We start from the raw sequence: 72,089 nt of genomic DNA on the forward strand, positions 1-72,089 counted from the left end.
GCAGATAGTGCTTACTGGTGGGGAAAAGTGAATTTTGGGGCCAAATGATACACGCCCCTGAGTAGAGCCACTGAGGCAGATTTCTAAGTGCTGATCTATTCAAAGTGCAAGGAACCAGGAAATAAGGTGGAGGTGTCTCTACAGGTCTAGAGGATATTACTCCGCTATGTCAAGGGACAGTTTTCCATGATGAAGAGATGTAATTTAAGTATCATCATAGTTAATCAATTAGTCTTTTAAACTTTTATTGCAGCACACAGCACTCAGTGCTTCAGAAGATCAAAAACTGTACACATGTATATAGTGCTTTATGTTGAAAAATAAATACAACCATTTTTAGAAATAGTTATAATTACTCCAAACAAATAAGACCAATGCAATTGCGTTGCTGCTTCTTATCAGCCATCTGACTTTTGTGTTGCCAATACAAAGACAGAAGCCCCGGAAAATCGACTGCTTTGCTTTACCTTCTTAAATTACCTTTTTTCCTTTCGTAAATCTGTATAGTCGAGCAGTACCAACCCACAATCCAACTTCTCATACGTCTCTGTAAAAACAAAAAAATATATATTTTCACATAAATAAGGATAACAAGTTGTTCGGAACTACAAATATAAATGATCGGCATCTTAAGTATAAATCTCAGTTGTGTCACCAAGCCAGTGAGCCTTGTAGCTGTGATGTATTACTAAGTGACTTGTGTTGTTTAGTTGTGGAACCATTTCAGCATGAGTTGACTAAATGCAACTAATTAAATCCAGTGGGAGGAGACAGTATGATGCATGTGGGGATCAAACTATTGCTTTACGAGGGAAAAATATATTACAACAGCTTTAACAACAAGTTATCTAAACATAAAATCACCACAAACCTAATGGAGAACAAACATTATAACCAACAAGTGTTGGACTTTTATTCTAAAGTTTTGAGATGTCACAAGTGGTCAAATCTCTGGCTCAAAACACAAAAAGCAAATTCAGAAAACTCAGTTATTGCTGGTTTAAGTATTGTTAGATATACAAGGTAATACGGAGATGAATGCAGTTGACCCTCCGCTGTCTCTGGACACCAGACTCCAGTGCTGTTGAGGGCCAGTCCACGCCAATCCCTCTCCTTTATGGCCCACTACAGCACTGGCAGATGTGCTGTTAAGTAGCTCTCAACGATTGTTAGTGGAGCCCTAACTTCTCCCTGGTGCTGAGCTATTGATTTTGCATTAGATAAACATGAATCTTGTAAATAAGAGGTGAGCGTGGATCCATTGACCCTCCCCATTGTGCTTTAAGGGACATAAATGCATAGAGAGAGCGAGAGAGAGCGAGAGCGAGAGAGAGGGGGAGGGAGAGCTTTAAACATTACCGACAGAATGAACGGAGCTTCATTTGAAGCGTAATTATCTTTCCCACTGAAGTGCAGTGAGGGGACAAATGGGAGCGCTAGAGGTGACAGATTCTCTACTGGTGGACGACAAAGGTCAAACCTCCGAGCTAAAAGACTATAGTGAGGAGAAAAATAGAGAGTTATGATGACCAACAAATGCAATTTTTGGCTAAAAATCAAAGCTGCCGGCAAGATTTAAATGTTGATGAATACTTTTTGCAAAGAAAAAGATTGGGGTCAAGGTACTTATTACTATATAAGATCTTTTTGCGTGGTCTTTACAGTTAAAGTAATAGGAGGCAGCATCGCGTATGAAGATTTTCAATGCACGACAGAACAGCTGTGTTTACTGTTTGCCATCCTCTATAAGCAGATAAATAGAGGATAGAGAATAGGCCTTCCGGGCTTTGTTGTATGAATTATACGTCAATGTCAGGGATGAGAGTCTCACCAGAATGTCAATATATACCAGTTATGGTTCTGATATAATCCAATAATCTAAATCTACTGTATGTGATATGGACATAAAACAATAGCTCGGTGCTGTGACTCTTGGCTTACTACCAGAGATTTTCATCAGGGCTTTAATGATAGCAATAATGTTCTGAACACCTGCGAGGACAGAAATTCATTTAGAAAAGAGTAAAAAAAAAAAGCCCTGGTGGTGTTTCATCCATCTGTTTTTTGCTGTAGTGAGGAATTCATGAAAAAGTCTCTAACAAGTCTGATTTATGTTTATAGGCTTCTAAACAGACAGGTAGTCAGTGGAGCTCTGGGACCGCTAAACAGAAGTACATAAAAACAATGGAGAAGGGATTGGATCAGCTCAGCTGAAACACATTTGTCCTGGGGGGAAAAGCCTCTTTGGCAGCAAAAAGAACAGCGGCAGGCACAGACAGTATATCTGGGAAATGGAATCCTTTGACCGTTTATTAATCAATAAACACATTGGGTTGCATCAAAGCGTGACGCATTTTGGTCTGTTTTTTAATGTCACTGATTAATTTTACCAGGGTCCTTCGGTGCTGCAGAGGGCTGACAGCTAACAAATTGTGCGTGAGCCTGTGTGTGGTTAAATCGGATATAATAAATACTTCATTGCTGTAAAGAACAAGGATCAGAATGGGCACCACATTATCAGCTTAACATTCCTCATTATAATATACAGTTATAATTTTAATTCAAGCCGTGTGGACAGCACATGAAACACTCAGTCTATGTTTTTGTTGGCTCAGTTTTTAGATGCAGTGTGCTTGTTGACATCCAAAGCCCCTCTATCTCCTGAATCTTGAGGCATGTAAGTTGGAGGTTGGATGAGATTGAAAGTGAAAGCCTTCCACTTTTATTTAACCCTGTCCCTCTGATTCAATATGAAGCCTGCCTGTGTGCAGATGATAACTGAGAGCAAAAGGTTGACATCAATAGGACTGACTGACTGTCTCCGCTTGTGTGTGTACGAGTCTGTCTACATGCATGTTCGGGGGTGTTTATGATTACAGATGAGCGTCCGAGTTAGTGTATATATGCATGTGTGCGACAGCAACACCCCAGACAGAGAGGGCTGCTGGCACAGAGCCGGTCTGTCAGTGAGTGATTAGTGAAACCTGCTACACGAATAATCCTCCTGTAATAGTTCTCAGAAGATGGCCTATTCGATTATTGGAATTCATTGGGGCCTCTAATTACATGTGCCAGGCATTTCCAGGCTAATTTGTACCTCCATCCCGTTTAGCATTTCAAAGTGGCAAATCGTTCTTGGCACCCTATTAGACATCTCCTATTCCTGACGCATTATGCTCTGCAGCCTGAGCCGCATCAATAAGGAAGTATTTTAAAGAACGTTGAAATAAAATAACTGATTAGTTGCACATGGACACTAAGGAAATCAGGATGGAAAATATAAATTTGTCTTATGAATTCAATTACAACCTTCTTTTCCCTTTCAACCCTTAGATGCACAGATGGGTCAAACATTACTTGTCTGTTTTCTTCCAAATAAATCTGAGACGAAAATGTTTCTGCAGGTTATTTTCCAGGTATTCCTCAAAGTCCTTGCCTTTCGATCTAACGGTCTTTTTTCCCCCACTGTATTGCTTTTGTTGCCAGATGAAAGGAACTCCCACTCATATGAAAATCTAATAACATTCATCTCAAAGGGAGTTATTGAATTTTGATGTTCTCCCTATGAGCGCCATTTATATAACTTAGCAGGAAATCAAACGTCGTTTGAAAAGCCGAGGAATCAAACAGTGCTACACGGGCTTATCGTCCTCATCTACTCTTGAAATTTCATAAAAGTCAGCGATTGTTTCTCTATTTCCTCTTTCCTTCTTTTTTCCCCAATCACAAAATCCCCCAAGGCATAATTTTGTTATGTTTTTTTATTTCTCGTTCTGTTTCTTAAGACCTTTTTCTCTAATTGTTGATCCACTGCTATTACAGCCATGAATTACTCCATTTCCTCCCTTCTGGCCGTAGATGCTTAAAATGATTATTTTGCCTGCCTACACTGATAAGGTGAGAAAGCCTATCTGATGGTGCTTGCTGCGGAAACATGATTAGATCTAAGCTATAAAGTCACTTTAGTCTTTTCTAAAATAGCCACGAGGCAAAAAGTTCTCACCGTAGAAAAATGTAATCTACAGGACAAAACGGTCAAACAATCCTCTATACATTGTTGAGTCTTGCATGAGCTCGGAAACATGGTGATATTTTTCAAGCAACACACCTTTTGTTACTTTGTTACAATTGTATCAAACAAAAATATTAACTTTTTGACAGAAATACCTCAAGACAGGTCTGTTCTGTTAGGGGGGGGGGGGGGGGGGGGAAGTATAAACCATTTCTCTTATTTTCAGTAGCAAATACAAAATAATGTGCAGTGCTTCTTCACACACAGCAGGTTTCATCATACTAATCAAAGCAGACTAGTCTTACCAGCTATTTGTTGGGTCAGCTAATACTACTAGCTAACATTTACCATTGTCAGATTCCCATCCATGGAGCACCACAGCTTTGGATACATATCTCACTTCACCATTAATTAATATAAACGTATCATGTATTGATGATAATTTAGAAATACTTACCTTACCACATGTCCCTCAGAGTTAATTTCACAGCGAGCATTTTTTACTTGCCGTGATACAAAAAGCACAGGTGTAATTAATAATGTTGATGGCTCCATTCTATTCAAGCATCCCAGTAGACTTTAAACTTTTAAGATTAACTGTGACCAAAACACGCTGTATTCTTTATATGAGAGAATGGGGATACATAATATTTTTAACCTCCTCTCTAATGTTTTTGCTTGTCCACAAAGTTAACCGAGTTAAAGTTTCTTCTCCAAATCTTTTCTTCTTAGTTTTTTTGCTTCTTGTTGTTTAATACGCCAGGTGCATCTCGTTGAGTAATTAGTTCAATGTCTACTGATTACATCCACCTGTTTGACATTAAACATGTTCAAAAAGGGTTTGGAGCCTGCTTTGGTTTATTGTTGTGTCTTTTCTAACTGCAGATTTCACTGTTTGTTTCTTCCTCACAGCGCTCCTCAACCTCTTTTCCAATGTTAGCTTCTACCTGGTTGAACATTAGCAGCTAAAGAGCCAAGTATTCTTCTCTGGAGTTGGTTGAGGCCAAAAGGATAGTGAATATTGGACTTTCATTGATCAAGGGACCAGAAAAACAACTCCAAATGAATGCTTACTATAGGCCTATGCTGCAACGGGTCTGCCAGATGTATACACAGGCCATTGTATGCTAATGCTAACCATATCAATGTTTTGCTGTATTATGTCAATTGTGTTTGATAAAAATAAGATTAAAGTATCTTAACAAATGCATTTTAACTGCACAATGAATGAACCATTAAGAAAACATCTAAATAATGACACTTTTAAGTGGTCGGCCATTATGCTACAGCAAGCATGCAGCCACTTATGCTAGCAACTACACTGTGCTTTTCCGCTGACAAGATTGTCAAAACAGCCTCCATTGTTAAACATCTTACTTCACAGTTATGTACTAGCACTGGGCTTCACTTTAACTTTGGCTCCAGCCTATATTCCTGTGAGTGGACACGATGGTGGTCTTTCTTGTGGCCGTGGGGGTAGAGCAGCCAGACTTTGACTTCTGGTTCAAGGTTAATGCCTGTTGGCTCACCTCTGGACACACACGGATGTGATTGATGCATGCTCAGTTGCTATGCTCGAGGGATTAACACTACCCGAATAACAGCAGCGTTTACATTCAGTGACCTCTTGCATCACCTTCCCACTGCGGCATGGATTACTGTCACATACGTTGCCATTCGTGTTCCTTGTCTACCTTTGTTTTCCAAACAGAATACAAATTTCTTAAGAAGATGAGGATTGACAGAGGGCTTTGTCTGTAAAAAATGAGAACCAGGGACTGTTTTAAGGACATTAATTTACCTAAGTTCCTCTTATTCCTTAAAAGATGTGATCTTAGTTAGGCCGAATGCAAATTATGACAGATAGCCTTTGTTCTGGCTTACTGAGCTATTAAAAAAATAATATGTTCCAGAAATTGTCACTCGAGTGATGCTGCATGTATTCCATCTCATAATGCGTATAAAAAGTAAACTGGGCCTTTGGGCAATGGACACACTGCATGTGTATTGCACCACATGAGAGTTGATCACAGGCCATCTGGTCAGGCCCAGCAACAGCTCTGCCTGAGGCAAACTGTACAAGCAAGTCATTTATAAGTGTTGCAGGTGGTCCCACACGTCCTCAAACACTGTAATGAGTAATGAGAGTTAGTCCATGGAGGATCTGTCTTCCAGCAGGGGCTGCAAATGCAAGGACACCACATTCACTAGCAGGTAGTTTGATAATGCAATATGTGAATATAACCAGTAGGCTATTTATTAATGGAAACCGTGACCTTCACTTATGTGATATATAGTCCATGTCCCTACAGACGTTTTGTTATATTATTGACTATTCAAATCTGATAAGTAATCATCTGCAGCATCTTTATATAAATCAATGTTTTGCCCATTTAGCAACCTTGTTGTTGCATAATGACCTTTCAGATCAGGGGCATCATGCAAGCCAAAATTCTGGGCTGGCAAAATTAGAGCGGGGAAAAAAAGAAAGAAAGTAATCTGTTTTTGCAATTGTCTGCAATTAGATATATATATTCAAATACTTTGTGGGGATTATTTCCGTGGATCAGTTTTTGTAGCCCATTAATCTCCCTTTTTATATTATGGTTAATACTGTATATATATTTATAGATTTCATAACAATAATATGTGCTGTCATGGTTATTGGAAATGATCAGGTGTTCACTCACTTCTACACTAGCTTCCACAGTGAGTGCTGACCTTTTTCTTGAAATAGATGAAAAAGAGATACATCTTTATTTAACTTAAAGGGGCAAACATTTACATAAAAGACTGTGCCTATATTTCTCAAATGCAATTAAGTTTGTATAACTATTTGCATTTCATTTTCACACATCTGAAAAAGGAATTGATTCTCTCCTTGTTAACAGAGTTGGAAACACTTTTGGAAGAAATGGGTGAAGAAATTATAGAAACTCTTGGAAACGGAAAATCCAAGGAAAAGAGGTCACAGTGCCTCCCACACTGTTTGACTGACAGCTGATCTCTGGCAAGTTCAGTTCAGACACTGCACAGCGTGGAGCCAGAAAAAGAGGAAAACATACGAACAGAAAAACAAATTGTGTGGATTTCTACTACATAACCACTCAAAAAATCCATTGATAAAAGAAAACCCTCAGCACCACTGCTGCTACACAGTGCAGAAAGTTCTGCAGCATACATCAGAGCAGAGTATATTGGGATCATGGTGTCCTTCCCTCCTCTGCCACAGTCTCCCACTCTTCTATATCTGAGGACCTAAAGACTGCTGTCCCTGGCTAATAATTGCTGACACACCAAAGCCAACATAGCCCAGCGAGCCTTTAATAGTTTTCATTTTTCTTCCTTACAGGATGGCCTCTGAGGTGCCATCATGAATGATCAGCACACAGCACTGCAGCTCCCTGTGCAGGCAGCATCTCTCTCTCTCTCTCTCTCTCTCTCTCTCTCTCTCTCTCTCTCTCTCTCTCTCTCTCTCTCTCTCTCTCTCTCTCTCTCTCTTTCCCTGATCCTGTAGCCGTCCCAGACATCTCTCAGCTCTCAGGCCATTACTCCCTCTGTGTCTTCCTCACCTCTCATCTCCAGCCCATACAGACAATTTATATAAAAGATTTTCCTGCCCATACCTTTCATCACAGAACCTATTTTCATCACTGGGTCTATTTCACAACATTAATACTCTTTCTTTCTTACCAAAACCATACAAATATTAACTCATAAACTATTTTTGGGGTACGATTTATCACTTTCTGACGGATGATTTTGCACAAACATTAAGAGAGGATGGTGTCTGATATATTATCCTGACCTAAGCTACTTGAGCTCCTCAGCACTGGTTTCTTTATTTAGTCCAAAAATCGTGACAAGTAATGAATAGAATGAATCACTGAAAAACTAAGAGCCAACAAAGCTGAAATGTGGAAATGTCTGTGAGGAATTTGGCGCTCTTATGTTCAGCCTTGCGACTCATTAGCGCAGCAGTATGCATAGGTGGAGAAGAAGCAGAGCATGGAGTCTCAGTAGAAGCAGATATTTCCCACTACACTACCTGGTGCCCAGTGTGGAGGCAACCTGCAACAATTCACCATTTGTCCTATTATTACTCTAAACCTTTTAAAAGTTATTAATTTAATTTCTCTGATATCTGAATAGAGACAGTAATATAGATCTGATTTGGCCTATATAAAAGCAGATATGTATAGTCCAATATACAATATGTTTCCCCATAACATATCAAAGTCAAACGCAATTGGGAACAGCCTCATATGTTGTCTATTTTCTCCCCCTTATAAACAAATGGTTTGTTTTCTACAAACTAACTTTTAGTTTAGTTAACTTGACCCCATGTACAGTTTTTTAAAGTACACTCACAGAAATAGATAGAAACTCATATTCTTTACAGAAAGTCAGATTCTTAATAGCTAATTTCACTTCTTTTAATGTGTGTCTTGATGTTGGTTTTGGAAGTTATTATTCAGTTAAGAGGGTATTAATACTTAAAGAGGGGTATGTTTGTGACTGACATCTGTCTCAGCCTGTCAAACTGAGCCACAGTCGGAGCTGTTTACTTGCCGAATATCAGCAACACTCCTGTCCAACCCAAATTTGGATTTTCAAATCTAATCTCCAGGCTACTAAACATCCATTTAGAAGATGCTGATTGACGCAACAGACACTAAATACTTGTGTTTCTACAGTCTACTGTATGAACTCACCCTCTTTTGCAGAATAGTCCTGCATTTTAAAGCCAGAGAAGAAGTAGATTTAAATGTGAATATATAATCAAAAGACAAAATGAAAAAGCAATGCTCATGTAGTCTTTATCTACCTTCTGTTTAGCTTCATTGCGCTTCCTTTATTTGCTTCCCTCTAATGTTGTTGTTGTCACAGCTCTGATCTGAGTAAATCAAACAAAGTTTCATGTAGCAGCTTTAAACTCAAACAATTGTGCTCTAATCCTTCTGACTCACTCTCACTATCAATCAAACATCTCCGACATGTCATCTGTGAGAAATGTTTGATTGTTTATGACGACAATTTGCATCTTGTTTGTCATGATTGCTTTACATCAATATTCTACCCTCCAACCCTCCCAGAGCTCCGACATATTTGCCCCATCAGCCCCGGTCCTGCTTCTCCTTTCGGGGCTTCCTGATCTCGTACTGCTGGCTCTGTCTGCTCGTGTGCTGGGGCTCCAGCTGTCAAACCCTGGGGAGGCTGGGAGACAAACGCTACTCTTTTTTTAACACTGCATGTTGGGCTTGTTTGGCTGTTTCATGCCAGTAGGCTTCATGTCTGGCTGGTCACAACAGGAATCAACACAAATATCGCTTTTTGGGGACATCTGGGACATAATGTGATGGCTATCACTGAGATTACTTTGGTTTTATGACATATTGTGTTTGTCTGTTTCTAGACCAACACATACCTGCTGGTGTCAGTGCCTAAAAGCACCACAATGGCAGCTCATTTAAGCTTCTATATCATCTATTTGTGAATAAGCACATGTGACAAAGTCGGCTACGTGCTCCGTCAAGCGTGGTTGAGCTAATGGGACAGGCAGTGATGCACCTGTGATAATTGCTCAGATGAAGTTTGACGTCACATACATTCTCACAAACCCATCTCGGAGAATACTGGGGCGTTTCATGCCGGAGCACATACTCCTCCATGATTGATCACTCTGCTTATAATTTCCTAATTTCCAATCCACTGGGGGACTTAACTGGAAGTAGCCATTTTTCCTGAGCACCGACCAGCTTCCTTTTATTTCCGCACAGGGCTAAATGGGAAGAATCTTCCAGCCCATTAAGCAGACTTTCTGTGTCATAAAAGTTTGGGGGCAGAGGCTCTCTCTCCCTCTCTCTCAGCAGCAGCATGGAACAGTCTGTTTGATCTGCAAGCTGCAGGTTAATAGAAATCATCCTGCTCATCAGCAATAGTGGATTGAACTTAACCACCCACCTCCGCCCTGTCAATTCAGATTTGGAAAAAACCCACTTAAACTGGCCGTAGCCTCATTTCCCTCTGTCAGGTAATCAGTATTTCACTATAATCCTTTTCACGACTAAAATTACAATGACCTATCCGTTGCTGAATCAGGACAGGGAGTTGGATTTTGGGAATACCAGCCACAGAGTGTAAAGCTTAAAAAGAAAACAGGAAAAAAGTGCTGATAAATGAAGCTGATATACAGATATAAATCAATCACGATCACTCTAATACCCTAATGTGGTGTCTAATTAAATAAATGCAGAAGTGACTGAAATGTAAAGAATAGATACATCAAGATACATGGCACAGCACAGTCATGGCTTTGGATGGTATGCAGCATTTTATTTCATTCTCTTGTAACTGACGTTAATATCGTTGAGTCAGACTTGCTGTTTCCCTGTGTGTGATAAATTGACTAAAATTCTACTGTCAGTCCTGCATAGACATTTTGTCTGTGTAAACTAAAGTCAAATATCTGCAAGTGTGACTTTTGCTGCAGAACAGAAGGAATATCATTACGCTGTAAGTATTGATGGTCAAAGGTGTTGGCCTGCTGGCTTTTAATTCAATGTGCTTCTTGTTCTCATGGCCACAGTTGTTATGCGAGTTAGGTTAAGCAAGAATTATTTGAGAAAGTTTTGTAAATCTTCCATGCGCATCTTGCTGGTGCATCAGCCTCTCACAGTGTTGTTAACATATCATTTTTAATGAATAATTAATTAGTTTAACCAAAAAAGGGTTAGATGTGTTTCCTCTGGCAGTGTGAGTGAGCAGGCAATTAGCTTAGCTTAGCATAAAGACTGGAAGCAGGGGGAAAGAGCTAAGCTGAATGCCTACCAGCAACTCCAAATTTGACAAATTACCACTCATTACAAATTTCAGCATGTGTACGGTTTAAACAAAGGACATATGATAAAATATGTTCATAAGTGAGATTTAGAGTTTAAGGACAGAGACAGGCTAGCTGTTACCCCTTGCTTTTAGTCTTAATGCTAAGCTAAACAAATCCTCCCCTGCCTGAGGCAAGCAGACCTGAGAGTTGTATTGATCTTCTCATCTAACCCTTGGCAACAAAGTGAATAAACTTATGTTTACGCCGTATTCAATTGGATGTAATTAAGGTTGTTTTTTGTGCTCGGGTCAGAACTCATGTTTAGAACTGGTTTCTTGTGTTGCTCATACAAGATATAACAAATTATTTGTACATTTACATAAGGTGTCATATTCCACTGTTGTAGCTACGCTTCTCCTGCATGTTTGAGGACTTTGCAATCATGCTTTGTGCTCTCAACTTTTGCCTGAATTTAGGTGGCTTTTCCAAGTACCAGTCAAGTCTTCAGTTTGTCTTCCTTTCTTTGGGATCAAACGCAAATCTGATGTTGCTTATTTGCATGTCCCAGAATCTGATTTCTTGCCACATATTCATGAGATTAAGGAGTATGCATCGCTGTGTGCAGCTTTTTGTTGTTCGCAATGATAAGGAAACATCAGATCTGTGTCAAATGTGAGGAGAAAATGGGCTGTGGTGTCACTGAGAAAACATCAAACCCAAGATTACCAATCTCTAACTTGGATTATTGTGTTTGTTTAGGTGAGTGATGGAGGGAGGCTGTGTTGGTTCAGGTTGTGGTGAAAGACAGTGAGTCTAAACAAAGAGGGGTGGAACAGGCAGCACATTTACTGACCATTAACTGATTAATTGAGATGAATGGAGAGATGATTTTAGGATAGGGAAGGGGGCAGAAGGATCACCGTATGTTTACATGTTATAATCAGGTGTTGATTACAGACCTAGCTGCTGATTGAGAGACATAAAATCAGCAAACTAAATACATCTCCATAAGCAGTCAGGTGAGGGAACTTTCAATCATCATTTAATCAATTAATAGTGATGAGGAAGAAACGCAACCTCAAGGCACTCCACTTTAGATACTGGGGAAAAAAAGAGACTTCCTGCAAAGCAACGTGATTGTGAAGAGGTTAAAAATATCTATAGAGAGTTTGGAATCTGTTATTCAGAGAAGCCGAAAGCCAAAAGTTGAGCAGTAGAGTATAATTTCTTTCTTTTCCCGTTGGAGGTATTTGGGTACATCTCCGAGCTGCTGAATCAAACTTGACCGATATGGCAAAGAGGAGGGGAACATGTTTGCTAATGTAAATGTAAATTCACTTTGAGCCTGAAGCGGCCCTGCACAGAATTAATTGTTGTGTGGGAATCTGAATACATCTGCCCGCCTCTTAATGTTTCAAACCAAACGAACTGAACTGAATGGTGGTTTCCTGGAGGTGAGGTAAGCCAATATAATTGTCCTCATGTACAATGAATATAATCAATAATTAAAAATCTAAATATTTAATTGCAGATATCTCACTCATTAGTATTTTGATGTTAATTAATAAAATTTATGAGGGTACCTTTTAGCACAATATTGACAAACTTTACTTACAAGTAAGTAAAGCGAGTGAAGTTTTGACTGTATGCTCTGAAGCTTTTATGAGGCGTTGCACTAATGCAACACATCTGGCATACATGTATCCACTGCATGGTTCGGCATGGTTTGACTCAACTCAACTCACTTTTAGTACTTTTCTCCATTTCGTTTCCCACTGCAGATAGTACACCCGCAGTGTAGGCGGGATTCTCAGCTGATAGTGACACTGCTTTGAAATCATCTTCAATGCGACACTCGCTAAATCCTTTTACATGCAACCAAAATAGTGGAATGTCTACATTTGTCTATATTGCATCAGCTTTTTAAAAATGGCGACCACTGTAGTCTGCAGTGTTTTAACTTGACTTCAGTGTTGACTTAGATCGCTCGGAACCTCGACCGAGGTGGTACTAAAAAGAGTTGAGTAGGCCGTGCAATGCAGTAGAAATGCGCCAATAGTCTTTAAAAAAAAAAAACCTTTTTAAAGGTACAGTGCATAATTTTACATACAGGCTAACAATATTATTATTATCTCCAGAGAGAAGGGTCCTCTGTACTTAACTGTATTGTGCAGCAGGCAAACAGCAGGATATGCTAACGTTACCTCACGTGTTAACTTCTTTTAATTCCTTTACCTAAACCCTTTCTAGACCTATGACTGGACATAGCTAATGCTAAAACTAAACATTTTAAATTGTGCATATAATTATCCAAAGTCTTTCACAGTAGGAAACTTCCTACTGTACAACAAACCCGTTACACACAAGCTGCTGGGTGAAAGTATAATTGTAATGTTACTGTATTAAAATGATTGTATTGTTTTGTTTCCTGTGATATATTGTGTAGCACCTTTTCTTTTGTTCATTCTCTTTTGCGTCAGCAGAAAGTAAGTAAAATTAAAAGAAGCTTACTTTCTATATGTAGGCTACATTTTATACAATTAACCACACAAACACATAAACTGCAGTATTGATAAACGTTCTCAGCTTTTTCCGGGTCATTGTTTAACCCCAAAGCAGATGGCTGTTTCTGCTGTTTTGAATATTTTGACTGTTGGATTGTATTTTAGGAATTAAATTAACCCTGTATACAAACAGCACTCTACTACTGACAATTATAAAACAGTAAGAGCTTTGAAGAAGGAACCTAGTTTTGGAGGAAGCCTGTTTGTTGGTTCTGAAATATAAGTAGATAAATGTGTGTGGAGATGTGTGAGAGAGGGTGACATGTTGTAGTGAAGCAGACAGGAACACCAGGTGCTGACAAGCAGAGAACTGTGATTGTTCCAGAAGCTTCTCCAACAAGAAGTCACGGCAGATGCTAGAGATGACAGAGCGGTCTGGGAGCGCAGTGACAGACTTCAGCGCACGTCAAGACCCAGCTGCAGCACACTGCGCCCGACGTTGAGTCTGCAAGCTGTGCTGCTCACCACCATGCGAGCCATACCTGTCAACATTGGAATTTCAAAATAAGGGAATTTTTGCCGGACTCCGCCCATATTTTAACAGCTCTCAGTAACGTAAACACATAAGGGACGGGTGTATATATATATATATATATATATATATATATATATATATACATACACACATCCAGGAAATACATGTTTATAAGAGGTATATATTTTATTTGATGATTATTATCATCAATTTATTTGATGATGGATGAGTTGTGTGGCTGTTGTTTCCCCCTCGAGGACTTCCTTGCGATGGCAGAGTCGGGAAACATGTCCGCTACACTGCGACTGAAATCACCGCAGAAGCTGAAGGCTACATTATTTTTAGCGCAAAGCATTAGAAGTAAAACTACGGGATAATCCCGGGAAAAACGGGAGGGTTGACAGGTATGCAATGCGAGCACAAATCTGTACTGACCGCCCTCCCTGCAGAGTCGTCAGAGACAACTTCCTGTACTGAAAGACCCCCTCCACAAATGTTTTAAGATATATAAAAATGCTTTGAAGAATAAGTTACCATTAACTAAAAATTACATCCAGAAACTATACCTAAAAATATTGTACGTTTCAGAAATTTAAAAGAGACACAAGATGTCTCCTACTTCACTGAAAAGTTAATTCTCAGTGTTTTTGGACTGGATGTACATCACACTTGTGTAAGTATACTGGACCACGATTGGCTTCGAAACCTGTGATATCACAAAACCCCGGTCGGATGTACACGTGTTAAACTAAGTAAAGTAAAGTAACACAATTAAAAACACATGTTTTGAACGGAGGGGGGCTTTAAATGAGAGCTTAGAGATAAATGGAAAAACATTGTGTATCCTTTTTTCATTCTCATTCATCTAATTAAGTTTTTTTTATCAAGTTTTACACAGAATAAAGATTATAATATTTGTAAAATCCATCAAGCCTGTCAAGAACATAACGTTTTATATCTTTTAAGACCAAAAAACACTTATTTGTAAGAATCAGTGGCGTCTGTTACCTTTCAATGAGGTTATACTACTCTCTAGTGGTTACCTGACACTACTGCAGCAATACACAAGTGTAGGTATAACATGCACTCAAAGCTTTTATGCATTTTCACACACTTTCTCCCATATATTCCCCAAATTAAAAGGTTTTGCTGCCAAAAGACTATATTTTCTAATATATTTGAGCTCTGCAGAGAACCATGATTGCCCTCAAATGTATTTCTCCTACCCATGGAATGAAGTAGAATGAAAGTAGAATTTTCTGTGTGTTTCCCTGTTTCCCTTCAGCCGGATTTGTGAAACCTTGAAGGAAACAAGGCTGCATCCAGCATCCGGCAGCTTTACCCATTATCATGTCCTAATAGCTTGCTCAATGGTGCAGTGTGTTATGTGGGTTCACTGGTCAACCAAGACACACGCCATTAGCCCGAGCAAACGTTGCCTTGCAATGCTACACAAAGCACACCTTATTTGTAACACATTAGCTCTTTGATGTGGCATAGCATATTATATCAACAGCTGCAATTTATCAAACCATTTTGGAACTGATTTGCTTCACTAGCAGCACCACAGCAGCAGCAACACCACCGTCACCCATCTTCAATTCTTTCCTCTGTTCCTCTATGCTGCAGCAGCAAATAAATTAAACATGTGTCATTGAGCATGCTAAATGGCTTGCAACACATAATCATCTAAATAATTATGAGGCTGCCATTAAAGTGAGCTAGATGGATGACACATGAGGCGTTATGGAAAAACTGGAGGTAATGGTGCAAGATTTGATATGGGAGAAAAGGGAGATGGTGAGGGGATAAAAAAGAAATGCAGTTTTCTGTGCGACTCATTCCGTCAGTCTTCTCGTCTTGCCGTTAAAATCCCGGGCTCAAAGTGCTGAGGGACAATGGGGTGATTAGCCCAATCAGGAAAAGCAGTGAGGGATTGTGGGTAGGCTGTGGCACTGCTAACAGTCGTCTTTTTGTCCTCCCACATTTCATTAATCAGCAACCAGAGGCCTCCCGAAATCAGTTCAGCAGATTGGCAGCTCACTCATTTGTTCCTATGTGGCAATCAGAGAGGAAAATAAATCAGTTCACAACCTTTATGCTGTTACCTGACATTATAAACTATCTCTTTGTTACATTTCTCATCTTTTTTTGTCTCTTCACTCGGATTTGCTGCTGAAAATATATTTTCCTGACACAAATGTGACCTCTATTAACCCTTAGACAAGGTGTGTTTCGTGCCTGTTGGTAACAATACTGTCAATTTAATGTGCCAGTCAAAGATAAAAAGAAATAAAACAGAAGTAATGCTTATTTTTAATAATCAGCATGGCTGAATACACGTGCACAGCATATTCCCGGCATTTAAAATGCTGTAAAATAGAGTCTGCCACCAAGCATCTTCGAGTACAATATTTTAATGAGCCTCATGTATCAGCCTAAATGATGCAGCACGTCACCAGACATGCATGACAAGCACAATGATATTCTGTTCATGGAGGATATTGTTCACGGCTCTCCAGTTTCTACACACCATTACCTCACAAAGTCTGTCCAATGTCTACTTTTCATGATTCCACTTTAATGTAGAAGATGGAAATAAACTGTAAATAACCTGAAGATGAGAAACACAAACACAGTGTGCAAAAGTGCCTATAGTGCTTTACATAGGATGCAATCGTATTTTACTAGCAGTGTAATTGTTTTAGGTAATAATTTAGATCAAAGCCTGCAAATTACAATTGAATTATTTACTACATATGGGGTATCAATAAAGGATTTACAGGGTTACCTACCTGGGAAAATAGGAAAGTAGTATTTTTTACAAATGAGTATGAAAATTTGTGAGTATGGTGTTTACTAATATTTGTGAGGTTTTATTTGCATTTATTCACAGATTGTTGAATGTGTGTGCATGAGTCTCCTGACACGTGTGGAGTTTTCTATTTTTAAAGCCTCTGATCCACAAGTGCATGTTGCGTTTATGTCCTTTTGGGAAACTCGTGCATCCAGCGTTTTAACGCATTCATGTACAATTTGGAAAGGCCTTTTTCCCAAAAGATAAATGTTTTATATTGTTTTTTCATAAGGGAGTATTTTTGGATGACTGCACTATTCTTTTGTCATTTAAAGTATGTAGAGTCCCTTTACTGACCCTTATAGACATGCTTATTGACTGCTTCTTTTCCATCTTTAAAAATTCCTAAAAATTGTAAACATTATGTTGTAGTCAATTCGTTCAGGATAGAAGTTTTATAAAGGAATATCAATAATCATTATTGGTGGCAAACTTCTTGTTCTGCGAGGCATCATCCATAATAGTTTGTCATTTACATGCTTCAATCTTTTTAATTGATGTCACACTTTACTAACTTCTGTGCGTGACGCTAACTGGCTCCACGCGGTTCAGCCATGAGGCAGCAGTTCTTCTCCTGGGATGAATAAAGCTCCATCCCTTTAGGACACAACATCTGCTAAAACTTATCCCAACAAAAAGGACCAATCTGAGTGACAACCCCAAGCCAATAAACAAACAATCAATGTGAGCCTATATTGCACAAACCTGCTCAAAGTGGGACCTGATTTCCCCTGGGACACAGCTAGCAACTGAGCAATGCAATAAGGTATGAGGTTTTTGGTGTAAAATTGCAAGCAGGAAAGGTAATTTGACAGAGATGAGGTCCTCCTTAAGGGACAGAAGGCCTCTGGGATCTGAGATGGTTCCATGAGTGATTTCTGCTGGGAGGGAGCATTACTATCAGCTGCATATGTTTCACTAATGCCAGGTAATGTATTAGGACTAGATTCCATGTTGGTATTGCAGTTGCTGATTAAATGAAATATCAGCTATACTATAGCTGCTATAGTATTGTTAAGCTCTGATACAGTATGATGGTGGGTCTTCTCTGCCACTGTTTAATATTGCAGTTATTAGCCATGACATGGCTCTGTAAATGGCAATAAATGATATAACGGATGGATAAACTCTGCTGACTTTGGTGATCCCCTGACTTTTCCTCTAGTCATGAGGTTGACATTTGTGGTTTAATCTGAGATATCTGGACGATTGAATTGATGAAATTTAGTACAGACATTCATGTTCCCCTCAGGATGAGTTGTAATAATTTTGGTGATCCCCTGACTTTTTCTCAAGGACAACAATTTACTACCTTGTGTGTTTGTGTTTAGTGCTGATAATAGCACATTTGAGCATGCTAACGTGCTAACTAAGATGGCGAACATGGTGAACATTGCTAGAGTTGCTAGCATGGCTGTAAAGTCTTGTCTTGTGCTTTCATTGACATGTCAATAATGTTGCAATAAATAAATAAATAATTAACTGCTTATTCCTGATTGAAAGGCTTCTTCATGAAGTTAGGAATACCATTCGTGGTAAAACAATACATTCAACAGTAACAATTTTGATGATGAATATCAGCAAACAAACATTTAATATAAGCAATTAATGTAAAAGCATTGAGGCTTATGAATTCAAAAGTCATTATTAGCTTCCCAAGGCTCAACAATGTGCATGTTAGACTGTCACCAACTGATACAGCAACGTAATAACTCAATATCTGTCTGCAGTTAATGAAAACTTTCCATGTGCTGTCATTAATACCCCGTGTCTGGCAGGGCCATCTTGGAAATATGGAATGACATAAAAGAAATGCTGCATTTTGCTGTGTAGTTAGAATAAGAAATAGTTTAAAAATAAAAAGCAAAGAATGCAACCCACTCAGATTTCATCCACAGATACTCCAAGTATTTTCACTTTGAGAAGGTCTTTAAAACACTGCTGTAAAGGCTGCTTAGCAACAACGATGGAAAGAAAAACGACTTGAACAAGACTTTGGAAAAGCAGCCATTATGTGCAGGCAACCTCAGCATTTAAAATCAGATGTCACATTTGCACCCCACAGTTAAATATCGCCCACACCAGACCCACATACATGAACACATTTATTTCTCTTCAATGCAGTTTATTCAACCGTTCTCTTCACATCCAGAATCTTTTTCATTGCAGGTTTCTAGGATGAATCTAACAGACTGTAAGACAGACAGAGACAAAGGCTTCTTGTGTGAGCCAGCCCTTCAAATACACAGGTCTATTTACTGTACAGGTAGCGTGTGAAAACAACACTGATGCCAACTCGCCAGCCAGTAGAGCTCTCTATGGGCTGAACGCGAGAGATAACGAGTTGATATTATCCGTCACTTACTGCTGTAATAGATATTTACAGTAGGTTATAATCATGTAAACTGTACAAAAGAAGTTGTCACATGAATTAATTTGGTACTGTTCTCAGATGACATACTGTACTGTAGCAGATGACATCATTTATCAGATACAGAGTGTTCATGTTATGTGAAGCAAAAAAAGATAAAGGCAGAAAATTGATGAGCACAGATAAAATACAAAATGAAGAGGCTCTTCTCGAGTTTCCAGCTGGCAGGATCTTTTCTGCAGTTTCCAGCAAAGCCATCCTCTCAGCAACCCCATGGAGTGAAACCATATGATTGCTGTAAACGCCGGAGGGGAAGGAGGCTCGTTTATGTAAAGGAATCAATTTCCTCTCCCAGAAGTATAGAGAAAACATTACACAAGCAAGAGTGAAGTTGCATTTGAGGATAATGGAGAACTTTACCAATCTTTTACATGTTTCAATAGCAGAATTTTACTACAGTAATGCAGAAATGCTTGTTTTTATAAAAAATACATTATATTAGGTAATTATGCAATGATTATTGAATGAAATTACTTCTCAGATACGTAATTTATTTTTTACAATAGCCTTTTCCCACATTAATCTGTGTCATTTTAGATTCTGACCTCAATTTCAAAGCTCATTTTAGTTTGTTGACCAAAACTGATTTTTTATCATGTGAAATATAACAAAGGTGACACCTCTACTGAGCCAGCACCATGCAGAAAAGCTTGTTCATGCTTTCATTTCTAGATATCTTGACTACTGTAACGCTCTTTATAATGGCCAACCAAAACCAGCCATGGCAAAACTACAGACCATTCAAAAAGCTGCTACTATGGTTTTAACAAAAACAAAAAACGAGAGATTATATAACTCCTTTTACGCAACCTACACTGGCTCCCTGTATCTTTTAAAACTGCGTTTAAAGTTCTTCTCTTAGTTTTTAAGACACTAAATGGTCTTGCCCACTTTTATCTCAAAGACTCCCTATCGTTTTATGACCCTTCATGAACAACTGCTCTTTTAACTGTTCCCAGGATCACAACAAAAAACATATAGGGATGCTACTTTTAGCCACTGCACCCTAAACACCCTAAACATATGGAACACGCTGCCACATCTGCCTAGGCATACTCATATTTTATTCAACTAAAAATATATTCGCTAAGGTAAACATGCTATTTTAGTTTATTTTGAGACAATAGTGTATTTTTCCTTTGTTTGATCGATGTCTTTGTGCCTGTAATTTGTTCTTCATACCACTAGATGGAGACAGTAAAAGATAATCTAAATTGAATATTGATATCCAAGTTCATTGTATGTTTCATGTTTGTCAAGAGGGATTTGAACACATTTACTGTATAATAAGGCAAAAGCCTGGCTGAATATGACTTCCATTTTCCCAAAAGCTCATATATTCAGAGAGGGTTTTAGGCCAACTGGAATGAGACCACTTCCTTATCATTCAGTGAAAGGCTACAGTGGGTTGTTTCAGTGATGCAGTTCAAGTATCAAGTTGTGTCTTCAAACTACATCTATGGTGCAGACTAGGATAATGTAAGTGTAGAGGATACATGCTATGATACTCATGGGCAAACTGCATCAGCAAACTGTACAAGGATACAATAAAATACGGGGGAAAAAATAAAATAAACATCACACAGTGATAAAACACATGAATACTACTAAAAATACTACTAAGTATTCCGCTGTGTAAAGGCTAGGGGAAATAATTTATTAGTTTTAACAATGTGAATATTCATTTATTTTGTTGCAACTTATTTGCTACATGACTAAAGTGACATTCCAAGGATGTAACACTGCTATATTGTAACACAGTTTCTGTGTGGAACTGTTCCATTCAACTTGATGCAGTGTGATGTGGCCTACTTCCAGGAGACATATTTCGGACTACTTAAGAGGAATTTAGTCAAAATAAACCTAGTTTAAGTGGGTTTACCCCATACATCCCTGGTGAGGCTCCCTTGAGAGTATGTGATCCACGCTGGGATCCTCCTACTTACTGCTCCGCCCACATATCATCTACGTTACTTCCTATTGGTTTACAATCAAAGGAAGGTTTCTTAAACCAAGATCTGGTTGGCTTACTGCAATGTCAATCACTCTTCCACGGTCAGTCTATGCAAAACGACGAATAGATGCGGAACAGGGAGAAGGAGAGCATAGGGGGCATAGCATAAATAGGTAGAGGGGGCGGACGAGAGTTGCCCTTCATCATTTTAGCACAATTTCATACTGTTGCCAGCCCGTTCTATTATTTTATCGAATTGGACTGGGATATACACTGAACCGCTGTCAAAATGGCGCAACCAGACACCAAGAAAATATTCTTTGAGAACCTGTCGGGAGCAGGGAAAGCCATCGCAGTGTTGACCAGCGGAGGGGATGCTCAAGGTAAACTGTCGAGTGACAGTTTCACAGATATGTATCATTGTGTCTATGTGTTGAAAGGCCCGTAGAGGTTGTACAGGTGTACAACTGTGTGATGCTGTACTGTCAGTGATGGGGCCAGTCTTTTCTTATTACAGTATAACAGGCATTCTTACAGCAGCTAAATGTATGGCAGTGCTGGTAAGGTTACGAGCATTCAGACAGGAAGCCCGCCAGTTAGCATGCTAACATGACATATCCTGCTAACTCGCTAACAGCATCATCCTCTGCCATTGATTTGGTGACATGTTGTGTCGCTAAGCACGGTGACAACAGTTTAGAGAGCTGCCAAAGTCGAGCCGTGTCTTCTTTTCCTATCCACATACCATTTATTAGTGCAATGTAACTAACGAGTTAATGTTACCATTTAATTAACTCTGTCTAATTAACTTGGACAAAGCAGTGACCGCCATATAGTTACAGACCACTGCATTGCGGGTTATGCCGGTCGACGTGTAGGTAGCAGGAACTGACAAGGGGGATAGAAACGACCAAATAACATGTATGTACATTTGAGATGAGATGTGAGGTTGGGGTTAGTTAGCAGTCACAGAGGGTCAGTGGTGGGATGGCTGTATCCTGTGTACGTGACGAGCGGCATACATCTCTGCTACTGTACGTCTTCCCTAGTCGGGCTTGCGTCACAGAGGAAACCCTGGTCATGTGCTCACCGGCTTGTCTCTTCACTGACTGAAACAGTATTTCTGCACACTTACATAACGATGTAAAGCACTACATTTCCATGGTAGTTGGTGCCATTAGTTTTGCATAAAACAGTAGTTTAATATACATAAACATGTTGCTACTGCAACATAATGATGAAACCAAAAAAGCTGTTCAGTTTAAGCCCTGATATGAATTTGACATGCATTTTGAAGGCAGAAACTAAAAGGTATTAAATGAAAACTACCAGTAAATAATAGTCTTTTTTGGAAAGGTGATATTTAAATAATTATGCAAGTTTAGAGACAAATTACAACAGCATTTACAACACTGGAACCTGTTGAAGCATTGTAATTGCATAAAGACAGCCAATGCATTTCTGATTCAGTTATAAACAATGATTATGTAATGGAATAAACTTAATTAACTCGAACTTTAAAAATTCTTTACAATTTAATATATAGAAATAAATCAGTCTAAGCGATTTTGTCTAAAATGGAAATTAATAAATATTGTAATAAGCAGATCTTCTTGTATTGATGCTCAGATATAGTAAAGTATGTGTCTGTTAAACTATGGTAAGTACCCTATTATGTTGTAAAGTTGATGGACAACCATTTGGACTGTCTATTAATAGTCCTTTTTTACAGTAGACATTTTGACTTGTAGGAAAAGCACAGGTGTTATTAGTAACATTAACAATGGCTCCGTTCTATTCAAGTGTCCAAGTAGGTCATGACAGTGACAATGAGCCACCAAGCTCAATACAAACCAAAGCAGCTGAATGGAATTCAGCCATCATTAATTGTATTAACTACACCTGTACTTTGCCTACTGTAACATGTGTAAAGGTCTTCTGTGAAAAAGGCATGTAGGAGGTCATTTTCAACTAGAAGCAGCAGCGTTGTCTGCCCTTGAATGTAATTGCCAGCCAAGTTATGGACTTTATTGCTTGCCTAGGCTCTGGATAAATGAATCAATCTTTGGTGGGTGGCATTAGAATTACATTTCACTGGTCAAACACACATGAGCACATACACTTAGAAAAAGAATGCATAGAGTTGGCCTCAGAGCAAACTAATGAGGCAGTGGCATGCATGACAGGAACTGAATGTCAGTGTCAGAGGGCATTGTGTAGCATTGGCTTGGTCTTTTCACTCACTCTGCATGAGAAAGTGTCAGTTATGCAGAATTATAGGGCCAAACTTTATGACTTTCAGCTTTGACAAAGACCTCTAAGCTTGACAAGAAACATTTCTTTAATGATCTTTAAATTTGATCTCTAACTTTCTCACTCACATTATTTCTTTGTCTGTTTCTTAGTCTCCTAACCGTTCCTGTCTTCTCTAACTAATTAAACCAGGCAGTTAATTTTTAAAAGGGTTATGGAATGAGATAGGATGTCACAATACAAGAAACGTAGTAGTTGATACCAATACCAGTGAAATACCACAATTCCAGATACCAGGGTAAAAAACAAAACAAAACAATAAATCCCATGTACTTCAACATGCACTCCTTTTTATTACTGTTTGCATACTGGTTTTGTTAAGAATTTAAACAGGTCATAATTTCTAATATTTATTTTATATCTCTGTGAAAACAGTCTTTAAACAATTGTATTTATTCAAGTTCCTCGCCAAAAACTATATTTTACAAGATTGCAATTGAACCCATAATGATATTGTTATAATTTACCTTCGCCAGATAGTCATTTTTACAGAATAGAGAAAGAACGCACGATAAAGAAACCTCTGTGCACCTGCTGCTAACAGCTAACGGCTAGCAACTAACGTTAACCAGCTCTACAACTGCTGATAACACAGATTTGATGTACACAATAAAGCATTATAAGAGGGCAAATAGGATTTGTCACCTGGACATGCAGAATTTTGGCATCGACTTGGTACCGAAGCATCTGTTCTTGTGACATCCTTAAGACTAAGTCATGGGCCGTTACACTGACTGGACAGTTTATGCACCATGATACACCTTTGTAATGGTTATGGGTGCTTTGTTGGTTCTGTGGCTGTAGGAAAAAACAACTCATTTATGAATGGTTTTTACAGTATAGTTTTCCATTTACATTTCACTGTCTTCTCACTTTCACTGCTCTGTTATCCACTGCCCTACTGGCCTAAACCTTTTGTGTTGCTTAGTAACAGCACTGCTAGGTTGCCATTAGATCTGCAGCGTTCCCCTGTTTGTGCACAGAAAGAGAACTCAATCTTTTCTTCTGTTGTTTATCCCTCTCCCAGTCCGCCAAGTTCCAGTCTGCCTGCTGTGGGTAAAGAAGCACTGTTCATTATTCCCACTCAGTGTTTAGGCTAACCTCTCATTGATATTCTAGTCTCAGAGCAGTGCATTATTGGTTACTGAGTTCACTTGGACTAACTACAAAATAACAGCACGGCTGTAGGAGGAGCTGGGAAACCTTCTGACCAAAAATGGCAGTGTGCTGTGGTGAGAAAGAAATGTGGCCCAAGCCACCGATAACAGTATAAACACAGTTAAGCTGCAATTGCTCACACTTAAACACACGTTATCTCTCACATTTAAGACACATTAACACTGAGAGAGAGGGGATTAAAGTTTTACTGCTGCAGTTCTTTGTGACGGAGATGAAAGAAGTATCCATGCAGCAACTGTGGAACAGCCATGCAAAGGATTTTACAATGATTTGCTACCATTGAAACAAATGTTTTCCCTCTTTAAAGCTTATATATTTAGCGTGCTCATCACTGCAGTGTTACACAAAGTTGTTGTTTTATTGTTAAGATTACTTTTGTTTTTCATTATTTTTTTCAGGGATGAATGCTGCTGTACGTGCCGTGGTTCGAATGGGGTTATATGTGGGAGCAAAAGTTTATTTCATTCATGAGGTGAGCCCATACTTTGTGATCATTATTGTTTAGGACTTTTTGCAACTGCTCATTTGTTTACTTTATGCAATAGAAGTGGGCCATAGTAGGAAAACATGACTTGCAGCCACATATTACATATTAATACCTGTACATTTTAAAATACATTTTAGCATACATTCTATGCATAACACATAAGGTAAAATGTGTAACTGTTAAACTACTTTTATACACTGCAGATGTATTATAAATCTAGTTTTTAGCAACTCAATGTCAAAGATATTGGAAGTATTGACAAGTATTTCAGATTAATGCCTTTCATGTAGGGACGGCTGAACTTCAGTTGCATATTGACAACAGTAGGGTCCCAGTCTACATCTATGAAAAGCAATGTTTATTCTCACATAGCAGATGTTAGGAGCTTTGGTGAGGGCCTGTGCTCTGCTTGCTCATTCTGTGTGATCCCTGCACATCTGTATGTCATGCACCTCCTCACTCAGTGTGTTGTTACATAACTGACTTGAGGCTTAAGCAGATGCCTCCTATGAAACTCTATAAACAACATTTATTTAATTCTGAGTGATGATGACTAAGGCTGCACGATACAAGGAAATATTGCTACATACGATAACGTTGAATATTGTCATAGCGATATTACTTGGGATGAATAATCAGATATTAAAGTGTACGGAGTTCTGTTTTTCTTTCTGCTTTCATTATACTGATTAAATATAAATACAACAAATTGCTAGTTGAATAAAAAAAAGAATGTTCTTTTGAACAAATTGAACTGAACACCAAAGGCACTAATAAAAAATAATGATGGTTACATTTTAAAGTGCAGTTTTCTACTTATACTCTTTCTACTAAATCCCTGAGTGCAATTTTGCATTTGTTTATTTGCTCAAGACGTTAAAAAAACAATGTCTTGTGCAGCCCTAATGCCCTTATGATGCCATTTGGAGTCCACATCAATCCATTCAGCTTAATGTTGTTTGGAGTTAGTGTGTGTTTGGGGATCTCTTGTATTTATATACTGAGAAGCTTTGTCTTTATTCATCAGGGATATCAGGGTATGGTGGACGGTGGAGAGAACATAAAGGAAGCCACATGGGAAAGTGTCTCCAGCATGCTACAAGTGGTGAGTAATTATCATGGGCAGCAATTTCTGTACGGGCTCCAGAAACAGCTGTGTCATCTGTTGATTTCTCTTCAAGGGCTAAATATTCTCCAAAATAAATACAACATTTATTTCCTCAAACTTTTCATATTTCAGTTCTTTAAGTGAAACAGTTATCAAAGTTAGTATTGGCCTACAGAGAGCAAGGCATTCAAGAGGAAAATGCAAGTCATGTAGCAAAGAGAGGTCATCCCCTAACATGCCAGCAGCAGCCAGTTCATCAGCATTGTTCTCTCTGGTCAGTGTCCTCAAGTAAGACACTGAACACTGTAATACACCGAGTACACAGAGCAAAGAAAGTGCATTAGGCTGAAGACATTTTGTCGTCATCAGGGGGGAACTGTTATCGGCAGTGCCCGCTGTAAAGAGTTTCGCAGCCATGAGGGACGCCTGAAGGCAGCTCACAACCTGGTGCTGCAAGGCATCACCAACCTGTGTGTGATCGGTGGAGATGGCAGTCTGACGGGAGCCAACCTCTTCAAGGAGGAATGGAGTGGGCTGCTGACGGAGTTGGTGGAGCAAGGTACTGAGAAAAAGATGAACCTCCTCTTTGCTTTTTTCTCATACTATTTTCCAAGTGGTGCTGTTAGAAAGCACATTGCTCACTTACAGATCTTGTTTCCAAACTGACTCTCTGCAACACCTACCAGTATTAACGGACATTTCTGTTTGTAGGTTAGATATTTCACACAATATTATTCATCCTCCCATTCTCACTCTTATAGAGTGCTGCAGGAATGAGTCCTAAAACCATGAGATGAGTAAGCATTTGCACTTCTGGTTCCCTCGTCTTTGAATGTGTTTTTTCGTTTGATGGCCGAAATACATTCCGTGGACTCACAAATTTTGAAGCCTGAAGTGTCCTAAAAAAAGTGTGGTTGCTTACAAGTGGATAAATAAGATTAGTAAATGTCATCACGTCTAACATAGTCTAATCATAAACGTTTGTTTGACTCGGACTTGTCATTGGCATTAATCCAAAAAACAATGGAACAATCAATTTTTGTCGAGGAAACTAGTGTGATGCTAACTTCCAGGGTTGGCCTACAAAAATACTGCATCCCTGCAGCACTCTATTAGCCGTCTATTAGCTTTCCAATCACTACTCATTCAGGCTGTTGTCAACGGTGTGCTTTCTAGACACAAACAATGGTTATCTCGTCTTCTTTAACTGCAAGTAAACTTTAGGTCATGCTCTGCTATCAAAATATGTGTTGCCTTTTTCACCTTTTCTGACTAAAGATGCTCCTCATCCACACTTTCTTTTTTTTTAATAAAAGTACAACCTTTTTATACCACCTTACAATGTTGACGGTGGAAGAATGCAAAACAGGGTGATTAAAAAAAAAAAATTGCTCAGCACACTAAGTTATAATCTTAAGTGGTTTGCATTGTAAATCATAGAAGTTTCTAACAGTTTAGGTTTTTCCCTGTGCTCAGCAACTCCCATTGCTGCTCATGCTGTTATATTTTGACAACAATCTGTGAGCGTGACCTGTCTGAATTACTGTAGCAGTACACTGGATAAAACAGAGGAAGCACTTCCACGCTAACTTCCCGATCCTTTCAGACTTGATTGAAGCTGATGCTGTTCAAAAGTATTCGGCCCTTCACATCGTGGGGATGGTTGGCTCCATTGATAACGACTTCTGTGGAACTGACATGACAATTGGCACGGACTCAGCTCTGCACAGAATCATTGAAGTGGTGGATGCAATTATGACAACTGCACAGAGGTGAGTGGGAGATACATCAGCTATACTTGTTCATTTATTTATATCTATTATATTTGGTGATGCTGTGAACAATAGTACGTCCTAAACTAGAAAATAAAAGTTGTTGACCTGTTAGGCAATTGCACAGCAAACATATCACTATGCAGTGCTAACTCATATTTTCTGTTCTGATCTTTCAGTCATCAGAGAACATTTGTGTTAGAGGTCATGGGCAGACATTGTGGGTAAGAATGCATTTGATACACTCCGTAGCAGATCCAAAAACATTATTCCTCAGGCTGTGACAGAGACCATTATCACCTTTGTTTATATACACACTGTTCTGTCTGGGTGTTTTATCCTAGCTACCTGGCCTTGGTAAGCGCCCTGGCTTGTGGAGCAGACTGGGTGTTGATACCGGAGATGCCCCCAGAGGACGGCTGGGAGGACAAGATGTGTCAAAAACTGTCTGCGGTAACATTATCTTTTTTGTTCCCCGCAGTAAACCCAATGGACTGTTTTGTACAAGTGTCAATGCTATATAATGCTCCCTAGCCATCTTGTTTAACATGACAATGCTGTTATTATTCGTCACAACATTTCAGTTTTTCTACGAGGAGTCTGACGTGAAGGAAAGGTTTTAGTCTCAGTTTTCTGGTGTCTTATTGTGTTTTTTTCTGCTTTGGAAATATGCCATTGTTCAATGATTCAGACTCGTTCCAGGGGCACAAGGCTGAACATAATCATAGTTGCAGAGGGATCCATTGACAGGCATGGGAAGCCTATAACCTCTGGTTTAGTCAAGGATGTGAGTACCTGAGTGCAAAGAAAGGGGAAGCCAGAAGCATGGAGACCCGACTGATGGAAATGTTCTTGCAGTTTGCCTGCCATGATAATTGGCATCAGAACATCTAACAGGATGCTAATGTGATAAAAGATCCATCTTGCTCCTGATAAGAACATCATGATGCTGCATGCTGAGTCTACAGTAATGCAGCGATGACCAGCAATAAGGTTGGCAGGATATTGCTGAATACAAACACAAGCTGCAATGACATCTGTCAATAAGAAACAATATCTTCTCTTAGCATCGTCTGGCCCCCGTGCTTCTGAAAGCCCATGTCGCAGCCACAGTCTCAGTTTTTCTGTCATGTTGTTTCTCCACCACCCCTCCTTGTAGAACCGAGCAGGGATGAAAAGGCTGAATATCATAATTGTAGCCGAAGGGGCGATTGATCATAGCAACAAGCCTATTACCACTGACTATATCAAGAATGTAAGTACAGAGCTTTGTGTAAAAGTGTGGCAAGTGCCAGCTTCGACTGCCTCCTCTATGACCTCTACTACTGTACTGCTGCCCTGGTGTGGCTTTGACTCTGTTGCTGTGTTTCTGGAGTGCTCTATCAGACACCTTTTTAGTTTGGTAAGATGGCTGTCACAATACTACTACTGCAGTAAAAGAAGGTACCCTCACGAAACCTCACACCCAGACATTTGTCAAATCAAATGTCACTCATTTCTAACTGTCTCACACATAGTTGTTGACTTTATTATGGGTAACTTTCCCATACAGATTATCACCGTATGTCATGACCTCACCCTGCACTAACTGTTTTTAATTTGAAGGCAAGCATTTTGTTTTCTCGTCCAGTACCTGAGTATCACCATTTGATTTAGCACTTCCCGCTTGGGATCTTCTGTGATGTTGAGTATAAGCTAAGAGCTCCCCTGCTAACATGACTGAAAAATTAGAATGGCTTGCTCGTGCTTTGCTGTTTCCCCTTCTCTTCAGCTTTTCTACTGTGTTTGTGTTTCAGTGTGTGATGCGCCTGTTCATGTATTTATGTATTAGTGTTAGTGTTATGTGTTAGCAGAATTTCACATTTTGCTGTATTACTCATTTGCACGAGATACATTTGTATCATTTCACATGAAGGATCCATTGTTTAAAGTTACGGTAGTATTTTCCATTAGAGGAATAACAAAGTATTTTGCCACAATATTTGCTGAGACCTGTACATTTTATACTCCTAGCTTGTTGTCAAATGCTTGGGTTTCGACACGCGAGTGACGATCCTGGGGCATGTGCAGAGAGGAGGAACCCCTTCTGCTTTTGACCGTATCCTGGTAGGTCCACCACTTTTTGATAATTGTTCTGTCACTTTTCAAGCAAAATACCAAACACTTGCTGGTTGCAGCTTCTGAAATAGCAGGATTTGAGGCTTTTTTTGTATATATGAGAGCAAACTTTAGGGTTTGTGAAGTTTTAATAGGCCTTTGTCATTATTACTTTGATATCTTATAGACAAATCAATTAATTGAAAAACATATTATTAGTTGCAACTCTAATAGAAAATGTATAATACACTGATTTTAGAACCATAAGATGGTCAGGTGTGATTTATTTGCCTTTCTTTGACTTAAATTGACATGCTTGACCTTCTATAAGTTGTAGCATTTATAATAAAATTCTCTATATAGATGTGCAAACGTTTAACCTGTTGCACACATTTGCAGTGTGCTCTGTTCAAGGTATTTTGGTAGGAATAGTCCAGTTGACCAGAGTATTTCCTGTTTAATCCTGTGTGTGTCCTGAAGGGAAATGACCCCAGGTTTTAAGTTAAGCACATTAACAGATTTATGGCTCAGCATGAGAAGCACTGCATCACAACAGCGTGTGACAAACCTCTTCACGTTCACCACAAACCAACTCAAAATTGAGGCAGAGAAAAAGATATAGTGGTGAATTGTTGAGAGTGTGTGTTGGTAAAGAAAACAATACGTGTGTTCAGGAGAAACAAACAAATTCGCTTTTGATAGTGAGGATGATGCAGTTCTGTGTGTGTCTGCTCACACAGGCCAGTCGTATGGGTGTGGAGGCTGTTCTTGCACTTCTGGAGACCACAGCTAACACGCCGGCCTGTGTGGTCTCTCTGTGCGGTAACCAATCGGTGCGCCTGCCCCTGATGGAGTGTGTGCAGATGGTAGGTACTCAAGTGGGCTGGAAACAGGCAAAATATTCAATACACACACAAACTCATATTTATAAAAATACGGAAGCTGTGGAGAGAGGGAAATTGCAAAGCACACACAAACAGTATGAAAGGACTCTGCTGGACTCAGAGGCAGTCAATGGGGACAGGTTGGAGGAGCATTCAGTAATGATGACAAACTGCACAGCCCATTGGTCCTGAAGTGGCACTAATGTTCACAGAAGAGTTGTATTGTTTGAGAGGTATTTGTGTCTGCTTAATGATTTTCTGAAGCATTTGGCAGGGTTGGCGATGACTGTCTGCTGTATGGTGATGTAATAGCAACCCATCTCCATAGAAACTCACAAAGAGGCTTTATTGTCGTACTCTCATGCCATGTTTGGGTTTTCACACAACTCCTGTTGCCACAGTTTTCTATCATTTTTAGATTTTGTGACGTTGCTCACGGAATGCAATTCTATTACAGGTCAACATATATTTAACTTTGGCTGCAACAGTTGTTAACATGTTGTTAACATAGCAATTGTTACTCTCAAAAGACACTCCAAAGATAACTGTTGGATTGCCTACAGATATTGAATCTTAGCTGATAAAAATGAAACAAAGTGCCTCTCCTTTGGAAAATACAGAAAGTACATTATGTGATACAATACTGGAAACACTCGTCTCTTTTCCTCAGACTCAAGAGGTCCAGAGGGCCATGGACGGGAAGCGGTTTGAGGAGGCTGTTAAGCTTCGGGGCAGGTATGACAGGCAGCACTGCTAGGAACAATCCGAAATACCAAGGCCATCACTTCACTCAAGATCAAGACTTAGCATCCGTTTGTTGTTGCTTACTGTAGACGGGTGTCGTACAGAGATCATGGTGCTATTTAGAACACCACCCGTCTGTAGTTTATACGCAGGATACAGTCGGAAAAAACTATCTGATCGAAATTATAAGTATGCAGATAATTCAAATTACAACTCTGTTTTGACACTATATTGTGCATTTTCATGTATGTGGTGCTGAAACTGTCCCACACTATTGTTTTAACAATATTTTATGCGTCATGTTTTACTGCAGGAGTTTTGAAAACAACCTGAAGACATACAAGCTGCTGGCTCATCGCAAACCAGAAACCGAACTGCCAACTGTAAGTAACCTCCCGACACCTCTTGACATTTCCTTTGGGACCTTTGGCAGTGACAGTGTTGTCCCCTCTGTGTGCTCACTCTTTAACACAAGCCAGGAAATGTACACAATAAACAGAAATAGTTTCCCTACACACACAGTAGTACTCTCCACCACGCCTGGAGTGCAGGTTGCTTTTAGAGAGTTGAATTGGCCTCCACAAGCATTATTACATTATTACACTGTCCTAAGGAAAATTACTGACTCCGTTACTGCAGTGGTGATGCGCTGTGCTGCTGCTATTTTCAGCGGTGTCTTTGGCAGAACAAGGCTCATGTACAGTAAAGTATTCCTATAAATGTGTGCTTTCGCCAAATAGATTTTTTCTCTAATAGCGGGTGCATGCTAGTTATGCTGGCATCCATCAGACATGGTGTCAGTTGTTTCATGCTGTTAAGTTCATAATATGTAGTAGTATAATTATGGCTACCAGTAAATAATAAACAGTTTTACCTGCTTGCTGTGTAACCTATAGGTGTAATCGTATGCTTCACATGAGGCCCAGGTGGCTCAGTGCTGGTCTGTCGTGCAGCGATGTCAGGTGACACCTGGCTCCCCGCTAAGGGATGACTTGTTCAACCCTGCCAGGAGCAGTGGCAGCCTGCTGCTGTAGCTCCAAATGAGGCAGCTCAGACTGAAGATCAGTGAAGTGTAGAGGCAGCACGGCAGACTCCATGCTGTGGAGCTCGCCTCAGGGTTTGGCTCCCACTGCCTCTGTGATAATGACCACTGTAGGCACAGCATGTAGCTGAGAGCAGATTCACTCTGCAGAGCTTGATCAACTGTCCTCCAACAACAACTGCAACATACTCTCTTTATTTATTGTGAAAGGGAACAATTTAAGTTACATTTGATGTTTGTTTCCTGTGTGTTTTCCCTGTTTAGAGCAACTTCAATGTGGCTGTGTTGAATGTCGGTGCCCCTGCAGCAGGCATGAATGCTGCCGTCCGTTCAGCTGTCAGGGTGGGCATCTCGGAGGGGCACAAGATGTTTGCTGTCAGTGATGGGTTTGAGGGCTTCTACAAAGGGCAGGTGGGTACTATCACTGATATGCTGAACAATCTAAACAATCTTGCAGGGAAAGTCATCACACTAAGGAGATTTAATGTTATAATTGAAATGTATTCATCAAATACTCTACCCTAATAGTTAAATACATTGAATAAATATTTTATTTCTTGAGGACAGTACACAGTCCCAGTTAGGTCACTGACTGAAAAATTAACATGGACACCGAGGGGATAATCTGTCCAGATTAATGTAAACCAATTTCCCACACTGACTCTCCCTCCTGTGCCCTGCTCAGCCAAAGTTGATGCAGTACCACAATAAGCTGATAGAGGGCAACAGAATATACAAACTGTAAAACACAACTTCACAACTTAATCAGTCAGTGGGATTCTCACCTGAACTAAAGGCGAAGCAGATATCTGAGTCTTTAAGTGAAAGCTGTTCTGTGTGAGACGGAGCTATTTTCCTGCTCTGTTCGTAGAACTGGTTTCACTCTCCGCTCCCTTATCCTCCTCTGACCTTTTCCCAGTGGAAATCTTTAAATCCCCTCAGTCCATAGTTTGCTGATTCAAAGAACAGCACTTAAAAAAACGATCTGATAATTTATCTTCATCAAAATGTTCCCAATATCTCCGGTCAGTTAAACATCCAGTGTGTGCCCTGGCTGGCTGAAATCAGGCTGTGCCAACTGACCCTTGTAAGATTAGACCAGCAGGAGTAATGGATTTCTATACTTCAGTGCTCTGGGACTCTCTGCTCCACACCGGTCCAGTTCCTCTGTTAAGAGAATGTATCCAGAAAATGAACTCTCGTTCTAACAATCTCTGCACCAACACCCCAGGAGGATGTGTCAGATAATACCGAACTGTAGCAAACACAGGAGCTTCTGGGTGTATTAACGCGTGATGTAAATGGACCAGCTAACAACACCAAGGCAATCTTATGCATAGGATTCTTATATTTGAATGCTAAAGGTATTTAAAACGTGATGTGTTGCTGTTGTCTTCCCCTCAGATAAAGGAGATTAAATGGGCTGATGTTGGCGGATGGACAGGGCAAGGTGGATCTCTGTTGGGAACCAAAAGGTCGAGTCTTGATATGTTATCTGTGATTGAACAGCAACTGTTCCATTAGCACCATTACTGCCGTAGACTCTGCACCACATTAACAGCTATATACTTTGTAATTGTTCTGAGTGTTTTCACGTGCACTGAAACTGTTCAAATATTGAAAATCAATAACAATGTTGTTCTTTCCCTTCCTTCAGAACACTTCCTGCAAAGCATGTTGAAAAGATTGCCGAGCAGATGCGAGAGAACAACATTAATGCACTCCTAATTGTTGGTGGATTTGAGGTATGTTTAAAACGTTTTTTTGTCCCTGCTGGCTAATTTAGCTAATGAGACTACATTCTCATTCATATTTTTCATAAGCTTTTTAGCTATTGACATTTGAAAAATTCATGACTGTAGTGCTAATGCTGTTTTTCATATTCAACAATATTATGAGAATGTTCGTACACTTGAGAAAGTAACCGTTGAAGTACTAAGTATATTGTCAGATGTCCACATGTACTCTATATCAGTGGTCCCCAACCACCGGTACCGGTCCGCGGGTCATTTGGTACCGGGCCGCACAGAAAGATTGAATAAAAAAATACCGGATACATCTGCCTGTGCGTCTGTGTCTCTTGACACATGTCAAGACGCTCGTCTGTCACGTGATACTTTACTTAAAAAAAAATAAGCCCACAAGCAACAATGAGGCTAAACAAACATCTTTAAAGAGCTTTGTTGAAAAGGGAAAAGACCCAATAAGGAGACATTTAAAAGACAACATCAGGAGTCCACCTGTAGCGATAAACACCTCAATACGTGTTTATCGCTACATGCGCCGCTCTGCATAATATACAGGCTCACAAATGAGGCAACGAAGCCTTCATAAAGCCGGCACCCGGCATTAAAAGACAAGTCCTTGGAGTTGTTTTAAAGAAAAAAAACACGAACAAGAAGGACATAAAGAATTACTGATGGCCACCACATCAACACATGCGAGTGCACTGAGAGCGTCATACTTAGTGACTAACTGTGTTGCTAAGAGAAGAAACCTTTTACTATTGGTGAAGAATTTATATCATATCGTATCATTTTATTTCGTCATATTTATATTTATATATTTATATTTACCCCCCCCGGTCCACAAACATATTGTCTTACATGAAACCGGTCCGTGGCATAAAAAAGGTTGGGGACCGCTGCTCTATATGACAGTAAACTGTAATGTTGATCCATTCCATCATTCGTATCCCATTTAATGTCAGCGCAACACCATATGGCTCCTTTCATAGTCATGTTCATAATCATGCTTCAAAGTCATTTCTCCGTCAAAACCCGGAGCAGCATGAATTGTAGCATAAAGTTGGTTGACTGGTGATTTTCAGTACTTTGAACATATTATTACAGAGAAAGTAGGAGTCTTGATTTGAGGCATTTGAATTATTGAATTGAAAAGTGAAGCAACACTGTAACTGAAATATAATATGATGTTGATTTGGTTTTAATTGGAAACAGAGAGCACTTGCGTTGTTCCAGCCATTTCACGCACTCCCGTTTAGATGCTCACCAGCTTTATTTTCCTGTGATAAATGCAAGTAAATGAGTGTCATGTGGACGTATGAATGTGTGTGTGTGTGTGGGAGAGATGATGTTTAGTGTATGTGGAGTAGTACCTGTCTGTTTCGCTGCTGTCCGTTGTGATAGACCTGGCTCCTCCCCTTGGCATCCTCCACTTTTGTCTTTCCCATCCTTGTGGCAAGTAGCACCTCTCACCCAAAGCAACCTGCCAAAGTTTCACCCTTGCAGACCCTAAAGCCCTTGGCTCTGTCCTGCAGGCCTTCCTGTCACTGCTGGAATTGATAACGGCTCGCGGGAAATATGATGAGTTCTGTGTGCCCATGGTCATGGTCCCAGCCACTGTCTCCAACAATGTGCCGGGCTCAGACCTCAGCGTTGGCGCTGACACGGCTCTGAACGCCATCACTACTGTAAGTGATGGGGCTGGCAAGCAGAATAGTTGATCTCAATAACACACAGACAGATACAAAACACACAGGCACACAAGCAGACACGCGCTCTAGCCAGCCAGTCTTGTTTCAAGAAGGGAAACTCTGTCACTCTACCAGTCACTCAACGTAATTTGGAGTCAATTTTGTGAAATGGCATCTGTTTGCCACATGTGGATTATAATGACACCAAAGCATCACAAATTCAGGCAGACAAGTTGTGTCACGTCTGTGCAATGAGGCATGACTGGTAAAGAGCAGCGTCTCTCCCTTCCCTACGGTATCAGGTGAGTAAGTGAGCGACAACCTGCAGGCATGCTGTGAGGTGCACGAGTGCTGTGACCGCCATGTTTGCGCTGCCTGCCTTCTCCCTGTCTGTGTGTTTGTGTCCTCCCACATCATTAACATCAGATGAGGGGTTGCAGGTTTGATGTTGTCTAGTTAGCTCACACATGCAGCTACAGAGCACAAACTAACACCGTAGTGAAACACTGTAATACAGTTATGGTGCACAGTATTGCATCTATCTGCTGGTAATTGGTAACAATTCTTTATTCAGTAACATTACGTTCATTTGGTGTTCTTTATGCAAAGAATATATAAAAATCATGAGAACTTAAATGAACATAAACCAAACCCTGTGAAAGACTAAAGAACCAGAGCAAACATAGACAGAATATATCCGAGCCTGAATCTTCATTCTTCATCCTGCTCATGTGTATGCAGACTCGATCGGTGCTCGTCTTGCCTGCGTATAACCTTCCACAGCAGATCTGGTCGTCCTATGCAGTGTGACTGCATTGAGCTGCTGAGGCTTACAAACACACAGACCTCTGTCCCATCTTTTCCTTTCACATCTTTTATCTTTTCTTGACTGTCTTAACTCTGTCTATCTGTTCCATCACCTTCCTTCATGTTGTGTTCCCCCACCTTTTGTGGCCCCTCTCTGCCACTCTTCCATCCTTCCATTTCTCTTCTTCACTTTCTTCTCCTCTCTATTCACACGTCTGCCCTCCCGTCCTTTCTGCCAAAGGGAAGCCATTGCCGCTATCACACGGAAAGAGCTCGAATGGCAGGATACACTCCAGCAAACTGAGAGAGATTCACCTCTCTCTCTCTCTCTCTCTCAGTGGCTGTCCTTCTGTGACTAACGCGTTTTCATATACTGCCGCTTCAGGCCTTTGAGAGTCTGCTGCAGCTGTATGAGGCTCGCGCTACCTATGAGGAGTTTTGCATCCCGATGTGTATGCTGCCTGCCACCATAAGTAACAATGTACCGGGCACAGATCTAAGTATCGGGGCAGACACGGCCCTCAATGCCATCGTGGAGGTAAGGCAGTCGAACCGCCGCCAGCACAACTTTGACCGTTTTGTTTAAGATGCTAGTGCATGAGGATGAAAATGACACATGATATCCAGTATCAGTGAACTATCAGGTTCCAGAAGCAGATGTGCAGTAAAGTGTTTCATGAGTATTTGCTGCAGCTCTATAGATCTAACTGTAGTTCTAACATTAACCTCAGGTATAAGATTAACTTTAACCCAAACACTGAATATCTGTAAAACTTTAAAGGGACACTTCAATGATTTTACACATCTTAACAGAAAGTCTGTATTACAAACTGCAGAGACGTGGGCATTTAGGAGGCAAGGTGCTATAAAGTTGCATTATGGGAAATGGTGGATTCAGTTTTTGAATCAGAACATCTTGGCCTCTGCTGCTTTGACTTTGTCCATTTTCTGTTTCCCAATTTTATGGAAATGGCAATGCTAAATCACTGGAATGCCCCTTTAACGCTGTTGTAGCATCTGAACATCGACTTCACCTAATATCAAAAATGATTTTCAGCTTTGGACTAACAGAATAAAAGGTTTTCTGTCAGATCAAGTAAAAAAGATAGTTTTCCTCTCATATATAATTCTAACTAAGTGTGTAACATTTGAATTGTACTTGGTATCTGCTGTTTACATTTGATGTGCTCTCTCATCCTTATGCAGGACTCCAGTCTAACTGGTCAAAGCACTATTTTAGCCCGAATCTGCCTGCATTGTTTAAACAGAGCAAGCTGCAGCTTGAGAAATTAGCATGCCGGCCTTGAAACTAGTGTCTTGCTATTGTTTTTCTATGTGGAATGTATTACTTTAACTGTACATGACCTCTTATCGTCACACTTCGAACTTTGCCAGTTGTGATTTGTGACACTTTAGATATGTTTCACATGACATTAACTGGAGGTATCTCGCATATGCCATTTCATTAAGCTTAACTTGTTAAAATCCACTAATGTATACTGACATTGTGAGCTTATATGCATGTGTCAGACCTGTGACCGCATCAAGCAGTCGGCCAGTGGGACCAAGAGACGCGTGTTCATCATTGAGACCATGGGAGGCTACTGTGGCTACCTGGCCAGTGTAGGAGGCCTGGCTGCTGGAGCTGATGCTGCCTACATTTATGAGGAGCCATTCGACATCAAAGACCTGCAGGTAACTCCTCCTCTTTCAGTAATAACGCTGTCCCTAACGCATCATCTCTCACTTCGTCCACAAGAGGGCAGCCAGACTTAATTCTGGGACAATGTCATCTGCTGCTCAATGTGACTCGCATTTCCTATTTTCTTCCCCCCACAGGCCAATGTTGAGCATTTGACAGAGAAAATGAAGACCAGCATTCAAAGAGGACTGGTCCTCAGGTAACATTATGACCTGCACCAGTCCAGCCAGTCATAGTACATTCGATGGCTTCGCCACTTAGTGTTTCTGTAATGGGGAAATAAGTGGAACATACACATAACAGGTGTGCTCTGCGGTATTGCTTGTGATCCAGTATTTCCAGCCCTCAGTATTTGATTTTAAGCTGCTTGTGTAGTAAACAGATCCAATGTTGATGCCATCAGTTTAACAACTGACATTTTGCAGTGCTCTCATCTCGATGTCACTATAACATGAACTCAGTGAGGAAAGAAGATGATAATGCAGCAGACGTCTCTAGTTGCACTTTAGGAACAAGGGCACACGCAGATGTCTAACAGTTTTTTTTTCCCCTCTAGGAATGAGAACTGTAATGAGAACTACACCACAGACTTTATCTACCAGCTGTACTCTGAAGAAGGGAGGGGAGTGTTTGACTCCAGGAAGAATGTGCTGGGACACATGCAGCAGGTAGACACAGCCACACTGTTACTGTTTCATGCTGACTTCTCCAGCAGTGTCGGGGGTAACAATTCATCCAAGCTCAGGAAGATTTAATAAACACTTTTCTATATTTGTCTCATGAATATGCATGTCCCTTTTTTACATGGGTGGGTTTTGTTGTATTTTGGCGTCGTGTGTCTGGAGACTAGTGCAGATAAAACTGGATCAAACAAAACTTTGATCATCCCCAAGTGGAAATTGGGTTTTGCCTGCAGCCCGTAATGGGATACAGAAAAAAATGAAAGTATGTTTGGTTTTAAACATAGCACAACTAACAACTTCAACAAATACATAATCTACCTTTTTTAAATGAATAAATAAAAAAGTTTGGTGGGTGGCTCTGGGTCGTAGTCTTTTGATGCCTATTTAAAGTTCTCTCATCATTTCCTGTTTCTTGAATGTAAACATCTTAAAAAAACATATTACAGCAGATTTAGAATGAAAAAGAAACGTAATTATGAATGTTACAAAGACACATGAGCAAATTGTCAATGCAAGCAATACGGATATAAACCTAAACACTAAAATATGAAAACATTCGGTCTTATCAATATTAACAAAACTGAGAAGATAATACAAAATGAATACACAGGAAAACATGCAAAGCTTCATCCTCAGGTTATTTGTTTTTCCATATGCAACAAAATGAAACATTTAATTGTTTTGAAAGGGAGGAGCACCGTCTCCGTTCGACCGTAACTTTGGGACCAAGATCTCTGCCAAGGCGATGCAGTGGGTTACCAAAAAGCTTGTGGAGTCTTTCCGACAGGGTAAGGTTAAGGTTCCACTTGAATATTAGTAAAAGCAGCTGTGGTAGTTGATCCTTCCTCCCCACAGAGGTGTGAGTGTTGTGATGCAGACCTTTACCCAGACCTGTCATGGAGTCGCTGTCTGACATTTTGATGTATTTTTGTTTTCTCAAAGGAAATGATTTATTGATCATTTCCTTCCATCATTAAATGTACTTACAGGCGGTAACACTAACAACTGTGAGTGATGTGTGATACTTCTGAACAATAGTTTGTCTTAAAAGCACTCTGCATTTGTATAAAGGCTACAATTAAAGTTAAAACTCCTCTTTGTTTTTTGTATGTCTATTTCCTATTCACATGGATGACATAAGATGAAGGTAAATCTTTTTTTGCTGGCTCCATGACCATCTCCATCTTCATATTTAGCTCCATGTCTCTGTCTGTCTTTTCCATTATTCTGCCATGTTATAGATCCACAAAGGCAGTGTAGGCACTTGTGGGGTACAGCTATGACTGGTTAGCATTGCTGCCAGTATGCGTCTGTGCTTTAGTCTCTCAAATGTAGCTCTAGTCACCATGCTACACTAGTTCCAGTTCACAAATCATCTGAAATTGTAATACTGGAAACTGAGCATGGGCTCTATTAATAATGGACACATTTTCCTGCTTTGCCCCACAAGTTCTTGTCTGTCTATGATGCTTTATGTTGCCTCTTTTCTGTGTTTAGACGTGTGGTTGTAGTCCTTGTGTAGATCCACACAGAATTGTTTTATTTACCGTTTTCTTGAGGAAAACTACTAGCTAGAAGAAAAGTCATAATCACTCTATACAACCTCTCACGGCCGCTGCCTAATGTCTACATCATGCTGTTATACGTTTGCTGCCAGCTTAAGTACGTTCCTGTGTGCACACCGCTGACTGCTGCCGTGTTTCCCTGCAGGCCGAGTGTTTGCTAACACCGAGGACTCCTGCTGTCTGCTGGGGATGCGTCGCAGGGCTCTGGTCTTCCAGCCTGTTGTACAACTCAAGGGAGAGACTGACTTTGTGTACGTATCCCACTACTTGATTTTAAAGGGACACTCCACCAATTTCCGCTGGCAATTTCACATTAATGATGGCTCACCCAAAACTAAGATGACTAAAAATAGATGATGCTAAAACTTCATGTTAGATCCATGATCCAAAATAGCAGTTTTTGTATTTATAGTCTCTTTTGTATCGCATGTCTATGTAGACGGGATGGGAAGTAATCTGTTCACTGCTCCACATTCATTAGAAGATATTAGATTTGTGCCACATGTTAGGCGACCTTGGGTGTGCTGAAAGGCGCCTCTAAATAAAATGTATTATTATTATTATTATTATTGCATGTGACCATTAGAAGTGAAAATCAGAATTATTGCTATAATGTGAAAGTCATAGCCACAGAGCTGAGGTTTGCTCGTCTGTCTGCAGTCACAGAATCCCTAAGGAGCAGTGGTGGTTGAAGCTACGTCCTCTGATGAAGATCTTGGCTAAGTACAAGACGAGCTACGACGTGTCAGACTCCGGACAGCTGGAGCACGTCGTGCGCAACCGGCCTAAAGAGTCGGACGCTTCAGTAGCCTTGTGAAGGCCAGTATGTACGGTGGCCTGCAAAGTACAGTCTGTGTGTAAGAAGGAAGGTCTATGGGGCGTCAGTGTGTGTGTTGTAAAAAAGATCCAGTAATAACATCAACATCCATCTCTGTTTGGCCACAAACTGTGTTCATTTCCTGTCTGTCATTTCCTTCCATGTCACTCCTCTCTGTTTTGTCTTGACAAACTGATGAACTGTAACCTAGCCTTAGCAATGCTCCTAATATCAAACACACACACATGCTCTCGCACACACACACAGCTGTCCTGCCATTCATCTGCGTGTCCTTGTTGCCCTGGATGTTTAGTGTCACCGCTGTTATAAAATTGCACTTTTCTCTGTCTCCAGTTGCTTAGAAAGGCTCTGAGTCCAGAGCTGCACGAGGACAGAATAGACACCCTACCTGCTATAAAAACAGGGTGTGTATCTGCCTAGAACCAGTGTGAGGTTCAGCATATTTATGTGAGACTGATGCAATACAGTTCTACTGCTATAAGTCAAGAGAACTGCATGCTGTGCTTTACACTGAAACTAATATTTATCTTTTTAACATTGTTTATTCTTTTGCTCGTAAACATGGATATATTATTAGCTGTAGGCACTGCTGTACGGAGTAGCTGTCTGTCATATTGCACCAACAAGTTCAATGTAAGAGACTAATGTTTCCCACAGAATAAAAATCAGACTTGAGAAATGTACCTGATGATTAGTGTCACTGGATTTATTTGTTTCCCCCATGAACATCCAGTTTCCACTTGTATTTCCCTCTAGTAGTATCATAGTATATTCAGTATCGCTGTGTGTTGTTCCGTTTCTTCACCTAATCTACAGTATATGATGTTAACCTGGGTTGGGTCAGATTCTGTAGGTAGTAACTGAATTCATAATGCTTTGCTATTTTAACCCATTGGACTACAAAGAAAAACCAAATCTGAATACTTTTGGATTATTTCAAACATTGAACATATCGCACTTTATGCTAAAAAAGGGACACAGACAAATTTAAGTTCCACAAATATTATTTTCTCAAAGTCTCAAACATTTTCACTTCAAATAAAATGCATTTGTTTGAACCTCCCATCTTGCCCGACACCGTTCTTTCTTCCTCGTAGAGCACTTTTTAAAATGTAATCAGGGCTGATTTATAGTTACTTATTTTTTGTAATGGGGTAATCACGATCACATGTAATCTGTTACTACACAATATATTATGTTAACCCTGAGTGAAATATTCAAACACTTGAGTGTTTTAATGGCTGCACCATTCCTAATGGAAATACAATACATGTCTTGTGCTAAAGATTCAGCAGCCTGTGATATATTTGGTAAACCTTTGGATCATAACTAGAATTTGAATATATTCAAAAATAAATCCATAAATATATAGCATGATTTCAATTCGTACAAATATCTTTTTTTTTTAAATAAGAAATTGCTGTAAGTGTGATAAACAAGGTGCTTATCGAACCCCTGGAGGGACTCAAAAACTAAAGAAAAACATTTCCAATATGTCTACCCTCTTCAATAAATTCAAAGACACTGAAATGCGAGAATGAAATATGGAGAAGCGTGATGTAATAAACGTAGTCTTATGATTGAGAAACGACTTAGCAACACCTCGACCATGAGACAAGAAAACAAGACTCACAAAGCCTCCCAGACTGCACTGCTGCTGGTGTCTACATGTTCTACCTAACAGCCAGCAGGTGGCGGCAGAGCACCGTCACACCCCTGGTGTCCCGGGTTCATCGGGTGCATTATGACACGGGTTCCCTCCATCAGTTGCTGTCCACTTCTGCTCTTCATAATTTCACTATATGGTGGCTTATTACTAAAGCAGATTAAGTGTGTGAGGCCTTGTGTGAATGTGCATGTGTCTGTAGCCATAATTAGGAATTAATCTTATCATTTGAAAGAAAATTTCAATTTCCCATGGGTGTATTAATTGTGTATACATGTAATTGGGCTGCTTTCTTCTGCCTAAATGGACCTTTTTTCAGTCTTAACTGCGAGTAATTACATGCATATATGGCCAGGGCTGAGACCATCGCTTAGCGACAGCCAGTGACGTGAAATGTAATTTGAAGAAAAAGCTACCTGAATCACCTTTACTCCCCACAGACCATCCCAGAATAATTATCATCCTTAACTTAAAGCAGTGTGGTTAATTCAGCCTCACACCCACGCTTCTGCACAAAAAGATGCCTCCCATAGCGATAATTTCCTGGGACCCCAATGGGCACACGGATCATTGTTGAGGCATTTTCATGTTGCTGGCTACTTTCCTCTGAGCATGAAATTAGTAAATCCAATAATTTGGGTTGATTTAAGAATGCAAGAGGAGCCTGTGGGGGTCATATACCCATAGGTAATCAATACTAATTACCATTTCATTTCTCCCCCCACTTCTCTTTCTTCTAGAATCGCATGCGAATCTGATCTCATTGGACTGATTAAAGGTTGCAAATGAAGGGTCCTCACTCCCTGATACTCATCAAAGGCCAACCACACGCTCAGTAACTTTGTCTTCATTTAATTCTACATTGTCTTCAGACAAGGCCCCAATTATAAGCTTGCAGTGAATCTCCAAAATAGCCTGTGCATTGACCTTTTTAGATTAAAAGCACATTCTCTTTCCCTCATGGAGTCCCATACAGTCCAATTTCCTTTCTAATGAACCACAGAGGTTGGAATTTCTCATGCTGTAAGAACTAGTGAAGAGCAGCAATGCTAAAATAAGATTACTATAAAGGTATTGTGATAAAAATAGCAATGAGAGCCAATAAATCCTCGCTGGCTGAGATTGAAAAAAAGCAATATTTTTTTTCAAATGAATCACATATATGACATTCTGAATGAATATTTATGAATAAATAAATCCATGCAAAAATAAACGAGCACATAATACATTCCAGGAGAGAGTGCGAGATGAAAAAGCACAGAACAGCAGAAGTTATAGATTTTAGATATGAGTCACTGCGGTCCCTACTGGCTGCATCAAAAACATATACTTTGCTGGAGCTGGTTCCCAAATAAACGAGCGAATCACATGACCTGTTTCCAGACATTGGATAAGGGATTTGATCCACCTTGCACACAAGAGAGAAGCTCTGGCTTAAAACAAGCCCAGTGAGTCACACTCCAATTTAGACTTCCCACAATCCAGCAGGCGAGTGGAGAAATGCTCATGTGAGAATCTCCCTTTGACAATTAAGACACCCATGGAGGCATGGAAAGCTCTCAATTCCATTAGCCTCTGTGCTGTTTCACTCTATCTGTCCACTGAGCCTTAACTTACTTATTAGTACAAGTCTGCCGGTATGTTAGGGAAGCGATTAGTGAAATCTACATGAAAAGGCAATTTCCCTCTTCTTTTCTTTCCCTTCACTCTCACACTTCATTGAGATCAGACAGATCTAAAGAATGGCATTTGCGAACTAATGAAATTCGCTCTGCATCATTTCGGATGTTATTCTTCGGACAGAAGCGTCTTTATTTACTCGTTTCTGTGTAATGGAATGATCAGAAATTGGCTAAAATTACATTGGCACTTTTTAACCAAAAGCAGGGAGCATGAGCTGGCAGTCAGCTTAGAGACTGCAGCTCCACTTTGATGTATTGGAGTTAATATCTTCCTGACATTTCTCAGGACAGATTTTCATCACTGGATTCATCTGTACTTTTGGGGGCTATGTGATAAATGAATCAGGACATTCATTTTCCTCCCCTCGTCTCTCGCTTCTGTACAGAGAAGATGTGTGTGTGTGTGTGTGTGTGTGTGTGTGTGTGTGTCTGTGAATGTGTAAATATGTATCTACTGTTGAGATGCTGGGCTGTGAATCTTTTCATGAGGTAGGTTGTGTGTGTGTGTGTGTGTGTGTGTTTCTTTGTGTGCTCCATATTCAGCCCCAGTGTGCCTGAGCAAGCGGGAGTCTGAAGCGAGCGTACTTGTGACACGAAGTAGACGGCGGCATTAATGGAACTGACATTAATTTGACAGAGCGCTCACTAACATGCGAAGTCACTCGCAGTTCATAATAATAATATTAACTCTGCATTAACATGCAAGGCTGTCTGTTGCACCAGATGCCGAGCGTTTGTGAGAGCGGGTGCTGCAGCCTGTCTTTCTGGGCCATGAGTGTGGATGGTGGCTTCAGTATGCACAACAAGAAAAGCCTCATTCTTACTGTCCGTGCATCATAGTGGTACTGAAACTCCTCTGCTGTGGCTGCAGGGAGACACGGAAGCATTCTCCAAATAGCTAAAGGCAACCAGACGGTGTAAAGGTCATAGTTTAGGGAGCAGGTTTAGACATAAAACCTGTTCGCTCGCTGCGCAGCAGATATAGCTTTTCCAACTTGATGAATTGCTTGCTTGCCCTTGAGCAGAGCAGCACACGAACACATATATATAACAGGTGTAGCTGGTGGAAAAGCTGAAGGCTATTTAGTTCCAGCCATTAACACTAATCAAAAACCACTTTACCTGATAAGAACTGCAGTGGCCGTCTACCAACTACAGTCACCAACATCCCTCTTTGCTAATATTGACCGGGCTTAAACAAGGTGCCACCAGTGGGGACCATGAAGGTGATGAAGAGATTCGGGTGAGAGTGCTAATTCGTAGCAAAGCGAAAGAGGGACCGCTCAATTGCTGACCTGCGTGATTAGTCCATGACAGATTGCAAAGATTGTGTCGCAAACAGGTAAGAACGCATTTACAACACATATATAAAACATGGATAGACAAAAACATTAATGCACGACACAGTGAGACAAAAAAATGTAGTGTAGTGTAGAAAAGAAAATAACATGCAGAGTTACACACATTTACCCTAACACACGTACACACACGGAGGCCTATACAGTATGGATTGGGCATTGACCAGACCTCATGAAAGATGCAGTTATGCAGATGGAGTCAGCATGAGTGAATGCAGGCCATAGGGGGCTGGTTTTGAGCAGACAAAAGCTTCTCCCTCAGCTGAACGGTCAGCTCTTCCAGGCGACAGGAACCTTCTGGTGTCACATTGAATCACTAAAATACAATAGTGCACAGTGGTAGCAAAGATTTTGATGAAAATGATTCCTAAACAACCATTAGGAAGAAGGAGGAGGAGGAGACAACATGGACACAACTGTGACTCAATCTCCATGATTTAGTTAGATTTGAAAATAAAAACTTTCGATGTAAGATAATCAATATTTTCATATCAACACTAGATCATATGACTACTTGTGTGTGAAAATGACACTGTTAGTGATAAACAAACAGAGAATTATCACTAATGATCAGTTATCTGTAGTTTCCCCTGCAGAGCTTTATAGCGACTTCCAGCTCATTGTTTTCATCTTGCAGCCTGTGTACTGTTGTGGTTCACTCTCACCAGTCTCATGCTTCTTTTGTTGTTTTGACCAAAGCAGCTGTTTCCAGTTAAATACCTCTTAAAACTGACACTACTTGGATACATACCCAGCATTAAACAGCAAACCGGCCGTGTTAGCAACTAGCTAGTAGCCTAAGCATAGTGGAACGTGCTTTTAAAGAGCCCAAGAGTTAGTCGAGACCAAAACAGAGCTAAAAGAAGAGTGCATTTTAGACTTGATGCTAATGTTAACCAGATGTAACGTGTTAGTTAGTGAGCCTTAGAACTGCAGGTGGGTGGATATTGTTACCTTTTAGCAGAGCCAGGCTAGCTGTTTACCCCTCTTGCTAACGTGGCTGGGCTAACAGACATGAAGGTGATGCCGTTCTTCTTGGCTAACTCACGGCATGATAGCAAATAAGTGTAATTCCTTAAAATCAGGTTCTAGGCACTGTCTCCGAAGAGCTGCATTGTTTAGTCAATGTCATTTTATGGCCAATTTTAATGGCAGTAGCATCTGTAAGTCAACATCTTCTTGGAAAGGCAACTCTGCGAACATCTTTTCTCTGCTGTGTGTTATTTCTTAAAGCAGTTCTTGTTTCATCCTTCAACTTGTGTTAGCTGTACCTCCTACACAACCTGCTCAACCAGCCCGTTTATGTCTGCCATGTGTTTGATGTTTTTACTCTTCTACACAGTCTTTACCGAGGAAAACTGTAATTCACTGTGCAGCAGGATGGACAGCAGTGTAACAGCGCCCACATACACGCTGAAGTCTGGAGTCTGGGGGTGGTCGGGGCACATATGAGCAGAAATGAGGGAAGAAGATCATGTTGCAGAAAAAGACAAGGACATCTGCGGAAATCAGCGTCCTACTGCAGATTTCCATCGCTTCATACATGCATAATTCAATTGAATATTTTCACATTTTATGGCTCTAAATATTCATGAATGATAAGAGCTCAGGGCGAACTTTTTCAAAACTTGGCAAATCTGTAAAAACTTGCTTCCTAAGACGTGTGTTTTGGCCGGAGTTGTTTTCGTCGCCCCTTTGCTTGAACAAGATCTATATGGCAACATAGTCGTACCCCCGCATATTGTGTTATGCTACACCATCACCGGTAAATGAAATAATGAATTCACGGCTTGACACAAAGGCAGATGAAGGCACATTTGAGCATTCAAAGAGAGAGCGAGGGGAGAAACAGGGAGAGAACATTCCCAAAATTAATTTTCATCTCCAGGGTTCATGCATATTTAATAGAGAGCGCTTGAATATCATAGGGTAATACTAGCCCGGCGTGCATACAGAGGCCGGGCTGCCGAGAGAAAATAAACGACCGTGATCGTTGTCATGAGCAATAACTCTCCGTAGAGCTGGGAAACAAAATAGCCAGAAATGCTTTGATGAAGGAGAGCAAGAGAGGAGCATTAGGGAGGGGAGAGGGAGAGAGAGAGACATAGCACAGCGAGGGAAGTGAGGGAGACAGAAAGAAGCTGTAGCAGAGGTTAAATACTGGTGGAGTGATGGTCCCTTTGGATGCAGCTGCTGTGGCTGCCGCTGTCTTTGTTTTGCGGGGGGATCGGAGGGAGTACGGGGATGGGGATGGTGAGGGGGCGGATGATGACTGAGTGACAGTAGTTGACAAGCCCTGTGGACGGCATCCCAGGAGACTCTGTGTTGCCCCCCCCCCCTTCCAATGAGTAAACACATCACAGAATCAGCACATGCAAGCATGCTGTGCAAGTGTGTACTACACGCACACAAATCCTTGAAAAGATGCTCTCACACACAAGCACAAGTTGCCAGTGAGGGACAGAGTGAAAACAAAGGCCTTTTTTTAAGAGCACATGACATTAAAGCTATTACCAAACATAACATATGCACTTGTGTTGCTGATAAGCTTTGCAGGGTGTGCGTCTGTTTTCCACCTGTGTGCTCAAGGAAGCGCGGCGTGCACTTTAAGCACGTACCAGCTGTGTCTACTTACCCATTAAAAGTCTCCGTACTTATTCCGTATTCATCTCACGTGTGACAAAAAATGAGGCATGAAACAGCGTTGTCATGCTGAACAGAATTTTTATTACCGACCCTCTCCTCTCTTCCACGTGTGCGTGCTCCCAATTGGTCTGAAATAACAACGAAATAAAGGAAAGGCGAATGAAAGAAGAGGAGGCCTTTCGGAGGGCCAGACGGTGCCATTAACACGCCACTATCAGAGCGTGCTGGAAAAAGCCAATACGAGCAACATTAACAACATTTGGAGCAATTCAGCCACCTGAATGCAATAAGACAACAGGAAAAATATGTCAATCAGGCCTGTCGTATTCCACGGTGGGAGTTTAAAGCATTTAGAATTTGATGGAAGATACGCTACATACGGAGAAAAAGTCCTGAGAAGTCCCTGGTTTACTCAGCTAACCGCTCAGACTTCAAGTTGCTGAGATGTGAAGCAAAGTTAAAGACTGACGTTGATCTGAATAAACTTGCTTGATTAGGGCGGCACTGCATTCCCCCCATCCCATCCTTCCCGTTTTCTCCCTCTGATCCCCAACCCCCATGCCGCCACGCCGTGCTCTCTGACAGCTCAGGGAGCCCCACTAACTCATCTAAGCCCCCGGAGCTCCGACACCCTGCTTGTTTTATTTCCCATCCGTTAAATTGAGTCGTAAAGACTTGTAAAAATAACGACGGGCGCGGATGGCCCGTGTTCCGTTTTTTACTCCCCTCCCACCCCCTACCACCCACTCCCTTTCTCTTTGCCATGAGTCCCAGGTGGGCTGTTTGTCGATCCATTTAAAAGCTGGGACACGTTAACAAGAGCGAGAGGGTATTTACGGAACGCTGACCTCCGGCGTGGGCTGAATTCGCAGGTTTGATGCAGGTGTCTGTGCTAAACTTAAATTTATTCCCCTCAATCAGTCACGGGGAGGAGGTCGAGGCAGATCTGAGACATGCAGACAGATGTGTGGGATCTGTTTATACGACGTCCTCCTGGGCCACACACCCAACATATGGATACAGTAACATGAACATAGAGCTCCACAAACACAGTAGCACAGAGCACAGGGGTTAATCTTTAGGCCCAGCGTGAGAACACACACTATAAATTCCACTTACTGGAGGGCAAGAGCAAATCAATCTTTCATATTCTCCATTTCACACCAGTTACTCATTAACCATTTCACCATTGATTGGTATTCCTGTGGCAGTTAACCCATGTTTAACAAAGGCAGTAAAATGAAGGGGGTGTGAAATTCAGTCAGTAGCAATACAATTCATTAGGTGCAATTTGGAGAGTGTGTACCTCATAAATCTTACTCTGTTGGGTGGTAGCGCTGCACCACTGTACAGTATGCAGTGGCATAGGCAGAATAATGTAACCCAATCTGCAAAATCTCCCTGAAGCATGCTATTGCTCTCAGCAACCGGAGTACAATGGAGCCACAAAGAAGGGGGGCGTAAGTTATACAACCCTGTTAACATGCATAAAAAATGTATGCATTAAAAAATGTATAAGTCCTGCAGCATTTAATCGCGCCTTTATTGGAGATTTTTCACACAGGTAGGATTTCTGCACTTGGAGGCGTTACAGTCCAATGAAAACATTGAACATCCATTAAACTTATTGTTCAGGGAAGTACAATTCCAGCAGAGCAGTCTGACAAGTTTGACAGAGAGTAAGGAAGACTGCTCCTACTCAAATGGTCCCCTTGTGCACTGATGGAGCGTGCTTTCTGTTGTAAAATCTGATGTCCATACTCCAACTTCTCTCGAGGGATTAAGCCGCCTCTTCCTTTGCGTGTGGGCCATGTGTGCCCTTGTACATGCAAACATGCCTGCCCCCAGTCAGGTATAACTCGCACTTTCATCTCCTTCAGGACTCGGCCATGTGTGAAGGAGGAACCCACTCAGTCTGCTTCTGGTAAAAGCTTTACGTGCTACCAGTGCCACTATGGATCTCATGTCACTCGTCTGCACTGAGCAAAAGGGACAGCTGACAGTCGTTTCCATAGAGAAGGTTTGAGGTGACGTACTAAAGCACTCTCTTACAGACATATTGGAGGTCAGCTCCTAGGAACAACAGCTGGGTAATAGTTGATTGTGTGTGTAAGTATACGGCTCTGCTGTCTCTACAACATGGAACACACCAATTATTACAATGCGGTTTCTGACTGTTAGAGGCAGATGGAATTAGAATTTATTTTTGATGATAAATCAGTGTACAGTACATATCCCGTGTGCTTGTTTTGACTTTTTTTTGCACAAAAATAAAACTATAATTTTAATTTCAGCACGTATGTTACAACTCAAATCCTGGAAGCTTTAAGGTTTGGACCTCTGAGGTCACTGGGCGACTTGTTGCTGTGAGTTTTGACATGAAAATGGGACTAGCTAATGCTAGCTAGCTTTGTATAGTGTGGCAAGAATACTTTACTTTGGGAGTTAAACTTCACACGTTTGGGTTGTACATGTGTGTCAATTAGACTTACATGTTGAATTTTAATTGAACATAAACAATGTTTAGATTTTATGATAATCTTCACTTCGGTCTCACTTTTTGTCTTTCTTTACCAATCCTTGTTCTTGTCCTCAATATAAATCCTTTACTCTTTATCTTCTAGTGACTTCTCTCCTTAAATCGAAGAACAGCGTCTTTGCCATATGACTTATTGGACACACTTCTCTGTGTTCATCTTCACACCTTCACACACAATACTCATCTTTCCTAGGCCACGCAGGAGAGGCTGGATGCTGTTTCCACAAAAATGGTTTTGATCCTCTTTTAAAAATAGCAAAATAATGGAAACCTTTGCAATAGCTGCAGTATCATCCCCGTGTATATTCCTCACAATAAATCAGGATAGTTTAACATTCAACATTTATGCTTCTGCTACATTTTTTGCCTTTCGTGTATGATTATGTTACTGTCATTGTCTTTCTATGTGATTGCACGGTATCTCCACATGGGTGTTCGTAGCAAGTAGCAAGTTAAGTAATTTTGCCTGCTGGCTAGTGAGCGCGGCACCAAAGCAGAAAGCCACTGTTTATTTAAGATAAGTGAACTGATGCTTCCAGCTACGCATTATAGTGCAGTGAAGTGGTAATCAGGATCAAAGAGACAGCGGCTAAAGACAACACAGTTTACTGTAACCTACCAGCAAGCAACCGTATCAGACTGTTGACTGCAGTATCCTACAGCAACATCACAAGAATCCTTTTCAGGTTTTGTTCTTTTTCGAGCCTGGATATTCTATTATGCACAGAATTCTTCTGCTGGACCTCCACGGTGGCGGCTGACAGATTGGTTAAGCAGATTTGTGGGACACCTACAAAGCCCTGAAGTACAGAGAGAGAGAGAGAGAAAAAACAGGAAGAAAGAAAAACTGTCAACTCACGAGCCTTTCATTGGTCCCATAGAGACAGTCAGGTCTTATAGTTAGCTGCAGTGAGAGAATAAGCTGTGCTGCTTCCTTACAGGGAAGAAAGGAACACACATGCTCTATCTGGAAGGAGAAAATAGAGTATCATGCTGAACTTGAGGAACACGATTCAAAAGCGCTTGTAATATTTTTGGCACTTCAAAATCTTTGATTTAATCTAGAAGTAACTCTTTTTATCCTGTGTTTCCATGGAAACAAGTGAAGTTGGGGCAGCGGAGAATTCAGGGGGCCTGATAAGGGGAGGAAGAGAGAGGAGTGGAAGGGGAGGAGTGATGAGGGAGGGGTAGTTTCATTTAGGAATTGAGGAGAGGGATGAAGGGATGAGGATTAGCTGTCACGAAGAAGAAAAGGTGTCTGTAGCGCTCTCTCTCTCTCTCTCTCTCTCTCTCTCTCTCTCTCTCTCTCTCTCTCTCTCTCTCTCTCTCTCACACACACACATCACCTCCATGTCCTTGACAAGCCTGCTCACAAAGGTATTTATCGGCCTCCATTCCATTAATTACCATCCAATTAGCTACTCCCGCAGTGGAACTGCTGCAATACTTCACAGTGTCAGGTCAGTTCACTTAGCGAGTCCTGACACCTTCATATTTGCCGCTTTCTTCAAACTCGCAGTGATAGTGCGGAGAAAGTTTTCACAAAGAATCCCTTTAGTGCACTAATGCATCCATTAAAAGTGCATTCATCTCCTCACTTGTACATTAGACATGGTTTCATTTGCGGGTGAGAAGATTTGTCACTAAATAGCTATTTTAGCTAATTGGGAAGGCAGCTTAGCCTTGTGTATGTGATGTTTCTTGCTGGACGTCTTTCATGTCAGTGAAATTAATGCGCAGCCCCTTTACACTCCTCACGGACCTCCTTCATTCAAAAGCCTCCAAGGAAAGAGAGGAAAAAAAAGTTGAGAATGACTCTTCAGGAGGGGGGGTTGACAGACCCAGAGTGAGCCTGGCTAATTGGTTTGCTTTGAGACTGGCCCTCTGGGCTGTGGGCAAGGACAAGCATGTGGCATCGCTGACTTGTTAGCATGGAATTAGCCTCTGCGAGTGAATTAGACCAAGCGCCTCCAGCCACTAGCCATCACATAAGTGTATTACACTTGGAGAGAGCTCTTCTCTTTGACAAGTGCAAAACAAACACACATGCACTTGCACAAATATGCTGACGCACACGCGTGCATCGCGCACATTAGCGCAGCACATAAAGCAGGCACACACAAACTCATTAAGCCCATAGCCAGAGACTAAATACCCCAAGAGCTTTTCATCTGTGTGCTTTGCATTCGTATCAAATCAAATTCCAGTTTCTCATAACAAGCTCTCGCATTCTTGAATCTTAACCCCCGTAAAAGGAAAAATCATCCTCGTGGGTAACAAGCACATTTGCTGGCTGAATGCAGATAGTAAGCATGTTAATGTGTGTACAGTCGGGTCCATGATGATGATGATGATGTTGGTGTGTGTGTGTGTGTGTGTGTGTGTGTGTGTGTGTGTGTGTGTGTGTGTGTGTGTGTGTGTGTGTGTGTGTGTGTGTGGTTTGAGTATGCTGAGCTGAGAGGCTGAGTCTGCAACACATCATCCCACACACCAAGCACGGCGCCTGGGGTTGTTGATGAGTTCTTTAGCCATGCTGTGTGGACCCCCACACCCCCTCAATCCCCACCCCATTGGACTGAGAGTATGCTGACAGAGCAGATGCTGAGATGGACTCACACACTCACACACACACACACACATACACACTCAGTGAAGTCTGCTCTTTTCTTCTTTGATCAGGCAGGCATACAGTATGTGAGTTCAGAAAAGATAAGACGTTGATGTTTAAGGTGATTACGAGTGTGTGTGTGTGTGTGTGTGTGTGAGTGTGTGCGTGTGTACCCATGTGGGTGTGTGAGAGGGAGCAGTCTGTCTGCTTTCATTCAGATATAGTATAGTGTAGTATATATTGTTGGTGAGTGTGTCAGATGCATTACACTTCAAATAAGTATATTAGGCTGATAAGCCTCAAACCTTTAACACTTAGTAATTTAAAAACACTTCTTTCTTTAATAGCTGAGTGCGAAAAAGTCTTGGAGTCAAATGTATTGTATAAATAGCTGTATATTTACCATCAATTGACTGAAGCTTGTAGAAACTAGGCTCATAACCTAATTGGCTGGCAGACATGGCTGTGTGTACCACATTATGGATATTTATCCAATAGTTGTGACATGACATTTCACTCAAAACCACAGGGGTTCACCAAAGTCATTAGGAGAAATCGCCAGAGAACCATGAATGTCTATTCAACGTTTTGTGCATATTATATACAGGATGAGTAAATAAAGTTTGACCTGCTGGTGGCACTAGATGAAAAGCCAAAGAATCACCATAGTAGTTAAGGTTCATCCTCCAGGCACCGTGGCAAATTTCATCAATTGTTGTCGATGCATTTCGCTGAAAAACAACAATGTCCACTTCATGTAAGAGTCTGGTGTCTTCAAAGTTTTTAGGCTTCATCTTCTGGGAACCACAAAATAATCAACAAAATGTAAAAGGGAATAGTTATGTTTCAGCCTGGTCCAAAGAGGTTGACTGATCCACGCAGCCACGCTTATAGCGTGGCTAAAATGTCAACTAAGGCTACAATACAATCTCATTTGTCTGCACTATGCTTAAGCTGCAGTGCAGCATGTAACTACTGCATATAGATGTGAATTGTGTGCCCAGGATTGGATTACTAATAGTTTAAAAGCAATCTGAGGATACCTGTGCACAGCAAATATTAAAGTACAGAGCAATTCAGCCGCTACAACGCACAAGATAAAACAGCCATCACTGAGCACATCAGCATGTACACCTGTATTGACTGCAGCCCAGAGTCCTGATGTGAACTTTAATATTGCAGCAGGCTTGAGTCAGTTGAATCCATTTGTAAGACTGAGGAACACATTTGAAATCAGTAAACTCGGTTCTGATGTATAATAATAAAAATTATCTTTCTTTACAGAGCACCTTTTAAAATCCACGTTACAAAGTGCTCCACAGAGGCAGCAAAATAAAACAGACGAGTCATAAATCATCAGGTTTAAAAGAAAAACATAAACAAAACAATTGGGGGTAAAAACAAAAAGTGTAGAAAAATTTAATAAATACGAAAAGAAAACCATTTTATAAAGAAATAAAAGACAGTTCAAAGGAAATTATAACGAAGAATGGACAACAGTGTGTAAATGAAGCATTGCTCTGCGTTTCCACTGATTCGGTATGAACTCCTCGTCGCTCGAAGGCATCGCGTCCAACACATTCGATGCTGTGAATACTGCGTTAGTTCAAAAGTGCAAGGTCATTAGCCCCCCTTAGATGTAAGGCCATGCGCAGAGGAAAGGTGCAAAGAAAGAAAAAGAGAGAAAAAAATAAAACAGGTTCTTAAAGGACTGATCACAGCCGTGACCTTTAATCTGATGGCTCACTAATTGAATCATGTAGTAAATAGATGATGATGGTGCTGTGGCGATGACGATGATAATGAAGAAAATGGCTCTTTTTTTTACCGGAGTGTAGAGGTGGTAATAGTAGTAATTGCGGTTTAAATGGAGGGCTCTGTAGGAAAAGTCAAAGACACGAGGATGACATGAATAATACAAGAAGTAGCAAGATAAAACCAGAAGCCCTGAGCTTGCACTAAAATAGAACTAACCTCGCAATTATTACTGACAGAGAGCGAAAATGATCATTATGGGGACCATATACAGGCCGTTAGTAATTTAGAATGAGCTACCCAGCTCAAAGGTAATAGCGCTAGAGGCGAACAGAGCATGAATTTTTAAAAAGTTTTTCTACTGTAAAAAGAGAGAATATACCTCAAACAGCCATCAGACACATGAGGGGGGGAAAAAGCGAGTGGCTCGAGCTACTGCTATTTGATGCCACATGGAGCAGAGTGATATGATTGACATAATCAGAATCATAATAATTGCCACGGAAATAACACTGCCAATCAGGCAATCATGTTGGTGTGCAGGCTATGGTAATTGGAAAACATGGTGACTGACAGTATCAGTGTGAGCCGTCCCCACCAACACCTGCTAAATTGCAATTGGCACAACACAGACATAGTATGAGTTGAGTCACGCAAAGCAGACAGACCAGCCTTTTCATAATCACATGGATGGAAAGTGCTGCTTGTTTCTTAGGACAGGAGAAAAAACATGGGGCAGATTAGACTGTGCACAGGGTCAGTACAGACACATGTGGATTTTCTCTTCCCTGCAAATGTAAACTGTCCAACTGACGTAGGTCACACACAGGCAATTGTGAGCACCCACAGGGAAATCATACAGAGGGGTGACCATAGCGTAAAAGAATAGGACAGATAATAGGCAGAGTTTTAACTGTGAGTTAAACCGGTGTCCATTCCTTTATTAGACGTTAAGTTTTGACCACTGAGGTTTCACACGTGGTATAAGGTCATTTTTGCAATACCTTGTGAACCGCTGCTGTCTGACCAAATTGGCTATAGCAAGTGGACAATTATTTTCAAAACAAGGCCAATGCAACCACGACAACACATTGCTCTATTAACAACTAGACCTTTTCCAAAAATGTTAAGTAAAGCTCCGCTCTGGTGCTAAAACACCTCTCTTAGTCTCCTGGGAAAGTTAAGTTATTTGAGCCACCTACCTTCAAAACCACGGTATGTTAGGGTTAGGCGATTGTATATAAAACCAATGCAAAGACACAAGTAGTCCCACATTGGTCCTGGGTGGTGCGAATTCAGGTGGAGACGCGTCACTTGGGGGTTCACAGTATTGGAGTTTTTCAGATATCTGTTATTTTTCAACTCATTTTGGCTGATTGCAGATATATTTATTTATTTTCCACCTAACGTTGTATAAGACAACAGTGTTGAAGGAGAGACTGCAGACAGAGCAGGTTGATGTTAAACAGGTGTATTTAAAGTATTGGCTTTTTACTCGACAAAGGTTTTATTTGCTCTTACTTACAGTTATGAGCGTAATTGTTGTCAACTCGAGTTATCTTCACTTCACCTGGTTAACTTCACTGTCTCCACCGCGGGCTTTCTGCTCTGCGGTTTTGCTGACTTTGCTTGTGTGTATGTATGTGTGTGTGTGTGTGTGTGCGTGTGTGTGTGTGTGTGTGTGTGTGTGTGTGTGTGTGTATGTGGAGGAGCTCAGCCCTTGCACAGAGAGCAGAAGAGAGGCTGCAGCAAACGTTTAATACCAGGTCATATCGAAGGATGACAAGCCGATTATCTGCCGATATCATCGTGCATTCCAGCAGGAACATAAGCAAAAGGTTTCATCTGAGGTTGTAAGACTCCACTTAAACATACAGAAACAAGAGGAAAGAAGTAGAGAAACTGAAGAAGAGCAACAGGAAGAAGTAGACTTGGTAATGGTTAGATCATTTAGATTCTGAGGTTTCACATAATCACACAGGCACACACGGACACACACACACACACACACACACACACAAACACACACACACACGCACACGCACACGCACGCACGCACACACACACACACACACACACACACACACACACACACACACACACACACACACATGTTCAATGTGTAAGTTAGTAGCTAGCTGAAGCTAACATTCGTACATTTGGTGCCAAACACAGACAGTGAAAATACATGGCTAGAATTTACTTTACTTTCATTCAGCCTGAAAAGCTCTTAAAAAAATAATTACATTATAAAAAAAACAATATTGCACTGATTAAAAAAATCATGCTGTGTTTGCACTTTTTGATTGTATCCTTCATGTGTATGTTTTGTGTGACAAGAACGCAAATAAGACACTACTGTGCTGTCCTCTGGGGTGAATGATATGCTTTTTAAAATGTATGTATTTCTGTGCTTTCTGAATTATATTACAGAAAATGTTCCGTCTCTCTACCATAACCCCCCCCCCCCCTTCTTTATCTTCCTTGCCCTCCACACTAAAAGCCTGGCTGGAAATCGTCTTTCCACAACAGCCCATTGTGGCCCCAGGTTGATTCAACCTTAAGTTCACCCCTCTTACACACCCCGATTTCCTCGCCACGCTAATCTCTCGGGTGCATTTTACTGCACACGGCTCGCTGTTTGTCTCAGTCTTCAACTCCCAACCCCGGGGCAGGTAGCAGTAATGGGCTATACAGGAAACAACATTGAAGCCGGGCCCTGTAGTGTAGATCCTAATGAGAACAGGAAAGAGCAGACACACGGGCACACATATTTCTTACTCAAGTCACAGGGGAATTTGATTATTAAAAAAATGGTTCTTGTGCAGCAACATGCCAGTCACTGGATTCTCAGGGCTTTTTATGTAAAGTGGTACTCTCAGCCCACCCATCACAGGGGAATATTCAGTTGACAGCCCAGGGTATCTAAATATAAACACAAGACTGTACTTTTATTATTTTGGATCTAAATTAAAGCAATAGCTACAAAGATGCTGATGAATATGCCTTCAAGGACGAGTCTGTCGAATTTAGGGGAATGTATTGGCAGAAATGGAAAATAATATTCATTATTATGTTTTCATTGGTGTATAATCACCTGAAACTAAGAGTCCTTGTGTTTTCGTTAGTTTCCTTTGAACAGGGGTCCTCCACAGATTCCACCATGTACACTCCATAAACACCTACATTGGCTACAAGACTGTATCACAGATTTCAAACAGTTCTCGTATTCCAGGCAGGTACTTGTAACAAAATGTAAGTGGCTCCATCTGCTGTGACAGCCTTCAGTGAGTGTGCATTTGTGAATGTGAATGTGTCTCGGTGTGTGTGTGTGTTTATGTGTGTCGGTATGTGTGCCTACATGAGTGATTGAGTGTGTTCACCAGACTCTCTCATCACATGCTTTCATGGCTTTGTGAGCTCTTGAAGAAACCCACATTTTTCCAGTCAGCAGTTTCAAGCACATACACACACACACACACACACACGCTCACACTCACACGTGCACGCTCACACTTTTGTTTCGGTTTTGTCTCCTCCACTGGTGGCTGGCAGGCTGTTCCACTACCTCACTGAGTCCACGAAAAGATCTGGCAGATTTTTGTTTTCGAACATGTTGCCTTTTTCTTTTCCCATGTTGCCATGACGATCTGACACACTGCATGAGAATGCCTCTTCTCCTGTTTCTAAATGAGCATAAATGAGTTGAAAGAGATGTATAGGTCTCTGTTTCTCTTGTAAAAGCAGTCATTATTCTACATAATCTTTGTTCCCCTTGCTGGCATTATATTATCTTCACTATTCATTTGTATACTTGTTGAATTATAGTATCAATAATGCTACATACGCCCTCATTACTAGTTGCAGGAAAATGAATAATATTTAAAAATAACATTTGGTATTTAAGCTGTCAAGTCCTAAAATCTTTGTGCTTTCACTTCTTCATAACTGCCCAAGCTCCACAATGTCTGCAGCAACATAATGATGTATTCAACTGTCAATAGACAAGACAATGAAAGTTTGAAAAGAGTTTAGGAAAGTCTTCAACAGATGGGATTTGTGGGAATAGAATATTAATGCAAGCTTTGTTTGGGGGAAGTATTTCTAAACGGGACAGTCGATTTGGAAGCAGGAAGAATTCACCACAGACAATTTCTTGTGTTTATCTCTTCTGTGATCAGTGGCCTAAATATAATTTATGGGAATAATTACAGATAATCATATTCAATTATGCGCTTAATGCTAATATGACAAATAATGCAATTTAATGAAGACAGCCTTGACAATTTATAATTTACCAAAGTAGACTGCTTTGCATCGTAATTGAAAATCTGCTTTTGCACAAAATGTGGGAAAAACAGTTTAATCTTTTATGCAGTCCAAATCCCCAAACTGCATTCCCTGTAGTTGTTGACAGCAGACAAAACATACAGGTGGTCTGTTTCAGATGGAGAGGGTAATAACACACTTAGATGTTATTATCATAAATATTGATGTTCTAATATAACATAGACCTAGCGCTCATACATTTCAGGGTCTATAAAGGTCATGTCATGCCACGCTATCAAATTCACCATGAAACTGATTATCACCATCACTGACCACATTATAATTTGTAGAATGGCCCAAATACTACATACTACATTTTGATCTCCTTTGGTTTGTTTCATTCAGTAGCCTGACCGCAGACAGTTAATGCAGTGAGCAGTGATTGGTTGCAATGCAAAATGTGACCTTTGCTAAGGAGTGCCAGCACCATTAGCTAAAGGTCAAGTTAGACGACACATTCAACATTACCCAGAGCTCTACGGCAGTGACATGTAACCACACAGGACCACAAACCCAACGTTGGTCATGGTTCAAGTGGATTGATCTGCGTGTGTAGTATATGTGATTTCCCTTAACAAACAACTGCAAATACATAACACAAAAAAGTAGTCAGAAGGCTAGCAGCGGAGTTAACCCACTACAAGACTAGCAGTAGACTATTAGGCCATATCACATTTTGAAAGTAACTTGCCCAACACTGCTAGCCACTGCTACAAATCTAGACCTGGGCTAACCTTGGAATAATGCGTGAACACTTTTCCAGCTTTCACTATTTTGCCAACATTGCTACATGCAGCATTATATCACAAACATAGCCTACTGGGAAATTCCAGCAACAAAAGTAGCTAACATATGCGGCTAATCTGTATCATGCAAACATCACAAATGTTCACATTTATGATTTCTTAACTCCATCTCCCAATTAGAAATACATTAATTCATTACTATTATTAAAATTCAGACTTTGGTTCACATTTAATGCTGCATATTGTGTCCACCAGTGCTAGCTAGATAGTAAGCTAGCTCACTGCTCTATCTTAGCTCTTGGATGCTAGCAATCTAAACATTGTTCATTCTAAAAAGTGCAATGAGGTTTCAAAATGACCAGAAATTAAATGCAAATTATTTAACCACTTACTATACAATACTTCCACATTCTGAGATATACAAATTTCATGGCCCTCATTAATTATACACATATATGATTCCTTTCCATTTCTGACAGTAAGAGGAGTCTGCTGAGTCCTCTGCAGTGTGTATGGTGTTCGGCTGTGTCTGGGTGGTTTTTGACCTGAAGGCCCTGTTAACACTCATGACATTGGCATGCTCAGACTGGTGTGGATAATAGAGCAAAGGGACGACCTTTATGATGAATTAATAATTGATAGAGTAATTGGGTTGGCCTCTTACTGGGCCGAAGGAGCCCAAGGTTTTGCCTCGCGCCGCTCAAAGAGAGCCATTATTCTGCACTGTGTGGCCGGCAAAGGGCAAACAGCAGATCAAATATTCACCATGGAGAACACACACACAATTATCCCTGACTTAATGGGGCTGACTTCACAAAAAGTCTTTGCTAAATGCAGCGGACTGGAGCTGACCACAGTTATTGAGGGTCACCTTGGAGGAGTTGGTCAATATTGCCGCTAATAGGGCCGGTAGAACTTCATCTGGCTTTGTCAACAGAGTAGCAGACATATGATTAAATATAAAGGGTTGATGGGGCGGGGGCATGGGGGATGTATTCACTGCAATTAGACTAGATAGCACAGAATTGCTTGATGGGAGATGATCTTACACAGGGTGCTCTCATGCCAGGATGTCACTCCTCCATCAGTCCTCTCTCTCTCTGTCTCTCTTTGACGTGGAGATGAATGTGCTCTGCCTTCTCCCCTTAAACGCTGCCGAGGCCTGCATATCAATTTTTGACAACGTGGCTTCGCCGTCCATTAAGGCGTAATTATGTTAAAGATCTTCTATCTATTATTTGGTGCTTAGCTGTGCACGCAAATCGCAGTGAGGTCAAGCTTTAATCGAAGTCTGGCGTTTAGTGACTCTGAGTGCCTTGTAGGTTTTTGTAATTGGCCTTTTGAACACTAATGGTATGTCATGACTGATGAGCTCTTCAGTTTGAGGCCCAACGTATGCTTTTTGCCTATCAAGGCCAGACATTAAAGAAAGCAGACAAGAGAAAGAGTTTTTCAGCTTTCCGACTGTGAGCACATTTCTCCTACAATACAAAATATCATGGTTCTTATAATAAAATATTGTTTCTATCTATGTATTGGGAATTGGGAATGCAGTGGGGTGGAAAACAGACGGAAAGGGAAAGCTAAAGAGGGTTGGGTTCAGGCGGTTTTCTCAGGCACCAAAGGTGAGGTGCCCTGCCTGACTTATGGAAAAGACTGCATATTAACTGGCTTGAGCTCGCTCACACATACTCGGTGAGTAGAGCATGTATAATGAATAATTCCTATTTGTGTTGGCTGCGGTGTGCTCCCCCTCTGCTGGCCCCTCATACATTATTTGTTGTGGTATTGTTTTCCAGCTGTGAGAGTACTCAACACTTTGCCTCTCCACTCACATCAGGACAGAGAAGAGTTTTGGCTGTTTGCAGCTTCGCATGAGGCAACTTAGCTCACTGCTTTTGTTTTATTAATTTATATATTTCCATCATTGCTGTGGTAGAATAAACCCCCCTCCTTGCTTTTGTATGACCAAAACCTGGAATAATAGCTAAAAATAGATTGCTTTTAACAAAAGTGTAACCAAAGAGCCTTGCAGCTGAGACACATTCTTTGAAGTGTACTTCCTGCAGCTCAAAGCTGTGTAGCTGCTCAGCCAATCACCTGCTGAATATTCTCTCAACAACATGACAACAGATGAGCACAGACGAGTACACCGTTTACAAAAGAAAGAAAGAACATTTTGATGTCCCAGTCCAACCCCCCCCCCCCCCCCCCCCCCCCCCCCCCCCCCCCCTCCTCCCTGAGTGGGACTGCAGTTGAAAAGCATGCAGTGCAATGTGCACAGCAGGTGCCTGCAAACTCCAGTGAAACTCTGTTAAACAAACCAAAAATGCTATTCTCTCTTCTCTGTCTGCACTGACGAGGGATCAAAAGCGAGAATGCTGACACATAAAAAAAACAGGGAGGCTTGATGACAAGATCAAGTGGAATTTGTACTGTATTTGTTTGGCGTGAATGTCCCTTGCTGGATGTTCTGCAACGGCGCTGCCTAATTAGTTATTCCAGACCATCTCTTAGACAGTGCTCGGGGCAGGTGGGCTGTGAGGAGCCGTCTGGATCCCTGCTGTGATGAAAGGCGTCTGGTTGTCACACAAATTTGATTGGATGGTGTTTAATTGCTTCACTCTGGTTGGATGGAGCATTGGTTAATTGTAACCAAAGCTGGTATGCGAGCTGGGTTCATATATCATATATCAGAGTAAAAGCATGTGGACAAGTAACATATGGCATGGGAGCAATAAACAAGATTTGTGTAGGGCGCTGTGTCCACGACCGCTATGTTTCAGCCTCAACAGGAGCAGCCTCTGTTTACCCGGACTTGACAAGCCAGAACTGCAGCAACCATGAGGCAAATATCTCAGAGCACCATTTCATTTTTTTTATTATTTCTAAAGTTCTGTTTCACTACCTCCACACCAAAGAAGAGAAAGCAACTCAAACTGAGCTGAAGAGCAGAGATGCGTGAGCAATCAGAAAACAAAATCATAAAAGGGAGCCCAGAGACAATTGACTAATCCTGTGCAAACCCAGAATCTGGGTCTTATTGACTTACTGTCAGTGTAATCCATATCATAACCATCTGCTCCAGTACTGTGAAACACCAAGGGCATATTAGCTGTATGTCTCCGGTAAGGGTTTCAGCTGACAGTAGCCTGAAGGGCTCCATGGAGTCATTGGGAAGAGTACCTGTAAAGCCACGTTACATGAATCCTAATTCTGCTATTGTGTTGTTCTGCTGAAAGACTAATACTTGTCTCCCTTCGGTTAACACAGGAACTCTCCAGGAGTGTGCTGCTTGCAGAGTAACACGCCGTAAAGTCTCTGGAGACTGAACAACATCAGATATTTAATTGTGATGGAATGGACAAAGTTCTTAAACAGGATCCAGAAGCAAAGTATTGACTTGATCCAAAGTATTGTTTCCAATGACAGTCACCTGAGCGTTATTTAGACTGGCAGTTGTCAGCTGGTTTTCTGAGCCTCTGGATGGCTCTGTTTACATCAGCCCAGTTCATAATAAACGGATAGACCGCGCTTCAGTCCAGGCTGGCCCTTTGTGGGCCCTCAGTGAAACAACATATAATAACCTCTGTGGGCCAAAACACACAAAGGTCATTTTCTGTCAACCACCTCCAATAACCCTCTATTCAGCTCTTTCCACAATCCACCAAGCAACCAGTGGACTGAACAACTAACTGCGCAGCCGAGCGGTTGACTGGGGGGTTTTAATGAAACCTGCTGAGCTCTCTCATTCCACTGTGACACGAGCTGGAATAATGACCAATGTAACGAGTCTGTCTGTCTGCAGGCTGGTGAACCAATCGCTTCCCTTCCTCCTCCTCTGGCCTTGACTTTGACCTCGACTTTGAAACCTTGAGAGATGCAAATTTCACCTGATGCGGCTCACTTTCATCAGCCCGTAGAGGAAGACGGAAGGTTTCTGTGTTACTACTTGTGCATTGCAGGATTGTGTGTGTGTGTGTTGGGGGGCAGCCCTAATCTAGTCTTTGTCACTAAATATCAAGTAGACTGCCAGGATAACAGAGTGTGACAATGCAGGATAAAGCACTCTGGAGGGGTGTTCATTCCATGTCTATTCCTGTTCCCCTGTCTTACCCCCTCTCTCTCTTTCCATGTCTCAGTTCCCCCTCCTCTTGCTCGCTCCCCCTTTCCTGTTGCATTGTGTTATCCAAGGTCTGATCCCTGTTCTTAGTTTTAATATCTTTCTCTCCACCAGGTGAATGTCACAAAATGAAACATGGTGAGCAAACCAAGGACTCTGTGTATGTGTGTGTGTGTGTGTGTGTGTGTGTGTGTGTGTGTGTGTGTGTGTATGTGTGTGTGTGTGTGTGTGTGTGTGTGTGTGTGTGTGTGTGTGTGTGTGTGTGTCTCCCTGGGCTGTAGTCTGAACCGCCCAACTGATGAGTCAATACATGGAGCACAATCCGTAGCTTTTAGCAGAAAACCAATATGCTGCCTTATCGACTTGTCTAAAGATAAAACAACGCTATATTTTGGTGGCTTAAGCATCGGAGAAGCTGTAAATAGTGTTAGGTGTGGGGAGAGAAAAGAAAATGAGGGTGTAGAGACAGAAGGAAGATGTTACAGTTCCTTTGCTGGCACATTTAGGCCAAGGTTTCCTGATGATTTATAGACTTTCACAGGGCCTGCTTTTCTTGAACACTATGGTAACATATGGATGTCGTGGACACTGCCCTAATAATTTTGCTCATTCTATTTGTTTGTTTACTGCAGCATGAAGCTGACCGCTAATCCTATGCAAAGCCAGATAACAGAAGGCTTTCTGAGCAACAGAGCTGTCAAATGCCCCTGAATCAAAAGCAGATACTTCACCTTTAAGTCGACGGCGAAAATACACACATTCACAGACAGGTGCATATTGGTTGGTTCAGGACTTAAGCCTCGGAGGGGAATTAATTAGTTTCTTTTAAAGGGGTTAGGGAAAAAAAGCGAAGAGCCCGTGGAGTTAAAGAGAGATGATCATCGAGCTGTCCAAAAACATATGGAGACGGACCCTGAGAGACACAGAGAATGGAGATAAAGCTGTTTTCCAGCCGCCATGAGGACTAATGTTATCGGGTTAGCTAGACAGATGAACAACACCTCTGGCGAGTGGCTAGCAGGGCCGCCCTTATAAATAAAAGTTAAGAGCTCCTTGTTGTGAGCCATTATAGATTGGCTCCCTAAACAGTCAACACCAGCTCTGCAACCATCCCCCATCAGCCGCTATCAATCTCCCCACCTATCTATAACTGCCAGGAGCCGATAATTAATGATAGATTGGCGGTTAATGAAAGATTTACGCGACATAAAGGATGCTTGGCAATCAGGTAGCGTGTTGGAGGCTTTTGAGCTTTGACAGCCAACAGCACATCAATTGCGCCCTGGAGACGAGTGTGCGTAATGGCCCGACAATCAAAGCAATGACAGTTGTAGGTGAGGCTGAAGAAAAAAATGTAAAGAAATAAAATCAGCCAGGCGTCCCTCGGTCACCAGTTGTGACACGCAGCAGAAGGCGGCCCGGTCGGCCGAGAGCATCTTCGTGACAATGCAGACAGCCGTTTAACCTCTGTGAGGGGGGGCTGCTCAGAGGCTCACACTCCTGACTAAATATTAAATTTCGACTTAAAAGGTTATTTCACAATAACACACGATCCCCCTTGCCTCTTTTTTCTCTCTGTCTCCTTCCCCTCCAAAGCATTCAATTTATTGCCTTCAGATGCACGCTCCGCTGGGTTCTGTAGTTGACTCCCTCTCTCACTACAACTGCTGGCTTATTAAGTTTCCATGGCAACTTGCCGCATCCACTTGTGTTTTATTCCAGACTGTTGGGACCCCACAGGCTAAAGCTTTAAGCCGGAACACCAGGAAGCGATGGGTTTAGAGGGGGAAGAACAACCTGCAGCACTGAGGAGAGGGATTGTTGGAGAATTGTTCATTGCCCTGCGCTCCATTTAACCCGCCATGAGGCAGTGGAGCTGAAGCACCGCTTTTTTTTATGTCGCTGTGTCTGCTTGCATCAGGCCAAATAAAACAATATATGGACAAAACCACCAGGACTGAAACTACCTGCAGGAAGCAACCCCTCTTTGTTTTACAATAAAACAAATGCCAATAAATAATCTTTGCATTTCAAATCTTTTACATACTAGCAGCATGGCTGTATTGATGGCAAAGTCATTCTGTCAGTGCACCACTGTGGTCAAGACTGAAATATCTCAACAACCATTGGATAGATAGCCACGTCATTTGGTACACACATTAATGGTCCCCAGAGGAGGATTTCTTCTGACTTTGGTGATGCCCTGACATTTCGTCATGCGCCACCTGCAGTCAAAGTTTCACTTTCACCAAGTAAATATCTCAAGATCTACCAGTTGTATTGGCCCACAATTTTGCACAGACATTCATGGTTCCCAGAAGTCTGGTGAGCTCCTGACTTTTCATCTCGTGCCAGCGTCAGGTCAATATTTAAATTTGTCCAATACTTTGGCTTATGACCAAAATAGTGACATTCCCATCAGCCTGTCTAGTGCTAATTAGCAAATGTTAGCATGCTAAGTAAGTTTTAGATGTGTAGATGTATAAAGAATATTGCTTTGTTTGGGCTGCTTTAAGCTCATTACAATAGGATTCAATGCGAATAAATCGCCAGTGTAACTCAATTCTTCAGGGCTTATGTCATTTTCAGGGGTTTGAGCCCCCTCCTCACTGCTGCCTGAAACCTTAGAACGACTACTGCTGCGCTAATATGGACTGCCATTGATTAGATCATACATTTTCATTTCATTACTTAATTATCAATTCAACTCTGTGGGACCTTTTGAAAGAGAATAGATGTAATCTAACACACTTTAAGTTAATAATGCTAATTTGATTTTACAATTTGAAAATGTATATGCATACTAAGTAGCCTTGTTAAGATATTTCTACCAAAGAGATAATTAATTATTTCATATGCCAAATGAGAAATTGTTTTATCTTTAAATTACTCTTCAAGGTATTACACCAGATTTAGAATTTCAGCTCTAATTTAAGGCGGTTTCTTTTAAGACGTCTGTGCCCACATTATAGTCTTCATTAACTGTCAATTCTATGAAAGACCGATTTCATTAACACGGGCTCCACACAATCAAGGCCCCTTTCAAAATTATTTCTTTTGTAATGTATGCTCAGGGCAGACAGAGGGGATCATTACAAATGCTGTGCACGTTTTCAGTCATTGACAAATTACCGTTAAATGTACTTTGACCACGCCGAACCACAATCAGTGCCCCATCAATGGACTTAGTGTAAGGTCAAGTTCACTGGAAAATATCTGTAAAAGGTGATTAGATGAGGCACTAACTGCCCTGGTTAAATACTACTGATGAATCAGCAGTGCAATGTGAGTTGAACACAACAGCAGTTAAGGGATTTTTGTTTCGGAATGTGGACAGATGTAATGCCCATATATGGAGAGGATTTGGCTTGTTAGGAGCCAAACTTATTAAAACATTTAATCTGCGCTCAGAAAGGATAATTAGAGACAATGAATATGTCTCGTTCTAATTGTTTATCCCACGGCCAGTATGAAAGCATTAACAAACACAACTCAGAGCCATCAATTTCTCTTCTCCATGACAGGGATAATAAATATGACCTCGTCACTTTGGAGAAGGGTTTGGACAGAAATTAAAAGAAAATAATGAGAGGGAGGATAACGATGACAAAAAACACTATTGGAATAATAATTGTATTTTTTTCTTTTACATTACATAGTGCTTTGGATTTGGTTGCACAAAAGAACATCCCCGCAGGGATCTGAACTCTGCAAGTTGGCTCTGATTTAAGAGTGAAGGCCATTGGGGGCCAGATAGTAGATCATGAATGGTTCCACTGTGTCTCAACCTAGAGCTATAGAGCTGGACTCCAACTCCATGCACATACACACACACTGGCACCCCCCTGCACACTCCACTGGTCCAATCTTTTCATTGCCTTGGTGTCACTATGGAAACCCCCCCTCCCACACACACACACACACACACACACACACACACACACACACACACACACACACACACACACACACACACACACACACCGGCACCATCACTCCCATAACTGTCCTCTGCTCAGTAATCCTCTGGGCTGTAAGGAAACGATACTGAAGCATGACTGAAAGGAATGGATTGTCGGGGTGGCTGGTGAAAAAAAACCTTTAAAGAGCTCGGACAAGTGTGTCATGCCTCCAGTCATCCCTTCGCAAAGGTGTGTGTTTGTGTATGTGAGGGTGGCCTGGCAAGATTCAGGTGCAGAATCAATACATGGCGTGAGCAGAAACACTGACAGCAGGGGGAAGCATGTGGGTGTTTTTGTGCACGATTGCCTGCATGCACCTCTAAGAAAGTTGTGATCAGCTGCAGTTTATCAGCAGCCACGGTGTAAATACCTCATGTAATGCATTCACTGCCTACCATCGGGCTGGAGCACAAAGGGATCATTCTGTCAGCACAGTGATCTCATTGCTAAGCTATCTCTCTCTCTCTGTTAGAGCCACGGCCTTGGTAGGATATTGGTCTCCATAAACAGAAGATTGTCCACTCCTGCTATTTTTTTCCTCTACTCCTCTTGTTTTCTTTTTCCTTCATTGAGAATAGTCTGGATTGCCTTTGTCAAACCTACATGACAAGTGAATTCAAAATCTTGTATTACATTTTTTTAAGCACAGATTTCTCAATCAGTCCCAAGCCTTCCACTACTCTGTTATTATTATTATATATATTTTTTTTACCACACTAGGCGGGGTGCAGATGCAAGAGATATGATATGAGAGCCACAGAATAGAGAAGGCTGAGAGTGAATAGGGAGTGACAAAACTCTGAGAGAGCGCAGGGGGTAATGGAAGTAAAGGATGTGATGATAGGAAGGGTAAGATAAAGAGGGAGGATAGGACGAAGAGGGACAGAGGATGGCAGGGAAGGGGAGGTAATAAGTCCCTCTTCCAATCTGGTGTTGTTGAGCAGGGGTAGTAGCAGAGCACACATTCCATTAGGCAGTAAATATTGACTCAGCAGCGAACAACTGGTTTCTATTGCATAGCAAACAAAGCTATTGTGTGCCCGGCAGCCCTGAAAGGCCTCTGTTTGCACATCACGCTCACGGCTGATAAGTAGGCAGTCTCATTCATTGCGGGGGTCTTTTACGTCTCTCTTTTCGTCTGTGCTGTTTTTTTTATTCTCTTTGCACTTTTCTCTGCAGTTCTCTATCCGTCTCCCCCTCTTGGCCTCCAGCCACCGGGCTGACAACCTTGACTGTAATCCTCGACCACACGGTGTTTCCAAGTAGCTAAATGTGTGGCTGAATTAATCATGGGTGTTCCCATCGCAAACAATAGTCCCAGACATGCTATGAAGCAATAACTGCTGGCGTAATAGTCATCGACTGGCAGGTCATCAGCATTTATGAAATGTACATTCAAACAACACTGGCCGTCAGACACTCTGCAATGTTTACCTTGATGACTGTACTGAGGGCTGGGCTGTTTGTCTGCAGATTACATTGTGCATTTACATGTTGACCTTTGAACCCAGGCAGCTCTTTGAAGGATTTGTGGCCTAGGAGGGGACTCTGATTTATCATCTACCTGAGACTGTAAATGTGGGCCCGCACCCTCTTCCTGTTTGTGAAGTGATGCATGCTGTGCTCTCCACTATTGCACCATATGGGCTGACTCAGGCTATTAGGGCACTGGGTTGTGTAACATTAGCCAAGAGCTATTGTGTTTTGTCCCAGGTTTCTGTAGCATGAACGTGTAATGTGAAATACAACGCTACACCAAGTGCTACAATGTTCAGTGTCATCAGTGTGAGGGAGATAGCATTCGTAGGTGTGCGCCTTCAATGGAAATGTTGCTTCATTGGGCATAGTTCAGCACGAACAGGTGCGGTCTTCACATTATGCATTTTCGCCTGTTTCCCAGGCACTCTCATCTCCGCTAAGGAATTTACTGATACTGTGGATGCATCATAAAGAAACATACCCTATGTGATTAAAGCTATCAGAGACAACTTTGCACATTTGCAGCAGCAAATGATTTATTTACCCAGAAAATGAGCACAGCATGCAACCCTCATTTCTTGATGAGGTAGAGTTCTTCAGTCGCTCTGGGCTGTGGGTACTAAGTAGGTTGGAGTTTCTCTTTGAATAAATCCACACCAACAGAGAAAGACATCAAAACACCCAATTTCTGTGTGTGGCTATTGACTCCACTCCATCAGTAAGGTATAATTAAGTTCCTAAAATGACATCAACTTCTTCTCCTCATTGAAAAATCTGGAAATATTGTCAAGTACTGAACAAGATGTATCCAAATTCATTGCCAAGTCCATTCTCAATGTTTTTGGTCTGGAGGATTAAAGTGTTCACATTACACTTGTGTAAGGACCTTTAATTAAGATATAATAGGTATAATAGCAAAATAATTGAGAGGCATCAGATCTGTCATCAGTTTGTATTTCACTCCCTAACTTACTCAGGCAACAAGAGGTGACACCAGAAGTTTTCCTTAACAGGAGTCGGATCCTGTTCTTATTGCAGACCCACTTTCAGATTCAGGCTGATCGCATGGGTGAATTTAGATAAAGCATTCATCTGGTAGAAGTTTTAAACGAGGACCAATATGGAGGTTGCCTCAATTTCCACCACGACAGTCCGGAAAAGTGGTGATTATGCTTTTTATTATTGTGCAGAGGGATAATGAAACTCACTGAACCCACAGAAACGGTTAATTAGTGTAGGTGACTGTAGAATGTGATGGTTATCATGTAAGTGTCATAAAAGCCCATGAGGTATAATTACACTTTTAAGAAGTTCCCTACCTGATGCTAGGAATGCAAAGCAACATGGCGCACAGGTGTTGAAATACCAGCATGCCCCATTGTGAAACTTCACCCTGCATTATGTGAGAACATGATTCAGC

The 72,089-nt window shown here is 41.1% G+C and overlaps 1 protein-coding gene and 1 long non-coding RNA gene across 12 annotated transcripts in view; one reads left to right on the forward strand and one right to left on the reverse strand.

Moving 5' to 3' along the window:
- The window catches only part of LOC115025591 (uncharacterized), an 11,281-nt gene extending 6,537 nt beyond the window's left edge, over nt 1-4,744 (reverse strand). The window contains exon 1 of the long non-coding RNA XR_003834221.1: nt 4,470-4,744. This is a non-coding gene — a long non-coding RNA (uncharacterized LOC115025591). The remainder of the gene's footprint in view (nt 1-4,469) is intronic.
- A 16,491-nt stretch (nt 4,745-21,235) lies between these two features.
- Nucleotides 21,236-42,464, forward strand: pfkpa (phosphofructokinase, platelet a). 11 transcript variants are annotated; one of them, XM_029457331.1, is made up of 24 exons: nt 21,238-21,502; nt 25,010-25,083; nt 26,126-26,203; nt 26,576-26,765; nt 27,813-27,978; nt 28,158-28,202; nt 28,323-28,431; nt 28,670-28,765; nt 29,138-29,233; nt 29,992-30,084; nt 30,816-30,941; nt 31,630-31,694; nt 32,017-32,086; nt 33,010-33,156; nt 34,150-34,220; nt 34,403-34,490; nt 36,026-36,178; nt 38,519-38,683; nt 38,828-38,889; nt 39,247-39,358; nt 40,062-40,161; nt 40,515-40,520; nt 41,084-41,189; nt 41,599-42,464. In XM_029457331.1, exons 1-24 carry the CDS (start codon nt 21,409-21,411, stop codon nt 41,753-41,755), a joined length of 2,469 nt encoding a protein of 822 aa, XP_029313191.1. In that variant the 5' UTR covers nt 21,238-21,408; the 3' UTR covers nt 41,756-42,464. The 11 variants fall into 11 exon arrangements, with proteins under 11 accessions (XP_029313193.1, XP_029313199.1, XP_029313200.1 ...); XM_029457330.1 differs by lacking the exon at nt 36,026-36,178 and adding an exon at nt 37,374-37,526 and having other exon boundaries at nt 21,239-21,502; XM_029457333.1 differs by lacking the exon at nt 40,515-40,520 and having other exon boundaries at nt 21,236-21,502.
- The last annotated feature ends 29,625 nt before the right edge of the window (nt 42,465-72,089 follow it).

This window comes from Cottoperca gobio, chromosome 20 (assembly GCF_900634415.1).
Source record: "Cottoperca gobio chromosome 20, fCotGob3.1, whole genome shotgun sequence".
Lineage (NCBI taxonomy): Eukaryota > Metazoa > Chordata > Actinopteri > Perciformes > Bovichtidae > Cottoperca > Cottoperca gobio.

Excerpts from the sequence above, each read along its gene's own strand:
- pfkpa (XM_029457331.1), top strand. The coding sequence starts at position 21,409 with ATGGCGCAACCAGACACCAAGAAAATATTCTTTGAGAACCTGTCGGGA. Across the intron at positions 27,979-28,157 it reads ATTATGACAACTGCACAGAG|TCATCAGAGAACATTTGTGT; the intron begins GTGAGTGGGAGA and ends CTGATCTTTCAG. Across the intron at positions 34,491-36,025 it reads TAATTGTTGGTGGATTTGAG|GCCTTCCTGTCACTGCTGGA; the intron begins GTATGTTTAAAA and ends TCTGTCCTGCAG.